Genomic DNA, 71,037 nt, shown 5'->3' with positions numbered 1-71,037 from the left:
AGGGTTGCAATGCAAGCCATAAAAGCGGAACTACAGGCGTGGGTAGAGGGTACCGACATACTGGGAGAACTGCAGAATGGTTTCAGACGAGGCAGACGCTTAGAGGACAACTTATTGGTCCTAAGCCAATGCATAGAGGTGTCAATGGCTCAGGAGCGACCTCTATGGATAGCATTCCTCGATATAAAGGGAGCCTACGATAAGGTAGATAGAGAACTCCTATGGAGCATACCTGAACGGGAGGGATTTGGCCAGGACTTTATACAGCTGTTGCAGGGAATTTACAATGAGAGCGAGGTGCAAATTACCTGGGAGGACCAAAAGTGCACGGAACCGTTAGTCACAAATAGAGGTTTAAAGCAGGGTTGTCCTCTATCACCATTGCTGTTCATGATGTACATGGCTAGACTAGAAAGAAAGCTTGAAGACCGCAAAATAGGTTTCAACCTGTGTTATAGCTGCAAAGGGCAGGAAGTGGAGCAACATATCCCGGGACTGATATATGCAGATGACATAGTACTACTAGCAGACAGCAAGCAGTGTCTGCAACAGCTCACAGATATCTGCTCACAGATAATAGCTCACATATACCCAGCCACTGAACTGGGTTTAGAGTTTGGCACAGCAAAGTCGGGAGTTCTGGTTTTTAATGACGACGCCCGTAACGAATCGGTATTCGTTCAACAAGCACAAATACCGTGGGTAGCGGAATAGAAATATCTGGGCATATGGATAAACGCAGGTCAGGCGTATCTATGAACTCATGAGGAGCAGTTAAAAATGGAAAGCAAAAGAAACGCCTCTATCATGAAGCACAGAGTACGGTGGGGATATAACAGATATGAAGTAGTGAGAGGAATCTGGAAGGGAGTAATGGTACCAGCACTCACCTTTTCAAATGCAGTGGTGTGTGTCAAATCAGAGATTCAATCAGGGCTAGAAGTAAATCAGAGGGCAGTAGGTCGATTGTCATTAGGAGCGCACAGTAAAACAACAAATGAGGCATTGCAGGGAGACATGGGATGGGCATCCTTCGAAGTGAGAGAAGCACGAGCAAAATATGTTTCGAAGAACGACTTAGAAATATTGATTACCAGAGATGGGCGGCCAAAGTGTTACGGTATATTTACATGAAGAGCGTGGACACACAGTGGAGGAAAAGAACCAGAAGGCTCAGGACAAAGTATATGAAACCTGAAAGTGCAGGGGAAACAACCAAGGAAATAAAAAAAATGAAGTGAAAGAAATGGAGACAACGACCTGGAAAAAGAGGATGGATGCGAAGAAGTCCATAGATATCTACAGGATCGGGAAGCAGGAGATCACAAGGGAAAAATTATTCGATAATACCCAAGGGAGTGCATTGATTTTGAAGCCCGGGCGGGTTGCTTGCGGACAAAAACGCTTATTCGCGAGCCGGTACAGGAAGAACTATGCGCAGGCTGCGGAAAGGAGTCAGAAACCATGCGACATACTGTAACGGAGTGCAAAAGCATCCGTCCAGTCCTCAGTTAGGGAGCCATCCAGCTTCCGGAGGCCCTTGGCTTTAAGGTTAGCGGAAAAGTGAATTGGACAGCAGTAGAGGTTAGTAAAGGAAGGTTAGAATGTTGGTGGGAAAGAGGAGAGCACAATCTGGGAAGACATGCGGACAAAGAATTGAGACTAGCACAGAAATTTCGTAGAAGTATTTTCTTTGCATTTTCTTTTTATTTTGATATTTTTTGTATGTTTGGCGATGTGATTGTACAGTGGCGTTGCTACTAAGGCCGCTGTGCAACGCCACCCCTTTGCAAAGGGGAAGCCGCTAGTCATCATCATCATCATCATTCTTGTCTACATCTGTCTGTTGCTGGAGCCGATCTGCTATGTAGTGACCATAGAGAGCTTTTGTGTAAAAGTTGGTTTTAAAAAGAGCACAATCCATAACAAAAAGGAATAAGAATACAAAAAAGTGAAGCAGCAATGGGAACTAAAGGGTACGAATCCTAAAAATAGTAGAGATAAATGTTTTGGTTTGGAGACAGCTATAGAGTGAAACAAAGCTGAGAAAAAAAATTAACGCCAATCCACGCTGAGAATGTGCTTGGAAAGCAAAGCTGTAAACGGCACCCACAACGATTACCCATGCGACATCACGTAAATTCACTCACGTCGCTCTACAAATAGTGAAACCAGAGAGAAGGCAAGTGCACTGAACCACACCCCCTATTACTTCAAAGAGATATCTTGGTAAGGTTTAATGAATGCATGATGCATTAACGGTGGTCGGTTGAGTTGTATTGGTGTAGCACATGAGTGAAAACTTTTTTTATAAAATTAAAGCTCAAACCCCGTGTTAGGCGATCTCACTTCTTCGTCTCTGCCGTCGCGGACAGAGGCGACGAGATGGGAGGCAGAGACGGAGCAGGAGCAGGAGGAGGAGCTGGTGGAGGAGGAGGAAAAGGAGGAAATATTTCTATTCAGATTTCTGAACGTCCCAGAGTGCGGCCCAAGGGAGTGGTTCCTTCCTCACTGTAGCCCATATTCAGTCAGCGCCGCCCGTGCTCTGTCCACCAGCTGAATCTCGGTAGACAGAGGGGCTGGACAGCAGCATCTCCGACTGCTCTTGTTCGGTAGTTGAAGGAATGAGAGGAGTGTGCTCCGGGATAAAGTCGCACACCCCGATTATTTGGCCGAGTGTTCCTACTTCTGAGCAAAATTTATATTCAGCGTCGTAGCGATTCGGGTGCGTTAAATAAAGACGCGTTGGTGTGGGATGGAGCCGGATTGTATGTAGTTTGTTGCTCTATGGAAAGGTCAGGATAAGGCGAAGGTAGGGTCTGTCTCAGAAGGCGATAATGCTGGGTTATGTCTCTGAACGAGGCAAGCGGGTGACTGTCCTCGTGCAGCTCCATAGCACGGGAGGTAAAAGCGCAGGCTTGTTGGGTGGGCGCATTTGTTGCCCCCCATTGAAGCGTGAGGGGGTGTCCATATGAGCTGAAAGGAACCGTTTGGGGAGTGGTTTTTTAGCACATGCAGTACAGGTCGGGACACGAAGCCCGACTCGTAATTCCAGTAGGCTTGCTAGGAATCGATGACTACCCTCCGAACCCCTGGTTGAGCGAGAGCCAAGGTGATGGCTGCCTCTTCTGCTGCCGTCAGGTCTTCGGTCCTAAGCGAGGTACACGCAAGAAGGTTGGTTCTGGAGGTAGCCACGATGATGGCGTAAAGCTGACCTCGATCTTGGGAGGCGTGTGTGTAGATAACTGCATGATCCCCACCGAAGGTGGAGGTGAGCGCTTGGGCCCGTGCTTGTCTGCGACCCTCGTCGTGTGAGGGGTTCATATTCCTAAGCAAAGGGAGCATCTTCAGTTTTTGTCGCCAAAAGTCGGGGAGTACATCGAGCGGAGTGATATTCTGTACTGCAGAGCCTATCTGGGGAAGAATGCGGCGACCCGCCTCAGTTCTGCTCGTGCGGAGTTTCTGCATAGAAAGATGACCCTCTATCAGCTCTTCCGCCGTGTTGTATAGTCCCGTGCTAAGCAGCCTCTCTGTGATCGCACTCTTGGGAAGACCAATGGCTTGCTCAACAGCCTTTCTAATCATTATACAAAGCATCTATATGTCCTCCTTGCGGAAAAGACAGGGGATTCTCGAGAGGACAAAAGCTTGAACTAATCGGAAGTTATCAGATTCCTTGAGGCCTCGCTTCTTGGTGGCAACTCGCCTGATCATGTGTATGAGTTTATTGATGCTCTGTTTGAGGCGCTGCAAGGATACGTCACTCTTGGTGTTGGCGTGAAGATGTAGGCCCAGGATCTTGATGCTCGGACTTCGAGTCATCGCCTGGCCATTAAGGAGTATTTGAATGTGCTCATTGAGGTGTCGTTTGGCGTGAGGGCGGACGACAAGGAGCTGAGATTTTTTATGGGAACACTGGAAGCCACAGGCTTTAGGACATTGGCATAATGGAAATGAGATGCCATGGGTTGGTATGAGCTTCCTTTAATCGCTACCGGATGGTATTCAGCGAGAATGCAGGGGGTGATATGCATGAGCCCCGTTAGAGATGCTTGGTGAGTGCACCACTGGTCTTGCCCATGTCCGCGTGGGCTCGTATCTAAATCGGTACGACAGCGGGTTTTCGATTTGTTACTCCATTAGTTCCAGGTTCCATTCGTGGCGGTGCCAGTAAATTCTTTTATTTGGTCGCGGGAGTTTTCGTCACGAAAGAACCCTTGGGGGTAGAGGTATAAAGCTTTGCTTTAAAATGAGAAATGTAAATGGTGATAGAATTATAAAAGAAACAGGATACAAAAGAGATATTTAGGGGAAGGAGGAAAAGGAAGAAAAGCAAAAAAAAACGCGACATAGATCGAGAAGACTATGGCGGGTAAAGGAAAACAGGTGTAGTGAAGGGGCTGGGTTGGTGAAGACAGGGGTCAGCCGATCCTCCATAGGTGAGTCAGTTAAATGGGAACCGTTAGTAGGGTGGGAACTGGAAAACCCAGATGAAGGAGCAAGCGTGGTTTTCATGATATTTAAAGGTAGCGAACCTGGTAGAGCGGAGAAATCGGAGGAAGCATTGCAAGGGTTCGGAAGGCGGACGATGCGGTATTTGGTATTATCATTACTGAAGATACAAAAGAATAAAGATGATAAGAGGACCACAGGTGTAGTAGGTGAGCACAAGGTGGAGGGAAGAAAAGGAAGAAATGAAAATGCAACAAAAGGGGTGGAAACGGAAATAGGTGGTTAGGGGTAAGATGATGGTAAGGCATGTTTTGGAGTAGAGGTAAATTCCGACGAAGGTGAATGCAGTGCTCAGGAAGCCAAAACAGGTACAGCTGGAGGCAACGACGTATGAAAGGTGCGCAGAGGCAGGCTAAGAGAGTGCGAGGAGATGAAAATGCAGGACATTAGAGGAGGGTAAATGTAAGATACACTAATGACTAGCAACGAGGGAAAGCAGAGGGAGAGTAGAGGGCTCAACAAAAACAAGGAGATTGACGGGTAGGCTGGGAAGGGATTATACCGACCTGCTTGCAAGGAACGAAAAAACCATATCCTTCTTGCACCTCATTTGCCATAAAAGCGCGCTTGCCAAGAGGCTTTGACGAGGTAAACCGGTTCCCCTGGCCGTTGAATGTACACTTACAATACGTTGTACACTTATATGCAAAACTAGGAAGGATGAACCGTCCAAGCAACGTTTGCTGTTGTTGTTAAGGATGAACTTACGTAATCCTGGAATGTAATAGGTTCCTTGCCACGTTGTCAAGAAGAATGACCAGAGAAGCTTGAAGCAATAGCACGAGTGGACAAACAAAATATTGTGTTTGTTATTTGCGATAGATAATACTGCGTAGGTAGTTATGAAATAAAATTTGAAGGACTAAACTATAACTCTACCGGCGAAAAATCTATCCACGTTCCTCCCTCGTCGTCGGTATCTGATTTTTACCTGTCTGCAATTCAATACGGGAGTAAAGTTGAATCTGGCCGTCAGACATCCACGTTGAATTCACCCACCAACACAACAGGAATGTCATCGGTGAGTGCCTTAAGCCTAGCTACGCATGCAGACGTCATTTCTCCGCCCCACACCCTGCAGGCATGAGGGGCAACCGGTGATATGCGCATGCCTAAGCGTGATACACACCGGTAAAAAGCGGACGCTGAAGCTCTTTAAGCTGGAATGGAGAAACATTGGTGAAGGCGTCACTCCAAGAACCCTTGAAAAGGTAAACACAAACCTCTTGCTTTGCGGCGCGAAAACATGCAGTTCTATGCCTATATGTATCCACGCAACACGATATGTGCTATCCGAGGCATACACCTCCTCTTTTTAATCTTGAAGATGCGGAAGTGATTGCGCGAGTTCCCGACGTGGTCCTGTGCTGACATGTCCTGTGGTCCTGTGGTCCGGACGTGGTCCTGTGCTGAAACGGCCAGGCTGTCGGGCCCAGGTTCTCGTGGGGGCACCAAATTGTAGTAACCAGACTGAACGTTGGGCGAGAAGGTAAGTATTCATGATGGAATGTGACAGTGCAATAAACGATTAGGGACACTGAAGAAAATTCACAAAACGGGTGCTGACTCGCAACTTGTATTTTATTCGAAAGGAACACAAATTTATGGCCTACACGCGTAGCATTTCGGCTGGCGTGCTCACAAGTTTTCCCGGCTTTTTTTCGCGGCGCTACCATGGTTGCGAGACTATGAATGCCCTCCCCAGTAAAAGTGACATTCCATTTGCGCCCTGACCGTCATTCCATTCCAGCCGCGAGTTGCAACTTGATTATCCCCCAAATGAAGCTGGAACTCATGGCAAAATCAAATTTCGCTTCATTTTCGCTTGATAGTGCTGTGCGCGTGGATGGACGCGGAACGACATTGGGAGGTCCTAAGGTACTCCGCACCGTTACAGGCGAGGTAGTGAGCCGTTTGACTCTCGGGTACTGTTGATTTGATTGATTGTAGGGTTTAACGCGGCGACGCAAGCAGGCGATGAGGCGCGCCGTATTGGAGGGCTCGGGATTAATTTTGACCACCTGGGGATCTTTAACGTGCGCCAAAATCTCGAACACACAGCGTTTTTGCTTTTCGCCTCCATCAGAAGAGCGTGCGCCGCGGCCGGAAATCAAACCTGCGACATTGTGCTCAGCAGCGCAGACCCTCGGGTACTAACTCACGGTCGTAGGCCAATGGATAAGAAGACTTTCACAAACTCTGTCTGGTCTACCAGGTGCGGGCTCGAATTCTGCCGGTGCCGGTGTGATTTTTGAAATTGTGAATGCTATGCGGACGGACGCGGACGGACAACACTTTTCCTCCGCGTGCTTACACATCCAGTTCGCCTTTTGCTAATATGGTCAGCTTCAAGAACTTCTGGTGTCAGCTGGTCTTTATATGTGAGCAAAATGTCGCATTTATCAAACCACGGCTTGCAGCCACATGCTCGGCAGTGCGCCGAAAAGTGGAAAGAGGTACACAACACCCGTACGACAGGGCACAAACTTATCATCGTGGTTGATGCTGCAGCCTGTTTTTTATTTTTTCGGTTTGTTATCTATATTTCTCTGTATGGCCGGACAAATACGGCGAAGCTTGAGTGGGGCTGAGAATGCGACAATTACCCCGCATCTACCTGCTCTTTTCTTTATACCATGTGATAAGCGGTGCACGTATGGAATGACTGCTACTTTCTCATTTTTATCTTCTCTTTGCTCATGGTCCGGTTTGCGTATGAAAAGTTCTATTAGCCTTTCACAGGTTTGCGAACCGGCATTCTAGTGGTACACGGCTGCTTTAGGCATATTAACCCGGGCCATTATAAAGCATTGACCCGGACTTGAAGTATGTAATGTATTCATTTCTAGTATGGCTAACCTGTAGGAGAATCTGTAGCAGCACTTGCGTTGTTCGAAGTCATTTTGCTCGTGTTGTTCTTCGTGAGAAAGCTTTTATATGAATGAGGGCACGTCTATCCGCGTGGGAATGTATATTGGCGGCTGCAGCACAAAAGGTGCAGAAAAAAACAGTACACACGCGAACCGTTCACGTTCCGTGGCTGTTATTACATCCGCGACCATCAAGAAGCAAAACAGGCACAGATGTTCTCCAAATTGACAAAGTTTGTGACACGCTGTTAACCCCGTGGGCAAGCAATTTATTGCAGTTTAATGTGGTATCCATGCTATTCTGGTAATTCCCTCTGTATTAGGATTACTCTCCCTAGCACATACGTACCGTCTCCAGTTCCCAGCGAAATCACCGAAAGTAAACTTGGTCGCCGGTGCTGTCAATCGAGCCGTAAAAGAGCAACCTAATATCTGCGAAACGAGCAGTTTATTTCTTGGAAATCGATATTATTTACATATTCACATGGTCGCATTTGATGAGGTCGTTTTCTCTTTCTTCGGCATCATTGCTTTAAAGCTATGTATGAGGCGTAGCAAAGAAACTTTTCAGCATGCAGAACAACCTGAGTATACTGAAAGCGCTCTTGAAGAATTATCCACTGTCTCATCTTTGATTCCTTCAGCCAGCAGAGGTGCAAGGAAAAACAATTGTAAGTTGTACGATATTTAGTTGTAGGATACTAGCGCTTGAAGAGAAAAAGTTATGTAACCTTTCTGCCTAAAAAGTAAGCCCCCAGGAATGAATCTTACACGTAATAATTGGCAATGAAAAATAATAATAATACAGCATTTATCGAATTGCTTTGTTGCTGCTCCCTGAATTACTCTACTTCTAATTTACAGATGCTGTTTCGTCTGGATATAGAAGTTTATAAAATGATGCCGATACTCTGCGAACTAAAATTACTTCAACATTTTGGCAACACTCTGCCTCCTTCGGGAAAATTTAGCGATCAATCAAACCATAAGCCCGTGTAGTGACTACTACTTGGTGGTCATTTTTTATGAGGGTAACAAAAGGAAACATTTATGCTTAGAATATGGTCGCGCTCAAGGTTCCCCCTTGGTGCTAATAACCCGTAACTTTCCGATAAGTCACATATCATTTGGGCAGACATCACTTAGGCGCGGTAAATTGCTATTCGTGAAAATCATCTGGAAGTCCTAGAACAATAATTTTCATTATCATAGTAAGTCGTCGTCACTACCCAGGAGTAAATATTTTAATGGTCAAGCGCTGCACAACATAAATGCTCATTAGCTCGTAAAATGCAAGATGAGGTTTGAAGGTAAGGTAATTATGGATATTACTTGAAATACGCAGCTGTTTTGGCGGTATTTCCTTATTGTTCATGACTACGTTTTTAATATGTTCGAAATATTCATGCCACGAGAGTACATTTAAACAACATAATGATGAAAACTAAGCTTATCGGTATGAACTCCACAGCTTGTTTTCAATAACACTGGAAAAATATGACATGTTCTTAAAAGAAGGGGTCACTTTCGGAGTTAATTTTGCAGGACTGTCACCGGCATGGTATCAATAGTACTCATCATTGGTGCAGTTCTATCGACAACAGCGGCATACAGGTTCCGAAAATGTCCAGGTGAGTGTTTCAGAGCTTGTTTTGTTTGTCTGAAAGATTTAGCCATTTTTGTAGCATTAAATACGAAAGCCGAAGGAGTGAAAATCCAATATTCTGATTGAGAGCATGGGGTACTCGAAGCACTTCTAATTTTTTGCGATTTTGTAGTACCCAATTGTGAAACGCGGTCTCCTGTATTTAGGAATTATTGGCAGTATAAGTGTAGAAGCATTTTCCGCACATAAAAAGTGCTGAACAATACTTTTTACTCCCAGCTTCGGTTATTTTTTCTTCCTTGCACCGATCTTGAACTGTGTTAGGTTCTCATAGGTAGGGAACTTTGTAAAATGGAGTTCAGGATTGCGTGAAGTTCCTCGTAAGACTTTAATCAGCCACTGATAATCCGACATTTCTGTGTTACCAAGTTCAACCAAATCATAATAAAATAACCCTGACAAGGTCTCGCGCAGAATAAACTCGTAGTGCTGCACAAAATGTGAAGTATCATGTGCAGCGTACGGATGCAACATTTTTATATGCTTGAAATAACCCTTTAGTTTTTCATCTGCTTCTTGTCCGAGAATGTTTATTCTTTCACTATTTGCAATAAATTGTGCTCTGAGGTTAAGGAGTATCCGGATCGTGGGGACTGTGCGTGGATATTTTTTTGTGCGTCCAGATCGCTTTCGAGATATTTGTGGAAAGAAATTTGAAGCACTGGCGCGTTATCACACACACTCAGCAGCAAATTCCTTGTCATTCAGTCTTATATACGGGGTGCACGGCATATCAAAACGAACAGGTTTTGTGGGGAAGGTCAGAGTTGCAATCCTAATTAAAGTTTTCTTATTGGTACCTCCCGTTCAAATGCACTGCCAATAATGCTTTTTACCAAAGTGAATACTAATGACGGTTATGCAGTTTAAAGAAATCAGAGAAACGACGGACGAGAAGAAAAAATTACGCCCACCTCCCCTCGCGGGAACCCTGGTGTGATACGACGCTGAGGGGGGTTCAAGCGCAAGCGGAGAGCAACCGTCGACCGAAAGGCCGCCGGTGAGCGGCACACCGGTTATAAGCGCAGCGCGCCCGAAGGAGAGGAGACCGCGGAGAGAGAGGGCACTGCACATGCACACAGCGCGCGCTGCGCCGAGCGCAGTGCCGCGGAGAGCAGCCGTCGACCGAAAGGCCGCCGGAGAGCGGCACACCGGTTATAAGCGCAGCGCGCCCGAAGGAGAGGAGACCGCGGAGAGAGAGGGCGCAGCACATGCACACAACGCGCGCTGCGCCGAGCGCAGCGCCGCGGAGAGCAGCCGTCGACCGAAAGGCCGCCGGAGAGCGGCACACCGGTTATAAGCGCAGCGCGCCCGAAGGAGAGGAGACCGCGGAGAGAGAGGGCACTGCACATGCAAACAGCGCGCAGCGCCGGTGTGCCGCTCTCCGGCGGCCGTCGACCGAAAGGCCGCCGGAGAGCGGCACACCGGTTATAAGCGCAGCGCGCCCGAAGGAGAGGAGACCGCGGAGAGAGAGGGCGCAGCACATGCACACAACGCGCGCTGCGCCGAGCGCAGCGCCGCGGAGAGCAGCCGTTGACCGAAAGGCCGCCGGAGAGCGGCACACCGGTTATATGCGCAGCGCGCCCGAAGGAGAGGAGACCACGGAGAGAGAGGGCACTGCACATGCACACAACGCGCGCTGCGCCGAGCGCAGCGCCGCGGAGAGCAGCCGTCGACCGAAAGGCCGCCGGAGAGCGGCACACCGGTTATATGCGCAGCGCACCCGAAGGAGAGGAGACCACGGATAGAGAGGGCACTGCACATGCACACAACGCGCGCTGCGCCGAGCGCAGCGCCGCGGAGAGCAGCCGTCGACCGAAAGGCCGCCGGAGAGCGGCACACCGGTTATATGCGCAGCGCGCCCGAAGGAGAGGAGATCACGGAGAGAGAGGGCACTGCACATGCACACAACGCGCGCTGCGCCGAGCGCAGCGCCCGCGGAGAGCAGCCGTCGACCGAAAGGCCGCCGGAGAGCGGCACACCGGTTATAAGCGCAGCGCGCCCGAAGGAGAGGAGACCGCGGAGAGAGAGGGCGCAGCACATGCACACAACGCGCGCTGCGCCGAGCGCAGCGCCGCGGAGAGCAGCCGTCGACCGAAAGGCCGCCGGAGAGCGGCACACCGGTTATAAGCGCAGCGCGCCCGAAGGAGAGGAGACCGCGGAGAGAGAGGGCACTGCACATGCAAACAGCGCGCAGCGCCGGTGTGCCGCTCTCCGGCGGCCGTCGACCGAAAGGCCGCCGGAGAGCGGCACACCGGTTATAAGCGCAGCGCGCCCGAAGGAGAGGAGACCGCGGAGAGAGAGGGCGCAGCACATGCACACAACGCGCGCTGCGCCGAGCGCAGCGCCGCGGAGAGCAGCCGTTGACCGAAAGGCCGCCGGAGAGCGGCACACCGGTTATATGCGCAGCGCGCCCGAAGGAGAGGAGACCACGGAGAGAGAGGGCACTGCACATGCACACAACGCGCGCTGCGCCGAGCGCAGCGCCGCGGAGAGCAGCCGTCGACCGAAAGGCCGCCGGAGAGCGGCACACCGGTTATATGCGCAGCGCACCCGAAGGAGAGGAGACCACGGATAGAGAGGGCACTGCACATGCACACAACGCGCGCTGCGCCGAGCGCAGCGCCGCGGAGAGCAGCCGTCGACCGAAAGGCCACCGGAGAGCGGCACACCGGTTATATGCGCAGCGCGCCCGAAGGAGAGGAGACCGCGGAGAGAGAGGGCGCAACACACGCACACAACGCGCGCTGCGCCGAGCGCAGCGCCGCAGAGAGCAGCCGTCGACCGAAAGGCCGCCGGAGAGCGGCACACCGGGTATAAGCGCAGCGCGCCCGAAGGAGAGGAGACCGCGGAGAGAGAGGGCGCAGCACATGCACACAACGCGCGCTGCGCCGAGCGCAGCGCCGCGGAGAGCAGCCGTCGACCGAAAGGCCGCCGGAGAGCGGCACACCGGTTATAAGCGCAGCGCGCCCGAAGGAGAGGAGACCGCGGAGAGAGAGGGCGCAGCACATGCACACAACGCGCGCTGCGCCGAGCGCAGCGCCGCGGAGAGCAGCCGTCGACCGAAAGGCCGCCGGAGAGCGGCACACCGGTTATAAGCGCAGCGCGCCCGAAGGAGAGGAGACCGCGGAGAGAGAGGGCGCAGCACATGCACACAACGCGCGCTGCGCCGAGCGCAGCGCCGCGGAGAGCAGCCGTCGACCGAAAGGCCGCCGGAGAGCGGCACACCGGTTATAAGCGCAGCGCGCCCGAAGGAGATGAGACCGCGGAGAGAGAGTGCACTGCACATGCACACAGCGCGCGCTGCGCCGAAGGCAGCGCCGCAGAGAGCAGCCGTCGACCGAAAGGCCGCCGGAGAGCGGCACACCGGTTATAAGCGCAGCGCGCCCGAAGGAGAGGAGACCGCGGAGAGAGAGGGCGCAGCACATGCACACAACGCGCGCTGCGCCGAGCGCAGCGCCGCGGAGAGCAGCCGTCGACCGAAAGGCCGCCGGAGAGCGGCACACCGGTTATAAGCGCAGCGCGCCCGAAGGAGATGAGACCGCGGAGAGAGAGTGCACTGCACATGCACACAGCGCGCGCTGCGCCGAGCGCAGCGCCGCAGAGAGCAGCCGTCGACCGAAAGGCCGCCGGAGAGCGGCACACCGGTTATAAGCGCAGCGCGCCCGAAGGAGAGGAGACCGCGGAGAGAGAGGGCGCAGCACATGCACACAACGCGCGCTGCGCCGAGCGCAGCGCCGCGGAGAGCAGCCGTCGACCGAAAGGCCGCCGGAGAGCGGCACACCGGTTATAAGCTCAGCGCGCCCGAAGGAGATGAGACCGCGGAGAGAGAGGGCACTGCACATGCAAACAGCGCGCAGCGCCGGTGTGCCGCTCTCCGGCGGCCGTCGACCGAAAGGCCGCCGGAGAGCGGCACACCGGTTATAAGCGCAGCGCGCCCGAAGGAGAGGAGACCGCGGAGAGAGAGGGCACTGCACATGCACACAACGCGCGCTGCGCCGAGCGCAGCGCCGCGGAGAGCAGCCGTCGACCGAAAGGCCGCCGGAGAGCGGCACACCGGTTATATGCGCAGCGCGCCCGAAGGAGAGGAGACCACGGAGAGAGAGGGCACTGCACATGCACACAACGCGCGCTGCGCCGAGCGCAGCGCCGCGGAGAGCAGCCGTCGACCGAAAGGCCGCCGGAGAGCGGCACACCGGTTATAAGCGCAGCGCGCCCGAAGGAGAGGAGACCGCGGAGAGAGAGGGCGCAGCACATGCACACAACGCGCGCTGCGCCGAGCGCAGCGCCGCGGAGAGCAGCCGTCGACCGAAAGGCCGCCGGAGAGCGGCACACCGGTTATAAGCGCAGTGCGCCCGAAGGAGAGGAGACCGCGGAGAGAGAGTGCACTGCACATGCACACAGCGCGCGTTGCGCCGAGCGCAGCGCCGCAGAGAGCAGCCGTCGACCGAAAGGCCGCCGGAGAGCGGCACACCGGTTATATGCGCAGCGCGCCCGAAGGAGAGGAGACCACGGAGAGAGAGGGCACTGCACATGCACACAACGCGCGCTGCGCCGAGCGCAGCGCCGCGGAGAGCAGCCGTCGACCGAAAGGCCGCCGGAGAGCGGCACACCGGTTATATGCGCAGCGCACCCGAAGGAGAGGAGACCACGGATACAGAGGGCACTGCACATGCACACAACGCGCGCTGCGCCGAGCGCAGCGCCGCGGAGAGCAGCCGTCGACCGAAAGGCCGCCGGAGAGCGGCACACCGGTTATATGCGCAGCGCGCCCGAAGGAGAGGAGATCACGGAGAGAGAGGGCACTGCACATGCACACAACGCGCGCTGCGCCGAGCGCAGCGCCCGCGGAGAGCAGCCGTCGACCGAAAGGCCGCCGGAGAGCGGCACACCGGTTATAAGCGCAGCGCGCCCGAAGGAGAGGAGACCGCGGAGAGAGAGGGCGCAGCACATGCACACAACGCGCGCTGCGCCGAGCGCAGCGCCGCGGAGAGCAGCCGTCGACCGAAAGGCCGCCGGAGAGCGGCACACCGGTTATAAGCGCAGCGCGCCCGAAGGAGAGGAGACCGCGGAGAGAGAGGGCACTGCACATGCAAACAGCGCGCAGCGCCGGTGTGCCGCTCTCCGGCGGCCGTCGACCGAAAGGCCGCCGGAGAGCGGCACACCGGTTATAAGCGCAGCGCGCCCGAAGGAGAGGAGACCGCGGAGAGAGAGGGCACTGCACATGCACACAACGCGCGCTGCGCCGAGCGCAGCGCCGCGGAGAGCAGCCGTCGACCGAAAGGCCGCCGGAGAGCGGCACACCGGTTATATGCGCAGCGCGCCCGAAGGAGAGGAGACCACGGAGAGAGAGGGCACTGCACATGCACACAACGCGCGCTGCGCCGAGCGCAGCGCCGCGGAGAGCAGCCGTCGACCGAAAGGCCGCCGGAGAGCGGCACACCGGTTATAAGCGCAGCGCGCCCGAAGGAGAGGAGACCGCGGAGAGAGAGGGCGCAGCACATGCACACAACGCGCGCTGCGCCGAGCGCAGCGCCGCGGAGAGCAGCCGTCGACCGAAAGGCCGCCGGAGAGCGGCACACCGGTTATAAGCGCAGTGCGCCCGAAGGAGAGGAGACCGCGGAGAGAGAGTGCACTGCACATGCACACAGCGCGCGTTGCGCCGAGCGCAGCGCCGCAGAGAGCAGCCGTCGACCGAAAGGCCGCCGGAGAGCGGCACACCGGTTATATGCGCAGCGCGCCCGAAGGAGAGGAGACCACGGAGAGAGAGGGCGCAGCACATGCACACAACGCGCGCTGCGCCGAGCGCAGCGCCGCGGAGAGCAGCCGTCGACCGAAAGGCCGCCGGAGAGCGGCACACCGGTTATATGCGCAGCGCGCCCGAAGGAGAGGAGACCACGGAGAGAGAGGGCGCAGCACATGCACACAACGCGCGCTGGGCCGAGCGCAGCGCCGCGGAGAGCAGCCGTCGACCGAAAGGCCGCCGGAGAGCGGCACACCGGTTATATGCGCAGCGCGCCCGAAGGAGAGGAGACCGCGGAGAGAGAGGGCACTGCACATGCACACAGCGCGCGCTGCGCCGAGCGCAGCGCCGCGGAGAGCAGCCGTCGACCGAAAGGCCGCCGGAGAGCGGCACACCGGTTATAAGCGCAGCGCGCCCGAAGGAGAAGAGACCGTGAAGAGAGAGGGCACTGAACATGCACACAGCGCGCGCTGCGCCGAGCGCAGCGCCGCGGAGAGCAGCCGTCGACCGAAAGGCCGCCGGGAGCGGCACACCGGTTATATGCGCAGCGCGCCCGAAGGAGAGGAGACCACGGAGAGAGAGGGCGCTACACGTGCGCACAGCGCGCGCTGCGCCGAGCGCAGCGCCGCCAATCCGCCTCTTTCATTGCGGTGTGCTGCCACCTAGCGTGCCTAGCGGAAGTTGAAGCCGTAGGGTTTGCCGGCGTTTCCTCCGGTTGCGTTCTCGTTGTATGCACTGCAATCCCACATTACGGCGAGGAGCAGCCGAAGTTTTTCTTCTGTATTGGTGTTATAACGCCTTAAGATGACAGCCCCTGGTCATCACATAATACCAGGCGGCTTCTTATCACTGAATGAGGGCTGGCAGAGAAATCTCGGACAGATCCGTGTGCCGTCCGAGCAGCAGAGCGAGCAGTACTTGGAGTCGTCTGGCATGAAGTGCGATCGCCAGCTCAACAAAGGCCGGCAGTTCGCAAAATGCCTTTAAGCGCTGGACACATGTACGATTGGTACACGCGATTCGCATGCGACTGATCGTTACGACTGTCGCCACGACTAGTCGTACGCGTGAATTTGAGACGGCCCGATGCGCGCATGAGATGCGTCGTCGGCGTCGCTCCGCCCACTGTTTTTGCTCCATGGTCAACTACGATGATCGCTGAGCTGAATTTGTAGATTCTGCGCGTTTGTTCGCAAGAAATGGATAAAGCAAGCAATCGTGAAGCGTTTTCTGCCCTCGGAAACAGTCCGCGCACACGCCGGCCGCGCCTGCCAGCTCGGCACACTCAGCGGCTCGAACCGACGCAGACCACGGTAGCAACCGCGCTTGTCGCTGCTCTTCTGAATCAATCTGATCGCTAAAAAGTTTCACATGCGAGAAAGTAGGTGTTAGTGTGGTGAAAAATTGTGCTAGGGATTGTTGTCAGGGCTTATTTTAAAAGCGGCGATCAGATATATCTGCCGCGATGCAAGCCGCCTACGCTGACCGGTCGCCGCGGCGCGCGGTGCGCCGAGCGGTCGAGAGATGGCGATACCTGCGCGGAAGCATCGAAACAGGCTACGCAGATGTCTTGGTCACCGATCGCTCAAACGGCAGTTATAACTTAATAAAGTTCCACATGCGAGAAAGGGGATGATAGTGTAGTGAAAAGTTGTGTTGCGGATTGTCATTCGCAGTTGCACAGATAGCAGCCATCAAATATCCGCCAGGATGCTAAGCCTATAGTTCCCATCACCCGAGCCGACGCGAGCGACGCAAACCGCCGTAGCCGATCGCGTGCGGCCGACGGGAAGCGATAGAAGCCGACACCGCTCCCTTTTCGGCACTCCGAGTTACAGCGGAACGCAGCACAAGTTGTGGGCATTGTTCCGCGCACAACGAGCACACACAAAAAATCGAACGATGTAAATACAACCACGACCCCTTCCCGCTTGTGCGGGAGCTGTGGGGAATGTCGTCTGCTGCCCCTACTGGACTGCTTAGGGACTTGGCCGCTAGGGGATTGCGCATGCGCAGTGGGGTTGTGAAAGAGGCGGATTGTCGGAGTGAGCGCCGCGCGCTACAGATGTTTGGGTGAGAGTGTGCGCTATCGGAGTGAGGAGAGGGGGTGAGCGGAGGAGAGACGCAGCTGTGCGGACGCGTACGCGAACGGACGCACGCCGGACAGGGCCGCCGGCAAGAGATGCTCCTCTCAGCGTCGCATCTAAAAGTTAGTTCCTTGCCGCACCCCTTTGTCCTGTTATGCCTGCGCAATTAAAAGAACTGCTCGCCGTGAAACGAATGAACGTAGGCTTAATATGGTCATCATACATCGGTTGAGCGCTGCAATCTGGCGCGGCGTGATGAAAATATACTTCAGTGGACACTAACAGCACCAAGAAAAAATTTTCCCGTTTTCACTCCAGAGCATGACAAACGCTGTTTACCGATGTTTTTCATGATGTTGACCATAGAAAGCTCCCCAACCACCTTGTAACTTCTAATAAAACATTTAAAATGACTGCAATTGATAGTCTAACGTTTTCTCTCAGTTGTACTGGCCCAGAAAAGTCTTTTGCAATATTAATAGACTTGTAACTTGCCATGTTTTCAACTTATTTTATCCCACATGCTTAAAAACCATCATGTCGCAATGGAAACAAACTGAGAAATTATGACCCACGAAAAATGCGTTTGAAATGTTGTTGCCGAATTTCTAACGTGAAGCCTTCTATGCCTAAGTAATCACATTCGATGTCGCGACAAAACGCACTCAAGCAAAGCCCACTTTACACAACGGGCTTACGAAACGTTGAGTATGATGATGATAAACGAAGACACATCAAGCGCATCAAAAAAATATGCTTTCCTGACAGAAACTAAACGTGGGTCCCACGCATTATAAAGCCGTAATCTTTCCGATTGCTGTAGGCCCACAAGGTCGACGCAGCTTCGCTCTTTACTTATCTTGCTCTAACAAAGGGGTTATGATACTTTATAAAGCTTTTATTGTCCGAAATGTGCAAACACGTGGGGCTGAAAACGTTTGAGAAGATCTAGAAACATTGGAGGGGTTAGACGGAAAACTGATTGATTGATTGATTGTAGGGTTTAACGCGCCGACGCAACGCAGGCGATGAGGCGCGCCGTAGTGGAGGGCTCCGGATTAATTTTGACCGCCTGGGGATCTTTATCGTGCGCCGAAATCTCGTACACACGGGCGTTTTTGCTTTTCGCCTCCATCAGAAAAGCGGCCGCCGCGGCCGGGAATCGAACCCGCGACCTCGTGCTCAGCAGCGTAGACGGAAAACTATTAACTTGGCTTTCTGCTCCCGTTTCAGCGGACTGGTTCATCGCGGACAACGCCATGAAGGACGCCATTTTAAAAGTACCTGCCGGTGCTCCTTCTTGGAGATTGAGCAGCACTGGTTGGAACGACACGCCAATTACACGGGGACACATTTTGCTGGAAGAGGACCCTAAAGATCCATCGAAAATTCAAGGTCCCATACGACGCTACTGCAAAGGAGAAGAGGTAGTGGTATCGATATTGTTCAAAGTTGCTTGGACGTTTCGAGCACATCTGCTTCTTGGCGAGTATTTAGATGCAAATTTGACACATTCGATTCGAGGAATGCGCTTTCTTGTCGAATTTGCTGTGGATGTAAGCAGAACAAGCAATACGTTTATTCTGCGGCCTGTGTTCTAAGGGGAGGTCAACCCAACGAGTCCGTCCTTCTGCCTCTACTCTTGCATAATTTCTGGCTCACTCGCGAAGCTTGCTACGAATTTCAATGTCCGGAAGTCGCAAAGCGTGTCGGGAAAGAAGGCCTGCCAATCGGGCAAAGAGAAGGAGATCGGCAATGCTTTATTGAGCTTATGTACACAAGTCAGAAGAGCCGCTAACATAGGCAATTGGTGGAAACACGTAGGCAAAAGTAGGGTTGTCTTATTACACCGAGTTTGGTGTCGTCGGCTTGTGCTTCACTTCCCGCGTGCTTGTTACGGGCGTGGTTGTGGAATTGGCGATAGCTTCGGAGCCCGGCTTCGGCACGGTATAGATGGCCAGCCGGGAGCTCAACCAGGGCAAACTGTGCACCGATACCGAAGGCGGAAGAACGGAAAAAGGGTGCACCGAGAGGTTAGAAGGGGCACCACCAGGGCAGGAAAAGAGTGCCAGCGCGGGCAGGCATGGGCATTGAATGCACATAGCTGTAGCAGCTTTTTCATCCCCTAGCAAAATGCGAGGTCACTCAATCTCACTACCGCAAAAGTACAATTCATTCTAAAGCAAAGCAACCAGTGCTAGTGCCCGGGGAGCACGTGTTTGACGTCTAGGGCGGACCCGCGTTAAGTGAGAAAGCGGTTAGCTCAAACAATCAGAATACAATGATGCATTGCATACCAGAAAAGAAAACCGCTGCTTACAACTGCACTTCTCGACCTGGGGATGCCACAAGACTATGCCTTCTTTTCTGGGGTCTTTGACGACTCACTAAAGACACTTTGTCGAAGCTTTATTTCTCCCTCTACAGCGCAGATTAACTTGGGCAATCTTTGTAATTTACCTATGCAGCATACCAATGGGACCACCTTAACTGCCAAAGTTCGCAACGAAGTGAGATGCAAGGCAATATTCGCGACTGCCTCAGGAGGTAGAGCAATCAGATAGCCTGGGTACGCGTTGTGTTTTTGTTATTTCAGCGTCCTCGATTTACCCCTGGCAACATACTTATTTTTTTTGTCCAGATACTATTACCGTAGCACATACGCGCTTCCCAATCACATACTTTGTGAGCCTAGAACAGGCCAGCGTGTCGCGACATTGGACATGGTATAACGGCTTTTCTAAACGGCGTTTTTTGTAAATATTGGCAAACAAAAACAGCTTTTAAGTTATTAACACTTACGGTGCGCCTCAATATATAACATGGTCGTATAATTGTTCTTCACAGCCCTCTTCAGGGTCCCATTTTATAGAGTGGTGTACGGGCAATCTAGCTAACTGTTGGGAACCCTTTGTTCTTACTAAAATTTCGTTTAAAACACTGTCCGCTGTATTTATATGTATTATGCGTAGCGATTCCAACCTAAATTTGTTTATTATTTTAAGAGAAGGGTAAACAAGAGAAGCCAGGTTCCCGTGCAGAATGCATTGGCGCGAAACGGGAAATATGGAAAAAAAACGCTGCGAAATTGCCCCTAAGAGTTCATGTGCGCGCAGCAGAAAGAGGGAGCGCGCATCGGTGCACCAATTGTTTACCCGGGGTACCAGTAGGGGCAAGTCTCCAGGCGCCAGTCGCAGCACATGGCGTTGATGCACTGGCGAGAGCAGCAGTCGTATATGCTGAAGCACTGCGGAAAAGTGGGAGCGAGAGGTGCGAATTAAATTGAAAATTTTCCACGCTTTTTGTCACGTGTGCGCGTTTCACGCTATCCCTTGACGACAGCCCAGTAGGTACCACTACCGTGGCGGGCGCGTGAGGTACGCTGAATGTCGACGCGTGTATTACACTCCGAGCACACGGCTATCGGGAGGAGAAGCTGTCCAAATGTCAAGGCACCGAATGTGGACGTCACGCATAAGTTTTCATAGTTATGAAAAGGCTACCGGTTGCGGGTTCATGGGGTGGCCGTGGGAACGACAAATGCTGTTATCGATATGTGAAGCGTCGCGAATCATGCGCTGCAGGAGTTAACAAAGAAGTCGATATTTTAGTCTCAGCCTTCAAAGCCTTTTGTCTATTAGTTCAAAAATTGTTCGGTGACGTTTTTAAATTGTGACGTCACCGAAATGCGCCACACGAACAGCACATCAGATGCGCACGCTCACACCAAACATTCATTGCAGTAACTCTGCACCTTGTGGGGGCTCCTGTAGTTCTTTTCTAGCCTAAAGTTTTGTCTTAAAAAGTGTAACTTTGTCAATATGGGGACAGTGCACATTTTGCTGGTCTTACCACGTCGCCGTGGGGCGAGCAGTGTTGCCTGGGCGCGGCATCCGTATCAGCGGCCAGGAGCGCAGATCCTATCGCAAGCACTAGAAGCAGGCCAGCGGAGTTCTTCATGATGATGCTGCGTGGAGAAACGGAACACGGTGCCAGTTAACGCGGCAGGGAAAAAAATTGCTCCAATACACGCTACAACGAGGCTACAACAATTGCCCATGCGACGGCACTTAAATTCACACACGTGGCTCTAAAAAGTTAAACGAGATATTCTGCCATCCTTTGCCTCGAAATCGCAGGGGCGGCGTCCCTAACGGATCAGCGTCGGCCACGGCCTGGCTAGGGCAGCGAACGCCGCCGCCGTAGCCCGGCCGTGCGTCGCATAAAGAAAACGGAGAGGCAGTTTGTGGTTTCGGCAGGTGGTGGTTTCGGTCCAAAACACCTGGGCCCGTTTGCCCGTACGCATAAGTTGCCGATTAAGTTCCCGCTAATGAATAAGACGCTAATAAGTCAAATTCGGCCACGGCAAATAAGCCGGTTGCCAGAAAACCCGACAGAAACTCTACCTTAACCGAGTGTTTGTATCAGTTTCGGGCAAACGACTTATTACCTATACAGCGGTAAAGTCGTAGTTGGGAACTTATTCTCACACTTATCGCGTTCGGGCAAACGGGCCCTGGGGTAACTGACACCTCATGGCGGAAAGTTCTGCACGGCGACCAAAATGGCATAACCGCAGTCTACTCTGCTGTTATTTACCTCATCCCTTTCCACGAGCATGTTCGTTTGCAATGTGAATTTCCCGTGCTGTATAACAACACGCTTACACAGCAATGCTAGGTATCATGGTGAATAACAGTGCACACAGACGAAAGACAAAGAAAACAAGGCGATGGGACGAGAGCTGACCTTCTTTGACCTTTCAAACAATTATCGCAGAAGACGAGAGACACAGACAAGTAGACACACACGGCGCTAACTTCCAACACCTTTATTGACCTTCTTTGCTTTTAATCTGTGCGCGCTGTTAGCACGAGTCGGTACCAAGTCGCCCAATTGTCGGTTCTAGCCTTGTATCAGCTACTTTCATTCCGCTACGAACGATTTTTGTTGACGCATTATTTCTTACTAATAAACACAGCCAGCGAATGGCGTGCAACGAAATTTCTCTTCTTACCGTACGTAAAAAAGCCACGCCACGCTGGTCAGCGGTTACAACGCGTTTTACGACGCTGCTTCCAGATGGCAACATTAAAAAAAAGAAAAACGTGAGGCAGATCACTTAGCAGTTTTGTTAAATCACATTCTATCAAAACAATACCTACTTTACTGCCATGATGCGTTAGTGCCTTCCGCAGAGTTGTCGCCGGCAATCAATATTAGTAGTGGCCTAGCTCTGCTATGCCAGGATATACGTAGGACGAGCTAACGTTAAGCAGTCACTGCTCCTCGCACATGCTCAGCATGGCTCTTCACGAGCCACGCGAAACGGCTATCAAGCGGCTCCACTGCAGCGTCACGCTTGGCTACTGCGCAATTGAGGCGCACGTTCCCGCGCCAGTGCGTCTGCCGCGGCTATGACGCAACACGATCCACTTTAATTCAATCCAATGCCTCACGCGCTTGCGAAGAACGGCTCTTCATGGCCCAAGCGAAATTGCCAAACCTCGGCCAGTGTAGCTTACGCTACAAAACGAATTACTTCCGCCAAATATAACATACACATGCGCGCATAAAACGCGTGCTCCCGGCGGGCGAGAAAGTAGCGGACGCCGTAGCAGACGACGCACTTGTCTCCAATATGAACGGTGCGGCGGTGAGCGCTCGCATTCAGACACCCCATTCGGGGCCGTACCGTAGCGCAGTGCAGGAGACCTAACGGTAAACAAGGCCTTTCGCCGTTCGCTGCAACCCCAGCCAGCGCAATAACGTTCGCCGGAGCCCTCGACACGTCGTTGCGGACGTTACGAAACACAATTCAGCGGGATAATTGTAAGTGTGGTTGAAACTATCAGTTCTCAGCAAATAAAACATCGCTCGCGGCCGGACGAGCGCTGGGGGCACTGTAAAACGCGAAGTATTTCAAATAACAGAACGTATTTCGTCTTCATCTCCCATTTAAACAGGGTTATATGGTTTGGGATGAATGAATGCTATTAACGGTTTCTGTGGGTAGTGATGATATACTCGCCTCATCAAAAGGCTTCCGTAAAATCCCAATATATTAGTAGTCACCGTGTTCCCAAATGTAGCTCGCAAACTCCAGTACAAATCGGACAATCCGCTCAATACGATTCCAAAGGTGATTTCTCGATTGAACTATGAATGGAAAACCGACTCCACGCAGCTTGTTCGCGATTGGTCGAACAACTCTCAAGATTGACGAACAGTTGAGCTCTTAGAACCCACTTCTGTTAACGGGGCATAACGGGGCATAACATCTTCGTTGGTATAACCCCAGTAGGTGCACGGCAACTCGACGTTGTATTTCGGCTCCTGGCTTTGGAAGTTTGCAGTGCTAAACTTGGTGATGCCATAGCGGCGTAGTAATTGATTTCAAGAAAGGTCGCCGGAGTTGAAAAGGAAAGCTAACGCGGTTTGGGCGTATTTTTGCAGGCGTGGTGTTACGGCGTTCGCCTGCGTGAAACAAACAATTCCGCCCACTAAAAACGAACCAACAGGGACACCCCACTAATCCAGGCCTTGTTTTTCGCAGGTAGGCCCCCCGGGAATACTTACTTCGGCAGCTTCTGGCGTCGATTATAGAGACGGCTGGCCGTGCGTTATGTTAAACAAATCAGGTCATTGCCACACAAGAGCAACCATTCATTTGTTTGCGGAACATGGCACAATGACTTACCCGAAAGAAGGCGATTCTCGGTGCGGCAGAGTTAAAGCTCACGGACTTTGCCTCGGTAAAGCGACGCCGTGGTACAAGGAGGACGGGCCATGCAGGGTCGGTCAGCGCGTATTTATCGACGCCGTAAAGTGGTAATCTATTTTGTTGGCGGGAGGGTGTCGTCAGGCCGCCCAAATGCCGAGGGGAGTATCACGGGGTTGATCACTCAGCTCTAGGGGAGAACGACACCGATAAATGACGAATCACTTTGAGTGACCTTGATAAGATGTCGCTTTTGCGCTCGGAATATTTTTAGGTTTTCCGGTGTTCGAGAAAGCGAGTGCGCATTTTTTTACGCCGTAAACTGCAGTTACGCCGGGAAATCGGCTTTGAGTCATTTTTCGTGTAGTTTTTGCGGAAACGAGATGACGTGGTGCGATAGTTGCGCCAGTGACGGAGAGCGGGGTTCATCTTATTACCGATATCTGGCCCAGATTTTTGACCCGGTTATCTGATCCGAACATCTGGCACGAAATAACTACAATGAGCATTGAGGGCATCGAAGCTTAAACTGATAGTGTGTTTCGAGTTGGCGTTCCGCTGATCGCTTTGAGGTGACAGATTACAGATTACACGTGCTGAGTGATGGGACATTTTGGAGAGAATTTCTACAGAAATGGGTTTGACGTTGATATAGGAAACCTGTAATATATAAACAAAAGTTATTGTTTGCGGTTCGCGCTTTCCTGAAAGCTAGCCAAAAATTAAGTCGTGATTGGGCATGAAACATGGTGAATGTGCACGTTATTTCCTTCGGATGATAGCTTATTGCGTGTCAGTAGTGGGTTTGAGAGGAGTGGGCCAGGCAATAAGCTATCAGGCTACTCGGAAAGTTGTACTCGTCATCCTACAGTGCGCACCGCCTCCAAGCTTACCCTATCGGGCATACTTGAAAGCATTGTACAGTTTATACGCAGTCCCTCCACCCCTACGCTATTATCAGCGTGTAAAAGTTCCCACGAAAAGTAACTTTCAGTAACAGCCTATTCACTGTGGAAACAACATTCAGATGTTTGAACATTATGGAGTAGACGGTACATTTTATTGAAAGAAAAAATAAACATGCGTTTCAAAGGGAATATAACCTTTTGAAGCAATCGAATTTCCTTCCTCGTTATCTCTACAGTTATTGTTGACCTTGGTTGGTGGCATCTGATTCTTCTTTTCTGCAGCGCAACCCGCCCACGCCTTTATGTAATATAAATTCAGTTGCAACTTAAGTCGTAACTTTATTTACACGTAAATTAGGTTGCAAACTAAATTGTAAATTACCTTGCATGTAACTTATATTGGCATTGTTTCTTTTTTCTCGTATTCTTACTCTGTCATTACCGCTAGTTTCATTATTTTTATTTATGAGCGATTGAGAGTGAAGTCGCAATGGTTGTGGAAATCCCGTGTACTATCAATACATGGGGCACTAAGAGAGAAAATCGTACGTTCACATGCCCCCATGCCTGTCTCCTACGATAAAGCTCTTTTTTTCATTTTTTTAAGGTGAGGTATTTTTATTTCATTTCATCACATGCATCCAACAAGTCAGTGAAGCAGGAAAAAGTTCTCGTGTAGAAAAAAATGATCAGAACAGTATGAATGAACAAGGAACTTGATTATTTATTGATTGTAAAATATACCTGTAAAAGTTAAAAGCATGTAAAAAGGTCACATTTCAAAATCACATTTCATTGCATTCTTGAACAGTCTTAGTATTGCACTGTGTATAAAAATACATTTATTCGACAAAACTTAGGGGAAATTCCCAAGGTGGTGTAGGTTCCTGCAGAGAAAAATTCGACATCCACCTGAAATGCAGCTGCATGGCTACAAAACAAAGCTATACAGTTTTCTCAAAAAGCTCGCAGCGTCGGTGGAAAAATCGCTCCATGTGTTTAGCGCTTTACGGAATCCCTCGTCCAATATATTTCTGTTCTGCACAATATATGTATATACAGTTAAACTTTGGTATAACGAAGTTGATAAAAGTTGCCAATTTTTCGTTACATGCACGTTTTCGTTACATATGCATGCAGGTTTTGAGTTAAGGTTCATGGGAATGCAGCAGAAATGAAACCAAAATGCTAGGCATCAATGACCTCGGTAAACTCACCCTTGAAGGATTTATTTTGCATTGAAAAACTGCCCGATTTGCACCTGTTATTTTCCCACGAGCTTTGATACTACACGCTTTCCAAATAACCAAGGTCACTCTCCATTGTATATAAAAACGTAACTTAAGTATTACTTTTCTTTTAGCACTTTTGGGTGCCTTAATGCCCTTCAAGGAACAAACTCATCTTCCAAGGGTGCCTTTTCGCGAACTTGATGCTCTTTGCTGCACTCAAATCGGCGGATGGTGCTAGCTTGGCGGCGACGTTCTTATCGTCTGTGGAGATGGCGTTTAAAATTGCCAGCTGGTCTTGCAAAGACAAAAAAAAAAACGTTTTTGGCATTACAACTCACCGACGAACCGATATCAAAGGTAGCAGAATAGAGATGCACGGTTACACGCCGACAGGCAGGACTAAAGCGGTATTCACACGGCGGAGCGTTTTAGCGGAGAAATCCGATGAGGTCGTTAAACTGCACAGAAGTGCAGTTTAATGCTTGCTCTACATATGTAGCTACACTGCTGGTAGCATGCATATACGCAGTGGTAGATCTGGGAAAGAGGGCGATTGCACTTCTAAGCGCTCGGTAAGGTATACACAACGAAGCCTAGAGTCTGTGCCAACTCCATCACCACTCAATGACTTTACGAGGTATCCGTCCTACCGCACCACCCCCATCAATTTGTTTCTCTGGATCTGTATCTGCACAAACGTAAGCAACTTTTGTTTCTTAATGCTTCCATCTACTATGTTTTTCAACAAAGTAAACGTTCCTGTTCAAGCGATACAATTAAGAGTATGAATGAAAATACTTTCTCATCTGAACAAAACAATAAAGGCATAGCTACTGTGCATGAATGCAATATCAAGACTCCATGCAACGCCAAACATTGACAGAGGGGGAAAATACCCAAAACAGTACAGGCTTTCAAAAAAACAAAAGTGCAATTTGTGCACTTCACTGTAGCAAAAACAAAGAAGAAATTCACACGACATCAAAGGACATCTTGAAACGTCTTGTGTGGGTCTTGAAAAGCTTATGAGTGGGTCAGTGTTGCAATGTGAGAAGGCAACGAATTCCATTTCGTTATTGCCAGAACTGAAGGAGAGATGTTCCATCTTTCCGTTTTAGTGAAAATTGGTCCAACTTTGCTAATATATATGGTATACCTAAGCTGAGATATTAGGCAGGGGAAGGATATGAACTTGGCAAAGCGGTGTATTGCTGTGGTACAACGAACGAAAAAAAAGTTACTCGAGCCAGGTTCTGGTGATCAAGAAGATTTGTCTATGACGTGCAATAGACAATGGCTTTTCTTGTACAACAGCCACACAAAATCATCAGCACTATATAAACGTACCGTGCTGTGCACAGAGAAATCAGATATGAATCATAATTGCACTGCAACTTACAGACGTGCAAGTGTAATGTATGCTTGTGGAACACAACTTTAGAAAACAGGAAATGCACAAAAGGGGCATCGAATAATGCAGTGGAATCAAACGCCTATAGGTAGTGAAAAAGCACGCTGTATGCACGACACAGTGCCATTGATTTCATCGCTGCATATGCCTCAGGCACTGTTACTTGCTGCCACGTGTTTCACAATCAGAACTCGCAAATAATTTTATTGCTCTCAGTGTCTACATCGCACCGTTTCTTGAATTTGAACGAGTCCCATGCTACGAGTCCCACGAGTCCCAAGTAAGGCAACTAACCGGAAGTGAGCGCTAGGGCATTAAACATCAAGCGCACAATTTTCCGAACGGCTCCACCGGAGTACTGAATGTCTCCAACTCGCGTAGCATTTCCTCCTGTGTATGTCGGCTGTGGATCTCGCGAATAATCTGGCCTCGTCGGATTCTTCTTCGCCAACAGAAGGAACGTTCTCGTTTCTTGAAACATTGCGCGGTAGTCATCCACTTTGAGCCTTTTGGACAGGTCTAACGTGTCTCCCTTGTGCAGCCGGTAGCGCCAAAGAAGAAGGGCCCACTTGGCCCGACGACCAGTTGTCAGGTCGTAGGGAGACAGCGCGTGCGCGAAAATGCAGCGACCCGTGAAAATGCAGTTCGTCTTTCGTGCATTCCACTCGCACAGGTCGTCGATGGCCACGTGCCCGATCCCTCGGTCCATGGCGAGATCTCCCGTCACGTAGGCATCATCCTGCGCAGCCAAAAAAACAATAGACATGGCAGGTGTTGATAGCTCTATTACCTCTTGCGTATATTTTGTGTTTAACACGTCTCTGCAAGCACGAAAAAAAAAAAATGGCCGCGTATCTGCTCCTTCCGTTGCAAATGTCGACAAAAGACGATAGTTTAAATTTTCGTCAACATTTGTCGAGTAAATTCCTCTCTTCGCTTTTCCACTCATGCCATATGCTGTTCCTCTCCCGTCGTGCCCCTTCCCAGGTAAAAGAGGTTTGCTCAAGTTGATTTAAATTTGCTGCGTTCTACTGCCTCAGGCCGGGTGCCTCGATGCCAGCGCTGCCGTACGGCAGAGACGCGCGTGAATCGAGGCGCCCTACTTCACGTTTATAGAACCGCGTTGCCCTACACCGTGTGCGTTCCAAGCATAACATGGAACTTATCTAGTGAAACCTTTCGTAACTGTTGCCGCTTGATTTCTAAAAATGCCGCCAGAATCTATAGTGGCGCGGGAGACAGCAGGCGACGGAGTGAATTTTTTTCTGCAGTGGATGTAGTATTTCATTTGAATCAAGCATCCATGAATTTGTTATAAAGGAACATTGCAAATATCACTCATGTATTGATCCTCTGCCTCATATTTGGGTAATGTTGTGTTCTTGTTCAACAATGTTGACAAGTATGAACATTGCCACCGGACTTGAACGTTTAGATTTGGCTGTGAGTATATAAGACTATTGCGCAGCTTATATTTCTCTTTGGCCGGGTGGCTGAATCACGTTACAGACAGACAGGCAGACAGACAGACAGACCAAAATTTTCGAGTTCGAATATCCCAAGAAAGACTATGGTAATTAAAAATGGCTGCAGCTTAGCTGAGCTAACCCTGTATATGCAAAGCGAAAGCTTGGCTTAGCCTGGTTATAAGTCTTGTTTTTACTTGGTTAACCTTCGATTTTGCTGTAATACACTATTCGTCGAAAGCCTCCTTTGTTTGCAGTTGCGGTTCCGCTTCCGGCGTTTTCCGAGCCGAATGGCTCACAGGGCAATATCTGCGGGTTGGTCAGACGCCACTTCCGGTAACGTGTCAACGCATTCAGTTCCTGCGGAAAGCTCAGAGAAGACGGCCGTGCCTCGCTCTCATCCATGGCCAAGCTCGCATGCACGCGGCGAGTCACGTGGTCAGGCGGCGACCCAGCTGCAGAGAGCGCATCCGCCAAAATGGCAGCGGCGGTGGCAGTAAGCGAACGCGGCCGTCGGCGGAGCTCGTCCCGGCGAGTCGCGTGATGCGTTGCCAAGGATACGGCGCAGCTGTGGTCAAATGAAGATCAAATTCCCCGCGACGGCGAAAACGCTTGGCAAGCTTTGCTTTAATAAAACTTAAGAGAGGCCCCGGTGGCGAGCGGCGCATTGGGAGAGGTGTAGTGGAAGTGACGGGGTGTTTTCACACTCTCAGGAGTTCACCGGAAGCCGCGTTCTAGCAACGGGGCCGAATGCCGGCCCACGTCGAGGCACTCACTGCGCGGCCCTACCGGTAGCCAACAGCAGGCGCCGACCGAGCTTGTGGGGCGAGGAGGTGGTGCGTGTGCGCAAAACACCAGCAAAAAAAAAATAGTGCCCTTCCACTCTGTGAAGAAGGATGACCTGCGAAGCTGGACACAGTTCACGGAGTGCACGAAACAAAACACGTTTGTTTGTAATTTAGATTGAGCATACTTGTTAGCGAATTAGCTGAATGAAACTTGGAGGGACCCGAGCTTTAGTCTCGCGAACAAACATGGAGCTGTCTGTTTCACTCCCGCGTTGTAGGCATATCTTGTTGTAATATGTATTTATTAATCCTATATACACTCCGTGCCTTGACCTTTGTCATCGCCGGAGGGGGAGATGGGGGAAGGGAATTGGAGGAAGGGGGGGGGGTGGTGAGTGTCCCGACTAAATGTGGTCCTGTACGGTGGCTTCTCGAACATATATGAGAAGAGAGTCGAGGACCATCTTCCTGTGTTCTGTAAACCCTTCGGGATGGGTCCACTCCCGCAGCGTTTGTGGCCTGACTTGAGGAGGAATGAGCGCATGTGCGCGGTTTCTCTGGTCCTTCAAGGCAGGGCATCTCCATAGAAGATGGTCAAGGTCAGCGACTTGTTGGCAGTCAGGTGATTCGCAAAGTTTGGAGGTACCGTCGCCGGGGTGTAGACGAAAGCGTGCCATGATGTGCGGCGTTACGGCAGTGTTCGTCCGAATGCGTCGGAGTGTGACCGTTGCCCACCGGTTGTAGCCGGATGGGATAGGGTCATAGTTAAGTTGGTGTATGTCATTGATGTATGTTACCGTGTTGTGGTGTAAGTTTTGCGGGTAGGGGTCAGCGTACGACCTTCCTGTGTTCCGAGCCGCTTTGCAACGCGACGGCAGTGTGCATTGTTCGCCTCCCACCGCTTTCACTCGGACGGGGGCTGCTTGAGAGGAAAATTGCCCGGGAGTTGTGCCCGGCGCCTAAAGCCGGCGGCGGCGGCGGCGGCGGCGGCGCAATGCTTTGCTGTTTCCCTCACTGTTGTTGTTGTCGGCTGAGGACGGTACCGGGGGCGCGGGGCGGCGAGACACACGGAGTTCTTCCGTCGTTAGCGGGACGAGACGTCGCCGTGTTGATCTATGCTCGACACCGTTTGACAGCGGACGCGGCGCGCGTTTGTGGCGGATGATCTGAGGAGCCGGCCTTGTCTAGCAGTACTTAGCCTCAGTAAGCCAGGCGCCGGCGATGGCGTCGCGGTAACGTTTAGTGGCTGTCAGGGCGGTGACCCTTCCTTTCCCGTGAGAACGTCTTTCCTCCACCTAAAGGGGCAGTAGGGTGAGGAGGTGACGGGATTCAGGCTGGACCAATGGCGAGGATGAATAGTCGGGGCGAATGGAGAGTACCTGGGTTCTTGGCTGTGATTGGGCAGCATATGAAGTTGTGATTTATGTATGCTGTGTTTGATGTTGATCGGGGGATTCTGCGGGAGACGGCGGTGGGACGAGACGAGGGACGGTTGTGTTGGTGCACGCCGGGGTGAACGCCGTCGTCTCACGCACTGTTTACATCCCTGACTCTCCGTACATTAAAGTCTACTGCCACTGGAATAGGCCTCGTTGTCTTCGACTGCACCACCGGTTCTCGGATCATCGAGGGGGCGCCAATTCAAGAACAACGGAATTACCAACAATCCGTCAATCTACATTTAACTGGCGCAGTCGGCAGGATTGGCTAGCCCCGCAGTTCGAAGACAGGGGAGCCGAAGATCAGCAAGGCAAGTCGACGGCGGAGAGATTGGGAGGCGTCATAACGTCGGTGCCTGTCACGAAAGGTGCAAGTGTTGGTGCACTGCACGCGTAAACCTCGACGTTGGTGCGTCAAGGAGCCGGATGGTAGAGGAGCGTCGGAAGGAGGAGATTCCTCGGAAATCGTCCGACGTTGGTGCGTCTGACGGATGGTTGCAGCTGTTGGTGCACTGCATGCGTAAACTTCGACGTTGGTGCGTCAAGGAGCCGGCTGGTAGAGGAGCGTCGGAAGGAGGAGATACCTCGGAAATCATCAGGCGTTGGTGCGTCTAACGGGTAACGACAGCCGTTGGTGCACTGCACGCGTAAACCTCGACGTGGAGACTTCAAGAAGACGCCTTGCGGCACAAAACTGGACTGTATCTTCTTCGTGGGGGTGGAAAAAAAAACTGCTCGTGGCGGACGAGTGAACCTGGGAGCGACCTCGACGCAGCGGTACTTCTTGGGATGCCAGAAGAGGAGTGCTTTGCAGCAGTTGTTGCTCTGCAGAGGAGGTGACTGGAGTTATCGTGTGCGTCGAGAGAGCAGCGGAGCCCAATTCCAAAGATTCACGGCTGTGGGACTGGAGTCGTGGCCTTTCCTCAGTGTTGGCGGTGGACCAGTGGTTGCTAGGACGACTATCAGGTGAACGTTTCGTCGACGAGATCAGCTGGACGGAGCGTTGCTGTCGTCTTCCTGAATCACGAACTGGCGTGTGTTACTATGTGCGGACAACCGGGCGCTACGCATCGCACGTTTTCTGGGTGAGGCCACACATTTTTTTTTGCATCTCCTGAGGTCCTTTTGTGCATGCAGTTGCGTTCGGGAGCGCGTACGGAGTCAGAGAAAATGGATACCGAGGTTGTCGAGTCACCTGCCGGTACGGCAACAGACCTTAGTTCTGATAGCGTGCAAACAGAAATGAAGCTATTGAAGCTGCAGCTCGAGATGATGACGCTCAAAGCCGCACAGATGTCACAGCGGAACAGCGAGCTCGAAAGTGAGAGAACTGGCATCGCGCGGCACGCAAAAGATCTAAAGACCGCTCTCGCCCCGATGCCGACCGAGAACGCTCTTATTCCCGCGTGGTTTAAGACGGTGGACGCCCTTTTTAGTTCCCTAAACATTCCTGAAGAAATTCAGGGCACTATACTTCTCCCGTACCTGAACGAAAAAATTGGCGCATTCATCGCTAACCAGGCCAACGGTAAAATCATGCCGTACAAACAACTGAAGGAGGTAGTCCTCGGAGAGCTTCGTATGACCGCACACGAATACCGCAGAATGTTTTTAGCGGTTACCAGGCAGGAGGGCGAGTCGTGGAGCCAGGTGGCCACGAGACTTGAAACAATGTTTTCGTGCTACCTGCGGAGCAGGAACGTTGAGACGTTTGAGCGGCTTCAGAAACTTCTGGTTGCTGATAGGCTAAAGCAGCTAATGCCAGAGAATCTCAGAGCCTATGTCACCCAAAGCGAGCTGAAGGGATGGATGCCGGCAAAAGAAATAGCCGAGATCGCGGCAAACTTTGAAGAGAGTGTCTCGTATTCCACACAGGGAGCGTCACCACCGGTCGGCGGCGGGCAGCAACCGAGTGGAAATCGGGACAGGTCTCCCCGCGGGCCAGATACGCGTGCGAACTCAGTTCGTTGTTTTGGGTGCGGCCAGTACGGGCATTACAAGAGAAACTGCAGGTCGGGCTGGAACCCAGACGCGGATGTTTTAAGGGTGGTGGCCGGAAACTTTGACAACCGGCGAGAGAAAGTCAAACGAGTGAGTCGCGACAGCAACTTCAGGCTCCCAAAGAATGGCCCGTGGGTAGAGGTACTCATTGGTGACAAATTGTGCACCGCTCGGGTTGACTCTGGTGCTGACATCACAGTAATCAAAGCTGGCGACGTGCCCACTGAAACTTTGGGGCAGAGTAGCGGGAAGGTGAAGCTCACGGGTGCCTTTGGCAAGTCCGTCACGGCAGACCTTATGTATATTCCTCTTGGGGTCCCCGACGCATCGGGAAGCGCAACTCAGCGGATGGAGGTGCTCTGTGCAGTGACAGAGGAACTTGACAGTAACGTGGGGGCCCTAATCACTCCCGATGTTTTTGGAGACCTGTGCGCGAATGCGCTGGATCTGGAAATGGAGCTAAGGGAGCAGGTGCGATTGGAAGAAGAAATTGTAGCAGAGCAGACGATGCAGGAAGCTGCCGAAGGCGTGAGTAGGAAAGATAACGCGAGCTCACTTCTGTCGGGACCGGTCGGCGATACCCCGTTGGGGGATGGAAGATTAAGTGGTACCACAAGTGCGTCGGCGGCTAGTGGCGGCTCAGGGACGCATGCGGATTCGTACAAGCCAACTTTTCAGCGGCCAGCTGACGGGCTTAGCTGCATGCCTAATGCAAGTGCCGCCGCTGTGACTTCTGAGGCGACGACCCCTAAAGAACCGTTGCCCGCCACTGTTGAAGAGAGAGGAGATGTGGTTCGAACGCGCCCGGGGAATGTTTTCACGGCCGGGAACGGTGAGCCACTGACGGGCGAGGGAAGCGATACGGGTTACAGCGAGGCCGAGGGTTTCCTCCCCGAAACTGAAAGGTCGTTCGCGGCGGAGCAGAGGAGCGGTGAGTCCCTCGCAGAGTCCTGGCGCCAAGCCAGGGAGGGGACGCACGGTATGATAATTCAAGAAGGGCTGCTCTACCACAAGGACGTGGTAGAGGGCAAAACTTGTTTACAACTCGTGGTTCCCAAATTGCGGCGCGCGGAAGTGCTTGGGTTAGCACATGATAGCCCATGTGCCGGCCACTTCTCCCAGAAGAAGACGAAGGGGCGTATAAAAAACTCCTTTTTCTGGCCGGGGGTGGCTTCCGACGTCCGACGGCACTGCCAAACTTGTCATGGCTGTCAGGTTCATTCTCGTAAGCTCGTGACAGACCGAGTCCCTATTACGCCACTCACGAGACCAAGTACACCATTCGAAGTGGTATACCTGGATTGCATAGGGCCGCTCGAGCCAGGTTCAGCGCGGGGTCATAAGTACGCACTTAGCGTGGTCGACCTCTGCACCAGGTGGGCGGAGGTGATTCCGCTGAGGTCCTTAACAGCAAAAGCCACTTTCCAGGGCTTGATTGAGGTTTTTTCACGATGTGGCACGCCGCAGCTAATATGTAGCGACCAAGGCACCAACTTCACCGCCAAGTTGACTGCAGAACTCATGGAGAGGTTGGGCGTAAGTGTGCGTTTCGCGACTCCAGAGCACCCTCAAAGCAATGGGATTGTCGAGAGGTGGAACGGTACCTTCAAGGCGATGCTTCGCCACGTGATAGATGAACACGGCGGTGACTGGAATCGCTATGTTCCATGCTTACTCTGGGCCTACCGGGAAGTGCCGCATGATGTAATAGGTGTGTCACCTTTTGAATTAATGTACGGCCGAGTTCCCCAAGGGCCTCTGAGCATTCTGCGCAAGTCATGGACCGGCGAATGGGCTCCCCCATCGGGTCTGAATAAGCCAGCGGCTGGCTATCTCATGGAACTGAGGGAGAGAATGAGCGCTGCGGCCGAGGTGGTCAATGAACGAAGCTCGAGACTTCAACAGGCCTATACGCAGAAATATAACCTGCGAGCCAGGAAGAAGGAATTTAGGGTAGGGGATGAGGTTCTGGTTGTGCAGACGGATGCCGGTGGAAAGATGCAACCAAAGTGGACGGGTCCTGTCACAATAAAAGAGAGGCAGCGTAACGATAGCTATGTAGTACGTGATGAAGAAGGTAACGAGAGACTTGTCCACGCGAACAAGTTGCGACCGTACTACGTCCGAGCTAGCAACGTAGGCGTGGTGTTTGAGACAGACGCAGAGTTTGGTGACATAGAAACGGCCCCGCATATAGAAGAGTCGGCTAAAGCAGAGAAAACCGACTTCCAGGTGACTAGTCTGGACGCCATGCAGGCAAGGCAACTTAAGGAAGTCCTGGTGCAGTTCGGTGATGTTTTTTCGGATAGACCAGGGAAGTGCATTGTAGGCGAACACCGCGTTACGCTAATTCCCGGAACCACCCGGGCGCGCCCGCCCATGTACAAGGTTCCCATGGCGATGAGAGAGGAGGTTGAGAGGCAGATAACCGAACTTTTGGAATGGGATTTTATATATCCTGTGCACAGCCCGGGGGCGCACCCGATTGTGTGTGCACTGAAGAAGGATGGCTCCATAAGGATCTGTGTGGATTACCGAAGCCTTAACGCCATAACGGTAGCAGATAGCTTCCCAATGGGGAACGTGACTGAGCTTCTGTATAGCATAGCTGGGGCTAGGTATATTTCCGTGCTTGATATGACCCGGGGGTATTGGCAAATTCCCCTTGAGGAGGAATCTCAGAGCCTAACCGCTTTTGCCACTCATAATGGCCTGTATGCGTGGAAGGTCATGCCTTATGGGCTCCGAAACTCCGCGGCAACATTCCAGAGAGTAGTTAACGGACTCCTCGCTGGCCACCGCCAGTATGCGTGCGCCTACATCGACGATGTGGCGGTGTTTTCGGAGACTTGGGAGGACCATCTTTCCCACTTGAAGTCTGTGTTACAGACGATACGGGACGCAAAGCTTACGGTGAACCCTTCCAAGTGCCGATTCGCGCAGTCGCATGTTAAGTATCTGGGTCACGTGGTGGGATCTGGTACGCATGCCCCTGATCCGGACCGAATTGCGGCGATCGAGCAGCTGAAGCCACCGAGGACGAAGCGCGAGTTGAGAAGCATACTCGGGCTCCTCAATTATTACCGTGAGTACGTTCCCGCCTATTCCCACCTGGTGCTTCCGCTGACAGCGCTTACGGGCAAGCGGGTCCCGAATGTTTTGCCTTGGAACGGGGAGGCTCAAGCTGCCTTCGAATCAGTTAAGGATGCACTAACGGCCGTCCCGGGACTCACTGCGCCAGACCCCCGCAAGGATTTCTGTCTTGCAACAGACGCGTCAGAGGTGGCGATCGGGGCATGCCTCTCGCAGGAAGAGAGCGGAGTTAACCGGGCAATAGCTTTTCTGAGTAAGAAGCTTACCCCAGCTCAGCGGAAATGGTCCGCCATAGAAAGAGAGGCGTACGCTATCGTGTGGGTTCTGGGCTGCCTTGACACGTGGTTGTTTGGTAATAAGGTGAAGATTTTGACGGACCACGATCCGCTTACCTTTCTGACCCGTTCCGCGCCTTCTAGTGCAAGGCTCATGCGCTGGTCCCTCGCACTTCAGAAGTACAATTTGGAAATCGCCCATGTTAAGGGTGCCTTGAACAAGGCAGCGGATGCCCTATCGCGGCTAGGGTATGACGAATAACTCTACGCGTTTAACCCAGGCCCATTTGGGTGGTTATTAAACACATGCGATTGCAGTAACGGGTTCTGTTGGGCTGATGATAGAATTGTTGACCTAAAGAGTTTTGATTCCCTTGATGCGGGGTTTGTGTTGTGGTGTTATAGGAGTGTAAGGTGTTTTTGGGTGATGTGTGTGTGTGTGTACGTTGGCGTGCAGTGAAGCAGTATGGTCAGTTTTGAGGGGTGCTATGCGATTCCCAAATAGACCTCAGGAGCATGCCGTGTGGGCCTCTCCAATGGTGCACGCTGCATGGTTGCATGTTCGGGTTGTTGCGATGTGTTGTATATGAGGCGTATTTGTGTTTATCGTACTTCACGTGTACTTTCCTAAAAGTATGTTTTATGTTATCTTGATTATTAGGGGAACAGTGTAGAGTGATGCTTTTCTTTGTCCAACGGTTATGGAGGGCTGGAGTTTGACAGATGTAATGGTATTGTAACAGAATGAGTAGATTTATTTTTTTTTCTTGTCATGTTACACGGACAGCAAGTGTCCGGTAACATTCTTGAGGGGGGAGGAGTTAAGTTGGTGTATGTCATTGATGTATGTTACCTTGTTGTGGTGTAAGTTTTGCGGGTAGGGGTCAGCGTACGACCTTCCTGTGTTCCGAGCCGCTTTGCAACGCGACGGCAGTGTGCATTGTTCGCCTCCCACCGCTTTCACTCGGACGGGGGCTGCTTGAGAGGAAAATTGCCCGGGAGTTGTGCCCGGCGCCTAAAGCCGGCGGCGGCGGCGGCGGCGGCGGCGCAATGCTTTGCTGTTTCCCTCACTGTTGTTGTTGTCGGCTGAGGACGGTACCGGGGGCGCGGGGCGGCGAGACACACGGAGTGCTTCCGTCGTTAGCGGGACGAGACGTCGCCGTGTTGATCTATGCTCGACACCGTTTGACAGCGGACGCGGCGCGCGTTTGTGGCGGATGATCTGAGGAGCCGGCCTTGTCTAGCAGTACTTAGCCTCAGTAAGCCAGGCGCCGGCGATGGCGTCGCGGTAACGTTTAGTGGCTGTCAGGGCGGTGACCCTTCCTTTCCCGTGAGAACGTCTTTCCTCCACCTAAAGGGGCAGTAGGGTGAGGAGGTGACGGGATTCAGGCAGGACCAATGGCGAGGATGAATAGTCGGGGCGAATGGAGAGTACCTGGGTTCTTGGCTGTGATTGGGCAGCATATGAAGTTGTGATTTATGTATGCTGTGTTTGATGTTGATCGGGGGATTCTGCGGGAGACGGCGGTGGGACGAGACGAGGGACGGTTGTGTTGGTGCACGCCGGGGTGAACGCCGTCGTCTCACGCACTGTTTACATCCCTGACTCTCCGTACATTAAAGTCTACTGCCACTGGAATAGGCCTCGTTGTCTTCGACTGCACCACCGGTTCTCGGATCATCGAGGGGGCGCCAATTCAAGAACAACGGAATTACCAACAATCCGTCAATCTACATTTAACTGTCATTCTCTTCGGGTAGACGAAGTCGAGGCGCTGCACGTCGCTCAGCACGTGCTTTGGCAATGGCTTCCTCGTAGTCATACCCTTCCTCTTCCGACTCGTCGGGCAGCAGCTCCAAAGATGGAGGTGTCGACGCTTGGAGAGCGGGGAAGACGTTCGTCAGTCGCGACGGAGGTTTCTGGCAATTATCGGGGTTGGAAAGCATCTCCCGTGCTGCCTTGTGTGCCTCCTCGTTGCCCGGTATCCCGTTATGGCCAGGAACCCAGCGAATTGTAAGTGTGCGGCCGAGTTGACGAAGATCTCTTGCGACTGCGCGAATTCTCGCGAGCGTCCGACTGCGCGTGTTATTTTTTTCCGCATTCTCTCACGGCTTCCTTGGAGTCCGTGTAGAGAAGGAAAGTTGTTGGTGCCTCAGTCGGGCTTGTGGCAGCCATTCTGTGCGCTTCTTCCGTCGCTAGTAGTAAGGCCCTCAGTTCCGCTTCCTTCACAGATGGGGTACCACGGAGAGCCTTGGCTCCTTTAGTTTTGGTCTTGTCGCAGTACCACGCTATGGCGACCTGATCATCTTGAAGAGCTGCGTCAGTGTAAATCCTGCGCACCCCTTCGTCGTCGTCGGTACGCTGGAGCTCTTTCAGGTGTGTCGTTGCTGCTTGTTGGCGACGTGTCGGATGTGCTGCGCTTGTGTTTTTGGGCATGGGCTGGTGATCAACGATGGCTATTTATTTCCATGGTTCAGGCGGTTGGTAGATCGGAGGTTTCTTGTCCAGCGAGTGACCAAGTTGACGAAGAATGGCCCTGCCGGCTTTAGTGCTTTCGAGGCGTAGTAGTTGTGAAGCTCCTAAGCTTTCAGCTCTGTCTTCAATGGTGTTCATTCCTGAGTGAAGGTGGAGGTTATAAACTATTGCGAAGCGAGGAAGACCAGAGACAACTCGCATGGCTTCGCGGTTAAGGTATTCTACAGACTCTCGTTGTTTTTTTGTGAGTCTATAGAAGTTATACGTCGCTTTTTGAACCAACAGGCCGTTTACCAAAATGCGAAGAACGCGTTCATCGGCGCCCCACTTCTTTGAAGTAATCCGACGGATCAGGGAAAGGGTACTTTTCCACGTAGCGGTCAATTTCTTGAGCCACGTGGTGGCGCCCCCATCCTCGTCTATGTCAAGACCAATAATGCGGACAGTAGGTCGTTCTTGGATTGGTACTCCATTCATGGTGAGCTTAAACTGGCTCTTTATATTTTGTTTGTGTAGCCGTTAGTTTGCCACTACTACAAAAACAGTCTTCTCGGGAGATGGAGTGAGTCCTACCTCTGTTAAGAAAGAAGAGATTGTGTTCAGACCTTGCTGCATTGCTTGTTCTTGTTCGCCTATAGAGCCTCCCTTTGTCCAAAGCGTAATGTCATCTGCATAGATCGTGAAACGCAAGCCTTCAATCTCACCCAGGAGTGGGGGAAGGTCAGTCATGACGATATTAAATAGCGTTGGCGATAAGACTGAACCTTGAGGTACTCCGATGCGGTTTGCTGTTTTGGGGCCGAGTGTGTCACCAACCCGTACTCGATAGTGGCGGTCTCGCAGGAAATCTTGTACAAAGGCGAGTGGCTTTCCGTCCAGTCCTCGGTTGCGTGCGCCTTGGATAGCTGCCTCATGAAGTACCGAGTCGAATGCCTTTTTTACGTCGATGGCTAGCACTAGACGGGGATCACATGATGAGGTGTTAGCTATAACATCTTATGACAGCAATTTTGAGCTGTCTAGAGTAGAAAGGTGCCTCCGGAACCCCGTTTGACGTGGGTGAAGTTGGCCTGTTGTTTCAGTAATGCCACTGAATTCTTGCGAGAACCATCCTCTCCATAAGTTTCATAACTTTAGAAATCAAAGAAATGGGTATCAGATTCTCTATTTGCGTGAGAGGCTTGCCAGGCTTTGGAATGGGTACCACCCATGATTCCTTCCACTGATTAGCAGCACAGAAGATTCCCAGATAGCATTGAGCCAGTCAAGGAGTTGCTCCTTGTGCGCCTCAGGCAAGTTGCGAAGGGCCGCGTAAGCGATCTCATGTGGACCAGGTGCGCTTGTTATTTTGGTTTCCTGAAGAGCTGATAGAAGTTCGGCCATTGTAAACGGGTCATTTAAACTGGTGTTCATTTCGGGAGGCGTCGTGCGTGGGAGAAACGGCGCTCTTGGCTTCACCCCAAGCGGGGGTTGTGGGAAGAAAAGTTGGCCTGCCTGGATTGCAAGATCGGTCTCTGTGATGCCCAGTCGAAGAGCTATGTTCTGGCCCGCCGTTTTGTTCTTTCTTTTGTCCTGCATGCCACGAAATATTGTCCAGACTTTGCCGAGCCCGGTCTGCGCATTGAAGGCGGCGCAGTGCCGATGCCAGTTATCTCGGGAGAGCTGCAAGGAGTACTGGCGTGCCTTCGCAGTTGCTTGGTTAAGGCGCGATCGAAGCAGAGGTGTCCTCCCTCCTTTGCAAAATTGCTGGAACGCTTGCAGACGGCTGGCCTAGAGATTTAGCAAATGTAGGTCGGGGGTGGGTGCACCGTCTTTGACTAGAACCGATGTTGTGGCTTCCCGCAGAGCAGTACCAATGCGTGTGTAGATAGGATCTGCAGGATAGATTTCATTTAGGATGGTACGAAATGTATCCCATTTTACGAAAGTGGTCTGTCGTTTCTCTGGTATCCCTTGCAATGCTTGAAGTGTTATCCATATCGGCAGGTGGTCACTTCCGAGTGTGTCAGGTCTGGTCTGCCAAATGCCTCGAGGGTTGGGAGAAGCCCAAGTAAGGTTCGGTGTCATGTCTCGCTGCGACGCAAACGCTGCTATGCGCGTAGGAACTTCAGGAACGTTGAGGAGTTCTAAGAGTGTATGCCGCATAGCAACAAGCAGCTGGGTTCCTCTGATGTTGTTTCGGGGATATCCCCAAGTGGTGTGCCAAGCGTTAAAGCCCCCACCAATAAGTACTGAGTGACCTTGTAGGGTCTGCATGAGGGAGTTGACCCATGTTGCGTCTTGTTAGCTGTGCCCCATGGGTCTCCAGTATACGGAAACAAATGTAACTGCCTGCCCCCGGAGCTGAGTGTTCACCGCTAGACTTCCCGATTCGGGTCACAGAGATGGATGATGTGAAGCTGAGTTGGCGGCACGGACTTGGCGACAAGAACGGCAGCTTGACTGTTGCAGACATCTGGCTGCGATGTGTCACCGTTGTTTCGCCCTCTGTGACTTTGTCGAATAACAGGGGTTGTATACACATTGAATCATCTCAGCTTAATATTAGGAGTGTTTGTTTCCTGTAGAAGCAGAATTGTTGGCCTCTCGTTTCTTGCGAAGCGTTGATTTAGCACAGCGGATCGTGTGGTCAGCCCGCGGCAGTTGCACTGCATCACTGTCACAGGGTGACCCGATCCGTGGCGCTTACTTGTCGGACGCAGCATTACGGTGCACAGTACTGGCGCCTTCGAGGACCTCAGTGGTCATGGTTTGGCTTGCGAAAGCAGCCTGATAATCGAGACACATGGCCGCGGCAAGGTGGGATTGGCCTGATAGGGCTTCGCGGAGGAGTTGAGGCAAAAGTACCACAAGGGCTTTCTGTATTCCTTCCGCAATAATGGTTTTAATGGTGGTTTGTATCTCGAAAGAGATTATGGCTCTAACTTCTTTCAGTATTGATTGGCGTAAGAGCGATTGTTGGTGATTGAAGTCCACCCGCAGCTGTTGAATCTCACGGCGAGGTTCGGCCTGTGAGATCTGTGCCACCGGTGGAGGCGCCGAAGAAATTGTAGTTGAACGTGATCCTTGCGGTGACAATTGCGGTTCTTGGGCCTGACGTATCCACTTTGCGTTGCAATGGTCATTTACCAACTGTAGCGCCGAAGTAAGCGCAGGATCCTGAGCTGTAACGCCGGTTGATAGGGGAGCTGGCGGTGACACTGACGCCGAAGGGTTTGGTGGTAATAGCGGATAGTGAACCGATGAGTCTCGTGGTGGCGGTTCATGGCGCCCCTTCCAGCGTGAAGTGACGTTCGACGGTTGTTTTAGTGCCGGAGGCGGATTGTGCTTTGTGGTTGTGACGACTCGGGTGGTACCGACGCCGACAGGTTTGTGGACGATGTCGAGTGGTGTTTCGTGCTGTTCTGAGGGGTTCAATCCCGCCCTCCTTTTTGGCGCATGGTATTGTTCGGAGGTATTCATGATTCATCAATTTGCGTAGAACCCCTAAACGGTCGGCTACGTGCCTGCCTGGCTCTGATGCCTTTGTTTGCTTGAATGCGCTTCTTACAACGGGGATCTGTTGCTACGTGGGAGCCATCGCAGTTTTTGCACTGTGGCGAACTACCCGTGCAGTCCGAGATGCCATCGGCGTGTTCCGTGCCGCACTTGGCACAACGACGGTGTTGAGAATTGGGGCAGATGTCTGCCTTATGCCCAATGTCATGACAGAGGTTACATATCACTGACTTTGGCGTGTACGGAGCAACTGCCATCATGCAGTTGTAATAGAGGACATATCGTGGCAGTCTCTTGCCTTCAAAAGTAATGAGGGCTGTTTTTTTACCCATCCGTCGTGCAGCCACGATCCAGTGGGTACGGCACGAAAGGTTGTGTAGAAGTTCCTCTTCAGGATCGTTTGGGTCTGTTCCGTATATTACGCCGCGAACTTGACCCCCAGAAAGGGCCTCGTAGGCTTGCAGAGGGATTGTTGACGTTGAGATGCCGATCTGCGTAATGCCAAGGAAGATGTCTAACACATGTGGTTGCCAAATATCGATGGCTAACGTGTTAGATGCCTTTAGAATACGAATTCGGTAGGCTCCAGGCGAAATGGCTAGCGGTAAAGCCTTGGTGAGGGCAAGGTGAATGTCTCGTGGCGAATAGTCCGAGAGGCAGTGGCGTTCTCGTGGCATGAGAATCACAGTGTGCTGCGGCGTCGCAGGGAGCGTGCTCTTCCCCGCAGCAGCACGCGGAGCGGTTGGCGCGACTGCTCTTTTCCGGTGTTGAGTGACGTCTGTCCACGCGCCACCCGCGAGCAGGTCTTCGTCGGTTGGCGCACGTGAGCTCCACGAAGCTTGCAGCTGTGGCAACATGGCGGCGCCCAGCTGTTCGGAATTAGGCTGAGCATAAAACGTGGTGTTGTGGTGATGAGACCTTAAAGGCGTGGAAGGGCGAAATAACTTAGGCGGTTGAGTGGGTCCGGTAAAGAATTCACTTGCCTGGACCGTTGTTTGGAGCTGGAAGCCAACGACGGTGTGGTTTGTTGGTGTGGTGGTGACGGCGGCAGCGGTTGTCGTCGTCCTAGCGAAAGTGATTTCGGCACTGGGTGCCGCTGAAGTGTCCATTTCGTTGGCTTCTCCGGGTGGAAAATGCGCCGATGGTAATGGTGATGGCATGGTAGAGTTCCGAGGGTGCTCACCACATGACGCGGTAGTCACATTCACATTCATTGTGTTGTCGGCAGCACAGCCCACACAGAAGCGTCGCGGCGAAGTTGGCGTGGTCGGTAAAATGTCCTTGGTTTTGGTGAAACCTTGCTACCCGGTGGCGTAGGGCAACTTCCGTGAACTGAATAGTAGTTTCTGGGGGGACTAAGCCCCCCCAAAAAGCACACAGAGTCGAAAAATGCAGAGCTTGATGCAAGCGCACCTTTCTCCTTCGTGCGCCCTAGGCATATCTTGCTGTCTGTGTAACACACCACCCAATCCGCTCGGCTACTGGAACATTGGACAGGCGCACTGGGCCGTTTGACGTTCACGTTTACAGCAAAACCTCCTGCCAGCACAACAGACAAGTCATTAGTAAGTGCATGAGGCTAGCTTTGTATGCACGCCCCCCCCCCCCCAAATAAAAAATAAAAACGTGCACAGCAACCGGTTATGCGCGCGTTTATAAGTGAAGGAAACCGCCAAAAATGTCGCTCTGAAATCCTTTCCACGTCAGCGTTCCAAGCGGGCAAGTTGCCGTTCAGGCGGGAGAGATTCACAACTTTATATACGCGACACGCTGGTACTTGAGGCGCCAACGGGGGCTGCAGCGGCTTTCCTTTGTTTTCGCGCCTATTCGCGCGCTTCTGTTCGGGCCGCCGTACGCTTCTTCAGTTCCAAGTGTTCCTCAAAGCGAACGGCATGCATCCGTCCCACGGCGCGGTAAACCTTGAAGGCCTGGAGCATTATTATATTCTAGCGGACAAACATGTGACTGCCCGTAATTGTCGCAGGCATTACTGTCTGTGTAACGCTCGGTTACGGAGGACAGCTGACAGGGTGCATTGAGCGATGGGACTTCCACGTTTGAATCTCCCACCAGCACAACCGGCATGTCATCGGTAGCGCGGCATGAAGCCCAGCTGGGCGTTCAAATGTTCAAATGAACGTTGCCTCGAGCACCTCTGTAATCAGAAAGAAGAGGCTGAGCCCCCCTTGGACTTTGTACGAATAGACAGGTCATGGGTACAGTACGGAAAAAAAAACTGGCTGGACTGGTCCTCAGCGCAAGGCCCAATACGACTGTGTCACTTCGCCAAAAAACACGCGCCAAAGCAGGCGGGGCGCGTTTGTAATTACCGGAGCACCCGTTGTGTAACTCCACATTTGCACTGTTTTTTTTTCTTCTTATAACTTGCTACTGGCACGCACTATTACATTTTTCGTGTTTGTGCAAGGGGGAGAAAAGGATTGCCTACCCATAATTTTATTCACGATGTTGATTGCATCCATCGTGGAAGCGCTCATAAGTGCATTTCGAGTTTAAGTAGGGCGTAATATAGGTCTTCGCTAACCAAATAAATAATAGCTGCATTACGAAGGATGTTTGAAGTGGATAAAAGCTGTTACTTTGTGGTATGAGAGAAAATGGAAAGGAAGCGCACTGGGGATATTCTTGAGCTCGGAAGGCAGCTCACCTGCATACAGCTCAGCGCCAATGAGAAGTAGAGGGAAGAGAAAGGACAGAGGAGAGTGTTAGAGAAATAGAGAAAGCGGGAAGGAAGAATAGCAAATAAGGCCGGGTCAAGTCAATCCGGGCAGTTCAGTCATTAGAGAGTTTTAGCGGTTCGTCTGTTCTGTCTTTTACGTGTAGTTACAGTGTTGACGGGGACCCGACTGCGCCTGCGCGCGCGGGAAGGGCGAGGCGTGCGCACACCACCGTGACGAAAGCGCGGGCATGGCGAGGGCCGGCCCGCGGAACTAATCCCCTCTACCGCGACGACTGCGCGAGTGCCCAGACGGGTCCGGTCAACACGGTAACCACGTACAACCTGGAACATACAGAGTGCTAAAACGCTCTATTAACAGGACCGCCCGGGCTACAGCCGCTGCGTGAATCCAGTCGTCTCCAGGTAATAGAGTTTAGCACTGTGTATGCTCCGTGTTTTATCGGCGTACCGTGTTTACCGGGACCCGTCTGGGCACTTGCGCATTCGCTTCGGTAGGGGGGGATTAGTTCTGCGGCCGGCCCTCGACATGCCCGCGCTTTCGTCACGGTGGTGTGCGCCCGCCTCGCCCTTCGCGCGCGCGCAGGCGCAGTCGGGTCCCGGACAACACGGTACCAACGTAAACGACATAACAGATGGACTGATAAAACTCTCTAATGTATCAGAATAGCGAAGACTCCCCGTTGGGTTGGTTGTCGGAGGCCCCTCCAGGAATAGGTCCTCCATGCCGACGCAGGGAAGGCCTTGACGCTGGAGTTGTCGGTGGAGCTCTGGTGTCGGCGCCTCGTGGTGAGGGCAGACTGGGGCCCCTTCCAAACAGACGGGTGTCCGTCGAATGGTCGACGCAAAGCCCATGTAATGGGCTTCTTCGTGGGGTTTAAACTTTCAATATTTAGAGCTTTTGGATAGCGGTTTAATTATATACACCGAATCAACGTGTGATTACGGTGGCGAGCGACAAGGGAAACCACATTAACCAGAACTTCGGAGGAACGGTGACGTCGGCTCTGCGGGTTCTTTCACTGGAGTGTGCGCTTTGGCGTTTCCAGCTCGCGCAGGACAGCACTTCGGAGTAGTACTGGCATGATACATGCACTCTTCCCGAAACTAAAAATAAAAAAGGGCGCTTGTTTTTTTTTTTATGTTAATGTTTATAAAAATGGTCATTTATACGGTCACTGAACGCAAATATAACAGATGATTTCAGATAGGCCGGCTGATGTTTATGCGACGCTCTCTGGCCACCAAGACTTTGTGCCACATAAATATCGAAATTTTAACCATCCTTATCATTACAATCAATTCTCTTCGGCCCCCCTCCTCCACTTTTCGAAGCACGACAAGCCGTTTCCAAGTCCAAGCAAACCGGGCAGTTCCGGTGCGACGCAGAAATTTAATAAAACGCGATGATAGGCTCCGACCTCTCCTTACCTGAACCAACCTAAACAATACTGAACCATTATTATTTACGAAAAGAATGCGTGCGACTGATTTAAGACAACATTTTTGCGATAAACAAATCCCAAAATAGTAAAAGGCAGGGTGAAGCCCCGACGCTACACAATAGGCCACAAAGGCCGAGCAGCCAGCTCGTCGTAGCGCTTGGTTAAAGGGGTCCTGAAATACCTTCCGCCGATGCATGGATGTGCATGTAACCAAATAAAGCAATGTATTAGCAATCTCCTCCCACAAGAATTTTGTTAAAGCGATGAGTATTAGCTGAGCAATCGTAAATCAAAAACCGCGCATTATCGTTGCACCACGTTTCCTCCTCCTTTCAACTTACTCTCCCCTGTTGACGGCGCGACAGCCTTCCCTCCCGTGATGCTGCGGTCCGCAGCGGTGACGTACTTCCGCTATTGCGCTGCTCACACTGCCGTCTGCTACGGGTAAGCTTTGTTGACACCTTGAATCACGCACTCCGCTCAAGGCTGGAAAAGCGAACGAAAAACCTGGCCGCATGTATGCGGCGGCATGGCCTTTCCCTTTCGCGGTGTACGTTGCTGTCTTATTTTGCGGCGGTGGTAATTCCTGCTGGCGGCATGTGAAAATAACATTTTAAACCCATACAGAACCCGTGCACAAAACGCTTCAATCATGTGACCAGTTCAGCTTGGGGCGACGCGTGGTGGAGAGCGGCAACGTTGGCAAAACATGCTCCGCCGCGGCTCTGAGCTTTCTCGCGCTAGAGCGGCCGCCATTTCTTTGACAATATCAAATTTCGGTTGCCTTGGCAACAAGGCACAAACCACTCTAGAGGTCAGTTACGGTTCCGTGATCCCGGTTTAGCTCGGGGCCCCATCTCGCGACATGTGGGCACTGCAGGCGTACCACTCACTCCCATTGGGAAGTGCGAGAGGCGTTTGGCATTACAGGAGGCGATGGTGTGTGTGTTGTGGACGCCTTTGTTTCGCGATGAAATGCGACGTTGTGCTTCTGCGGGTGGATAGTGCTTCCCATGGACTGTATTATCTTTCTCGGGCGACGTACGACTCAACCTCGCATGGTGTATGTGCAATGTGCGCGGCTAAAAGCCATCTCAGCTTGTGCGCCAGAGTTGAGTGACTTGCTGTTCGTTCCCACAAACCGCGCGCGAGGTGAGTGCCGAATTTACCACGGGCAGGAGGAGGCAACCCATCGTCTGTCGATCGCGGTTGAGACTTGCAACCCATTTTGTGACGTTGTGTTCGTTCGAAACGCATCTCTGGATTGTTTTGAAGTTTAATAAAATGTGTGCGTTAAACCCGAGCATTAGGCTCAGGGCGTTCTCCGCGATAGCACAAAAGAAGGTCCACGGGGCTTCAACGCTTTCTTTATGAAACGTACTCAGGTAAGAGAATATCCATGTCGTGTTATGGCAGTGTTTGCATTCAATACAAACGGTTAAGCGTTTGTTTACACTTGTTTTGTTTGTCGTAAAATGTCCAAGCACTCCGGCACTACGCTGGCAGATCAGCTGGCGAGCCGACGCTGAGCAGACGACTCATCTCTTTGCCGGAAGTGCGTGAAAAAGCCGCCCAATAGCAGGATGCCTAGCTCATGACGAACATCTGGGAATCGATGACGTAGACATGTGAAGATGGCGGCGTCCAAAAAAAAAAAAACACGAAGGGAAGGGTGAGAAAAAAGCGACAAACTTTGCAACAAAAGTGTGAGCTTTCCGCTGCGCGTAAAAGAGTAATACTTGGCACAGATGACGTTGACGACCCAATTTAACGATTGCGCTAGTTCATTTAGTGTGCTCAAAACGCCTTTCAGGGCCCCTTTAAGAAAATTGCGGGACTGTTAGAAGTAATAACCACTAGACGGCGCTAGGTTTAACAGGAGGTGCACGGGCTTCAGTAATTTGGAAACGGAATGCTACCTTCGAAACACTTCCGCAGCCTCTGAAAGCCAACCGAAGACCTTGTGCCATCAAAATCTAAAAATATATCATCATCATCATCAGAAGCAGCATCATAACCACAACTATCATCATCAGCAGCTGCATAATGGTAATCAATATCAGCAATTGTTTTTAGCATATTGTGTCTTACTATGCACACTACAGAGGAATTTTGTAGCGCATATATGCGGCTCACATCTGTGTCGTCTGTGTCGTCGTGGGCCTCCTCCATCATGTTGCACGCTCGCCTTAAGCTTCGTCGTTGGCTTGGATTGAAACGTTCAAGTGGCCGTTAATTCACATACAGTGCCACAAAAAGGTAAATAAGAGTGTGTAATTGTGTAAGCATAAAATAAAGCATGCCGCTTTAAAGCTAAGGAAATTGAAAGTAGAGCGTATTCCTTTTACTGAAAATCTGCCGGAACGGTTGTGCTTACTATTCAGCAGACTCAGCTGGTAGTTAACAATAACGAAAAAGTTTGGGAAAAAGCACATTAAAGGTCCCTATTTTACCATTTCCAATAATAAATATTTTGAAAAGCTGAGAAAGGTTTCATGCGTGTACCAACACGAAAACATCGCCATCGCTTTAAACCGGCGCACAGACCGTCTGCTACAACTTCCGCAGCGGCAAATTGCCCGCTTAGTGGAGGTATCCGGGCGCTGTTCACATGTGTACCGCTAGTGCAAAAAAGAACCGGAAAGCGCACTCTCCGCAAACAAGCGCATCTACATTGTGGGGTTGTACTTATGTAAATATGTACAGATGATTGCTCACCAGCACTAACCGTCCTACTTGCTTATAATGAAGCGCAGCTGTCTTAGCACGGACTAATTGATGGAATTCCAGCTGTTCAAGGGAAGAGAGTTACGGATATATCGGCTTCCTTAGTGCCACTAGATAAGGTTACAGAATATCGGCACTCTTTCCTCCTATGGTTCCATGCCGCCGCCATGATCATTAGTCAGTTCGCATCACGTGACGCTTGTTCATACTGCGACGGTGCCTGGGCGCTGCCATTTTGTTGCTGGCGCATTTTCAGTCGGTAAACTGTGGGAGATTTAGCTTGTCCTCCCTGCTCTGCGGCTGCGCGCGACTGACATCTTTCTGAACAGGAATCAAAGATAACGCGTTGTAGCAGCATTTCAGCAGCAGAAGTGCGTACGAAGATGCAGTTTTGCCGCATCTTCGGCAGTGTTGTTAGCAATCGACCCGGTCGAAGTTAGCGGCGAGGCCGTAGAAGCGCAATCTCACAACACTGGTAATTACCTGAATGGCCGCCGTTGCTGACTTGCGTTTCTGGGTGCCGCTAATCTTTTACCTTATCTAGTGGCACTAGGCTTCCTCGTATACATACAATGCGTAGTATAGAAAGGAAACCCAAAAAGACGCTTGAGAATCTGATAGACATGCCAAGTGAGCAACTGTGCTGTTCCCCCTGCCCTTCCCGCCGACATGGATACATTCCCATGCGCAGTTTCCTCCTTCCTAGTATACTTTATCCCCCCTTTCCCTTCGAAACACTTCTGAAGCATCTGAAAGCATATGAAGAAAGCGCGCACGCAAGGAAGCCCACCTGTGGTTGGACGGGTGCCACGGTGGCCGCCCTCAGCAGGTCACGCATGACGACGAGGGTCATCATGATGGCTCGACCGAAGCAGGAGGGGAAAAAGCCGTCTCCCCGAAGATCGGCCGGGGCGACGGACAGCCTGCCTGGAGCTTCGCGTTGTTGTACCTCCGTGATCCTAGTCACGTGGCAGTGCAGGTGGCTGGGCCGCTGCCGAAGCTGTACCCGGAGATACTGCGCCAGCTGGGAAAAGTGACAGCGCACGTCTGCTTGTGAGGAGCTCCAGGAAGCACGAGCGGTTGACACGTGTGTTGTGACTGCACGGCGCGAAGTGGGCAGTCGAATGTTAGAGTAAAGTCGCTGTGAATGTGGGCAACAATTTGGCGGCCAGGAGGCCAGGGCTTCCCACGTTCTTCTCGCAGCTTTTTAGAGCGAAAGCTTTACTACGCCACGTCTCGCGAGGTCATTCATCGCGTCGCAATGACCTTGAGCCGCTAGAGCGCAAGTGAGGCAGGTAATTCATCGCGTCACGCGATCTGCTGTGGAGAGACGTCTCAGCTACGCTCTATCTGAACCTCGCCGCTGTGGTACCAGTGACCAGGCTAAGTTCATGCTGCTGCACTGGCGCTTGGTCGCTCTCTCACCTTTGACGGAACGTGGTCTGGGTTATCTGTGCGTGCGGTTCCGCTTTAGCTCTTTTTATCTGACCAAGTTTTCATGTCTTAAAATTGATCCATTTTCTCCTGTTGTTTCCTCGCAATGTCTTGGTTGCAAAATAAATTCAATTCAGCCATTTTTGTTTCCGTCGCTACGCGTAAATTTAAAGGTACCACGAAGACAAAATATATGCAACCCTCGTTCTATCTGGAAGAACTAGCCTTTGATAACCTGCTCAAGTCTATTCCAGCAATGGAAGGCGTTTTTTTATGGAGAAAAAAACAAGAAATGCTAAAAACTTTCATATTTCGCAAGACACAACGTCAGCAGTTACACCAGTGAGGGGAACACTACAATCATAGCCATCAGCTGTGTTCACTGCACGCCAGCGTTCGAGTGATACAATGAAACTCAACTGAGACCCCAGTAAATCGCACGGTCGCGTGTGTGGCGGTGACTTTGGCAGCAGTGTCCCGTGACGTCATAGGGGACTTGCCATATAATGGCTGGGGAGTCTCCACTGCTTCGTGTGTTTTCCGTAATATTTACGTATTGTTTGAGGTTAACGGTAAAATTGGCCCCATTGTTATCGCTACAAAAGGAGTCTTTTGCTGCGTAGCAGTGTACCTCTACCCGTTAAGGGTCCTGCCGCGCCATTTGGCGTCGACAGAAAAGTCCCGCAAACACACAAAAAGGAATTACTGGCATCGCCAGGAATCGAACCGGAACCCGAATAGAGCAACGGAGCTACAGGCCGTCGCCTTACCGACTGGAGACAGACGGTGCACTCAACGAGCAGAGCGGCGGGTCTACCACCTGCGCTCATCGAAAGCCCTAGTGTGAAGTGCAAACCGCACAATGTACGATAACGTCGTTCACGCGGTTTGGATTTGCGGCGAACTGAACAGCGTCTTGAGAAGGGGAGGGCGCTCCTTGATGGCGATGCATGAAACAAGAGAGAGAGAGAGAGAGAGAGAGAGAGAGAGAGAGAGAGAGAGAGAGAGAGAGAGAGAGAGAGAGAGAGAGAGAGGGGCAGCGAGAGAGATGACGCAATAGCCACGCGTGCCGCCCCCCTCCTTACCCTTCGGCAGACGCTCCTACCCGCTTTCTTTTCGCCGTCGCTGCTGCTTCCGTCGTCTCTGGTTCCACTCTTTCTGTGAATTCAAGTAACGTCGCATGGGCAATCGTTGTAGGTTTCGTTTACAGCTGCGCAGTCAGTCACCTTCACAGCGTGGATTGGAGCCAATTTTTGTAAAAATGAATCACCCTTGTATTTTGTCTTCATGGCTCCTTTAGGACGGCCTCTTTCTCGGACTCCTCTCGGACACATACTGGGGGCACGGCTTTTTGTTCATCCTGTGACACTATAGTCCCACATACAAAAAATTAATTTGCAGTGCTCGCATCTAATTAAATCAGCAAAAGCTTCACCCCACATTAATTTTGAAGTGAAGCTTATATGGGTAGGGTTCCATGCATTGTGACGTTTCAGAACAAAAGCCCTAGAGGCCCCATGTGTCTTCGAAGTGCGAGGCACCCCATAGCGTGAGACATTGGTAAACGAACGTCCCGGTGTGTGATATTAGCACGCGGTCACCGCCGAAGTCGCATGCCTTCAAAAACATAATTTGGACCTAACGCTTATACGTCTTGTCACATGGATATGGGTCCTGGGTACATTAGTTAATGTACTATTATGAGCAATATGAAAGGGAACACAGGAACGCGTGGCAAACAGCCTCGAAACAGACTCTTAGCGATAGGCGGATGGCACTGTGAAAAACAAAGGGGGAAAGGAGGGCACTCTTCCACTAACTGTTGGCACTCCAACCATGCATGCTGGCGTTTCTACAAAGCAGCAGCTTACGTCATGTTGCCGATAATATGGTATCGTCCGACAGCCGATAAGACACCCGGCGAGAATTGGGACAGTTGTTAGAACAGCGTCCCCCTTTCTGCTTTGTTTCCGGTGGTGGCCGCTGCGTATCACTCATAGCTGGGTCTGAGGGTGTTTTCTACGCGTTCGTGCGTTCCCTTTCATATTGCTCATAATAGTACTCGCCGTGGTGGCTCAGTGGCTAAGGCGTTAATTGTGCTGCTGAGCACGAGTTCGCGGGTTCGATTCCCGGCCGCGGCGGCCGCTTTCCTGATGGAGGCGAAAAGTAACGCCCGTGTGTACGAGATTTCGGCGCACGTTAGAGATCCCCAGGTGGTCAAAATTAACCCGGAGCCCTCCACTACGGCGCGCCTCATCGCCTGCGTTGCGTCGGCGCGTTAAACACTAGAATCAATCAAATCTACATTAGTTATGTAACCACCAATTCAAGATAAAAGGCAGCAAATGCACCATAATGATAAGCTTGCTTTGATCTTCAAATGTGCTGCCCCTAACCCCCACCCCAAGCTTCATCACTTGGATATCTACAACCATGAACAAAATGTTACGGACCACGAAGATGGCAGTTTTACGTTAATTTTCTTCTGGTAGCAGCCCGAAATACTGCCGTGTGCATGCGAGAAGTAATGAAAAATACTGCACATGGTTCCCCGGGCTGCCGTGCGGCAGAGAAATCTCAAAATTACTGCTTTCATAGTCCGTAAACTTTTGCTCTTGGGTGTACGCTGAGTAGATTAGTTAATGATAGGCACACTATTAATGTTCAAAGCAGGGGGCTTGAACATGAAGCTTATACGTCTCATGACTTCGACTTGCGGTTTGGGTAGATAGCTATCAAAAAGGGAGATCAGTAGAATCACAATAGATGTGTGCGGGTGTCCTATAGGGATGGCCGCCGTCAACACGCTAGAAAAGTAAAATTAGCTGATACCTATCACCTAAATTCTGAGTCACCTCTCTGTCGTGTGCTGAAAAGCTTCGCTGGTCATACACCTCCACAGAGTGGAATGGCTCATGACTGTACAGCTTACGGCCGTTGTGAAGACTCACTTGTCCTAGTGATGCACACCCTGCCACCCCACAGAATGGTGTTCTACGTCAAACTTTTTGACACAAAAAATAACAGTAAGAAATCACTTTGAGCCGTACCTAGTGTTCATACCAGGATGTCTTCAATAGATCTTGTAAAATGTGTGTTCCGCCATGCAGGTGTTAAAACATTTTTTTAATTACACACTGGAACGCTCCCTGTTAAAACTGGAATGAAATACCGGCGTCTGTTTAGAGCTTAGTCGACAGACTGTGGGCTCTGTTTTCGACCAGGGTTCCCGGCCGCGGCGGCCGCTTTTCTGATGGAGGCGAAAAGCAAAAACGCCCGTGTGTACGAGATTTCGGTGCACGTTAAAGATCCCCAGGTGGTCGAAATTAATCGTAAGTAGCGCTAGAGACGGGACACAGAAGAGGAGACACACACGACGGCGCTAACTCGCAACTGACTTTATTACGCGAAAACACAAATATATACCCAAAAAGAAAGAACACGTGCCCAGGTCAAACCCGAAAATGCAGTTTGATAAACACAAAGGTCATAGGATTACGATTCGAAAAAAAACACACAAGATTACACGGCACATAGTCAACAACCAACCAGCGAAACATCTAAGTTAATGCATTTGACAAGAACAGAAATTCCTTTTCATGAAGTGCTACCGACGCGTGGCTGATGCACTTATCCTCGTGCTTTCTTATATAAAAAGCTTCGATTACCTCGCGTGTCAATTGGTGCCTGTGTCACCATAACACACTGGTGTTTTCAAAAAGTGGACAGCATTGCGCCTGGGTCTTATCTTTGTGGGTCGCGCAATGTCGAGTGATATGTGTATGAGGGTTGTTTTTGAGCGAACTCCGGTGTTCCATCAGACGAACATTGATGCATCTGCCTGATTGGCCGATATAAACGTTGTCACATGATAATGGCAATGAGTACACAATTCCTGTCTTGCACGGGACAAAAGGCGAAGCATGCTTAACATTGCAATATCTGTCAGACTTCTGACCGGACAACCTTCTTTCCACCATGTTACACAACTTACCAAGTTTATTCGGAGCGGAAAAAAGGACTCTAACCCCGAAACGCCCGGCAACATTCTTCAAACCATGTGATAAACGGTGGATATATGGAATCACAGCAGTTTTCATTTTTTCTGCCCCGAGCCCATTTTTTCTAGATTGCGCTGCCGCACCCACTACTTTAATTAACTTCTGGACAGTCTTGTGCATTATGTGCACCGGAAAACCGGAGGCGTCCAGCCTGGTAATTTGCGCCTGGAAACTATTTTCAGTTTTATGCAAACAGGACTTCAAGACCGCAGACCTTAACACGGAAAAGGCTATTCCACTTTTTACCAATTTGGAGTGCCCTGAACTGAAATTTAGAAGTGGTTTCGCAGATCTAGGGCAATACTCCCAGCAGACATGCCCAGGTTTCAAATGTAAGCGCAAATCAAGGAATTGTAGGCATCCCTTTGTCGGAAGCTCACACGTGAAATTAAGTCCAAGACTGTACTCTTTAAACAATTTAAGCACATCAACGGCTTGGCGCGAAACATTACAGTTCTCCACAAACACAAGAAAGTCATCCACGTATCTCACTATTTTGAAAGCCAATCCGCACAGGTTTTGCTGTATATGTCTGTCAATTGCACTCAGGAAAATATTGCTGAGGACGGGAGCCACCCTGGAACCTATACATATTCCAGTTTTCTGCAAATGCAACCCCCCTTTGCAGTCCACCTTTGTAGAGTGGAACGGGGGGTTGTATTTGCAGAAAACTGGAATATGTATAGGTTCCAGGGTGGCTCCCGTCCTCAGCAATATTTTCCTGAGTGCAATTGACAGACATATACAGCAAAACCTGTGCGGATTGGCTTTCAAAATAGTGAGATACGTGGATGACTTTCTTGTGTTTGTGGAGAACTGTAATGTTTCGCGCCAAGCCGTTGATGTGCTTAAATTGTTTAAAGAGTACAGTCTTGGACTTAATTTCACGTGTGAGCTTCCGACAAAGGGATGCCTACAATTCCTTGATTTGCGCTTACATTTGAAACCTGGGCATGTCTGCTGGGAGTATTGCCCTAGATCTGCGAAACCACTTCTAAATTTCAGTTCAGGGCACTCCAAATTGGTAAAAAGTGGAATAGCCTTTTCCGTGTTAAGGTCTGCGGTCTTGAAGTCCTGTTTGCATAAAACTGAAAATAGTTTCCAGGCGCAAATTAGCAGGCTGGACGCCTCCGGTTTTCCGGTGCACATAATGCACAAGACTGTCCAGAAGTTAATTAAAGTAGTGGGTGCGGCAGCGCAATCTAGAAAAGATGGGCTCGGGGCAGAAAAAATGAAAACTGCTGTGATTCCATATATCCACCGTTTATCACATGGTTTGAAGAATGTTGCCGGGCGTTTCGGGGTTAGAGTCCTTTTTTCCGCTCCGAATAAACTTGGTAAGTTGTGTAACATGGTGGAAAGAAGGTTGTCCGGTCAGAAGTCTGACAGATATTGCAATGTTAAGCATGCTTCGCCTTTTGTCCCGTGCAAGACAGGAATTGTGTACTCATTGCCATTATCATGTGACAACGTTTATATCGGCCAATCAGGCAGATGCATCAATGTTCGTCTGATGGAACACCGGAGTTCGCTCAAAAACAACCCTCATGCACATATCACTCGACATTGCGCGACCCACAAAGATAAGACCCAGGCGCAATGCTGTCCACTTTTTGAAAACACCAGTGTGTTATGGTGACACAGGCACCAATTGACACGCGAGGTAATCAAAGCTTTTTATATAAGAAAGCACGAGGATAAGTGTATCAGCCACGCGTCGGTAGCACTTCATGAAAAGGAATTTCTGTTCTTGTCAAATGCATTAACTTAGATGTTTCGCTGGTTGGTTGTTGACTATGTGCCGTGTAATCTTGTGTGTTTTTTTCGAATCGTAATCCTATGACCTTTGTGTTTATCAAACTGCATTTTCGGGTTTGACCTGGGCACGTGTTCTTTCTTTTTGGGTATATATTTGTGTTTTCGCCTAATAAAGTCAGTTGCGAGTTAGCGCCGTCGTGTGTGTCTCCTCTTCTGTGTCCCGTCTCTAGCGCTACTTACGATGAATCAAAACCAACTAGCCCAACTGTCAATTTTATTGGTCGAAATTAATCCGGAGCCCTCCACTACGGCGCGTCTCATCGCCTGCGTTGCGTCGGCGCGTTAAACCCCACAATCAATCAATTTTCGACCAGGGACAATTTATTACTATTTTGTAGATTGCGGATATGCTGTCTTTTTTTCTGGGACATTTTGCCGCGAACGCCGAGAAAAAAAACATGAATATTACACCTTTCTCAATCCAATTTTTGCCATTAGGCTATCCTGGTGAGCCACCCTCCGAGAAACTGTGGCATTTGTACATAGTGTGTATAATTCGCTTCACCAACCACCTGACTGGTTCTATCTTTTGAACGCTTCAGTGTATTCTTCTGTTTGCTTGACTATGTAGTACTCGTACTGTCCCGTTTGAGTGTATTCTCCCATGTAATGAAAAAAAAAGTTACAGCTCGATAAACTGATTATGTCTTCAATCGATCACATAATTACATGCGCAAACGATGACGTGAAGGACATTTCACTGGTAGTGCGCATATAAAGAAAGCCTGTCATGGGTAGAGTGCATTGTAAGCATCGTACATAAGGCATACCTTGAAAGGCTCGGCGAAGACGTCGTCGTCAATTCGCACAATCCGTTCGACGCCGGGGCAGTGGGTTTCCACCCACTGCATCGCAGCCACCCACTTGGTGGTCAGGTTGCGGTGGCCGTCCTCGAAAGGGAGCACCACCACGTCTCCCGTGGTGTCTGCCTCCACGTTGAGCCAGGGGTCTTCACCCTGACCGCCGTCTCGCCGGTCCACGAAGAACACCACGGTCCAGTTGAAGCGCACTGCGGCAGCCTCTTCGAAGAGCGTGTCCCGCAGGGCTGCGCGCAGCTGCCACGCTGGCGGCCTGGTGTGAACGCACACGAGCGCGTAGAGCGGGTGCCGGCATCTCTGGCTGACCACCCAGCCTCCGTGCTGCGCTGCTGTCTGTAGCTCTGGCGACACCTGGCCGGCGTCCACGCTGCCATTGACGGAGCCATTCCCATGAGCCTCTGGCAGGGAGTCTGGAGTCGGTGGCGAGGCCTGGAGCTTCCACAGCTTGTAGACGACCAGGGACCATAGCACCGTGCTTAATACAGCGGCGATGACAATCGCGATTAAAAGAATCATGGCCAGTGTATACGAAATGCGGGAATAAATGATGCAGATGCGATTGAAGGCCATAATTAAATCAACGCCCACGAACCTTCGCCCAAACCTGCCCCCAGAAAACGAGTTGATACAATGATAATGATGATGATGATGATGATGAGATTCCTTCAGGTGATGTCGCGCGTAATCGCTCAACCGAATTCGCCGGAGTGAGTGATTACTATTGAAAGTCGCGCGTTACATTCTTCTGATTGCAACTTCGAGGAATTGCGCTGTGTGCTCGGAAGCAGTAGTGGGATGGGGTAAGGTGATGTGTGGTCAGGTTATTCTATTGAAGCTGTCCAAGAAAAGGGTACGCCACAACAACGTCAGTATGTGTTGTTTAGAACCAGAATAAGCCGTCGTTTTTGCAACTCTCAGCAAAGAGAAAAAAGACATGCGTTTGATGCACTGACGTCTTGTGAACTTTGGTGTCAGTGCTGATACGAGTTCAGCATTTGCAGCTGTTTAGCTCACCCCAGCGCACACTCGTGGCAGGCCATCCACATGGCGATCTTGCGCCCAGTGGAATTTAACTTAAAGAGGCGGCGTGCAGTGGCGCTACCATTCAAAGGAGAACCCGAACATAGAGAACTGCCACCTGGCCTAAAATATAGAAGAGTCGAACACATTACAAGTAGCGCTTGGTGCTCCGACTTAGACACCCAATGTGTCCTTTACACGACGGAGGAAAAATGTGGACCTTTTCGAATATTTCATTTCTATTCTTGCATAAACGGAAGTCAGGAAACCAGTTACACTTATATAGCCACTTTATGGACAATTTTATAAGGACATATATGTGGAAAAGAAATGAAAGAACTACTAATATTGTTTGGAAGCCAGGAACGATGCAATGTTTTTGTAATGTTTATGGGAGCCATGCGACTGCGGGGAATATATGGGCTCTATCAACTTCGAGGTTTTCGTGTCTCTAGGTGTACAGCGATTGACCAAAACGAACACGCTAGAAATGAACACCAAAACACGTGCTATTTTTAATTCCTCTCTTTGTTGCTGAAGCACATAGCAAGTGTTATTTAAGAAAAAGACGTAGCGGCCTTCACGCACACAATACTAGTCGTACTCGGTAGATAATCACCAAACAAACAGGAATAGTCTAGAGGTCTGCTGTACGCACTGTTAGCAAATGAGCGGTGTAGTTGGAGATTAATGGGGGATGCCTTTGCCCTGCAGTGGCCGTAGATTGGCTGGTGATGAAGATGATGTTGCTGTACGCAGTTTTCTTTTTGCAAATACTGAGTTTAATCTCTTCCGCAGCTGCTGCACGGAAGTAACACACTTAAGCTCGAACCAAGCTTAAACAAAGCGAGGTTATTTATTCCAATTTCTTTTTACACTAAGTCAGTAAAATGTACCAAGCTCGAACCACGCTTACGACACCTTCGATGCACAGGCCTCCACCCTGGCAGGCCACCTGACCCTCATGGGTGGATATGGGGACCCCACCATCGCTCCCTCCTAGCGATTCTTCGCGAAGCGGAAGTTAAACTATACTTGTGACATAGCATTTATGCCAACGGGCATACTATCGCAATAAAAAAACGAAAAGAAAACCAAACAAAGCGAGGTTATTTATTCCAATTTTTTTTTACACTCAGTCAGTAAAGTGTCAGTAAAGTGTACCACGAGCGTCACATCATACCTTTTACGGCCCGCGCACCAAGTCATCGCCATGAAAATAATTTTCTACCCTCCAAAGCCCAATCATTTAAATAATTTTGTTTAGCTCTCCATTGCTGGATGGAGCGCATCGCTCGCTTATATAAGGTTTTCAGGCTCAAACTACGCACGGGCTAGAAAATTCGCTATTTTGATATATGAAAGTGCGATCGTGGGGTAAAGGTGTTAGTGTGATATCTCTATTGCATATTTAGAGTATAATTCTGTGTGACGGATGTTTTTATGACGTGCGCGATTATTTTAGATGCCACGCATCTCTTGCTCTGAGGCATGTCCCTCCTGCGTCGGCGTCGGCGGCGTCCGCACGCCACCTGCACGCTGTGCGCAACACTTTCACTCCGCCTCATTATCATAAACAACAGCTGCGTGCGCGCGCTTCGCTCGCTTCGCTCGCTTCGCTCGCTTCGCTGCGCTCTTGTCGCGCAAGTGCGCGCATGCGCGACTCTCCTCCGCTGTCTCCTCTCATTCAGGCGCTGTGAATATAAAGCGGGTAGCGCGCTGCGGCGGTTGAGTCAGCGCTCGCTCTCGTTCGACTTCGCGTCACTTTGCTTGACGACTGCGTCCTTCACTTGATTCTTCCGATGAAGACAAGATGGAAGCGACAGTCCCTTCAGGGAGTGGACTGACGCAATCCAATACCAGCGTCAGTCTAAACGCTCCCCCCTGATGCGTCGCATCGCATCAGGGTTCCCTCGCAGGAAGATGGACGTAATTTTGACTTCTGCTGTAGCCCACCCCCTTGGCATGAAGGGCTACGACGACTGAAATGAATGTCTGAAAATAAATAAACAGCAACAGACGTTTCCCACGTCTGGTTTCTTGCCGGACCCTTTTCAGTCGTGTGTGCGCATAGACGCAGTTCTCATTAACACTCACCAAGTTCCGCAAGAATACACACCGTGAGTACAAGAAATTAAAAGGGACAGTTATGACTCCTTACGCGTGGTAATGTGAAAGCGTTACATTTTATTTCAAGTTACCCAATCCACTAGGTCAATGGTAGGTCTGTTGTCATTATGTCAGTGTTTTTTGTAGCGACAATGTCTTAGTCATAAGAGGGATATATGTAGGGTTGTTCGCAATCAGGTTTTGTTTTTTTTAAAATCAGCGAGAAGGGGGGAGGGGTAAAATGGGGTGCTATATTTAAAACTGATAATCGGGGAGAAATAGTGTTTTGTTTTGTATGTTTTGTTTTGTAGAAGCATTCCGAAATTCGGGTTTTTTTCGGGTTAAATCGACAGATGTTGCTATGTAATACGTTGAGTTTGTTTTACCAGAAGGAGGCACGAACTTCTTAAATCTAGCGCGTTAGATTGGTGTTTGTTTCAAGCTAGTAATCGGTGGGACATCAGGGTTTTCTGGCAAATACTTCGGGAAATTAGGTGTGTCTTAGAAATCAATCAATATTGATGATGCTAAAAAGCGTTAATAACTTCTATGGAATGACACGTGTTATTCACAAAAAGCTGGTCATCGATTTTTTACACATCCTTGTTTACATGGATTATCATCGGCATGCGCAACATGTCGGTCTCCATTCGAGACCTGTCCGATCGCTGAATGTATTTCAGCCGGGAGAAAGTTCTCTCGACATCACGGGTTTCAGTAGCCAGGCACAACAATGTTGTTGCTGCATTTTCCAGCCTGGGGAAGCGAGCGGAGAGTCACGCCAACACTCAATGGGATCGACAGCTGTGCTTGTGGGTCATGCTTTCAGCAAGTACTGGTTCAGAGCCAGTATTGAGCAGATCGTTATTTTGAAAAGGTCTATTCGGGGTCAAAAAATCAATTGTTATGAAGGCGTCACCTCCTGGCCTTTCGCGATACTAGGTGTCCCTCATGCACTCGGTCTTCTTCTCTTTAAAAGTTTTTGTTAATGACAGCCACCCCGTTATCAGACACTGTTCAGCTATCTCAGTATGTGGATGATATGAAGCTCTATCGCGCGGTTTCTTCACCGGACGACCAGACCCTGCAGCACAATGACATCAACGCAGTATCGGCATGGTGCGACAGCAACTATTTGAAGCTTAATCGCTCCGAAACTACCGTGATATCACACACTCCTAAGACTGCCCGCTCACTTTTCCGTACTCTCTGCTCGGTGAACTCGTTAAACGCGCTACTGTGGTGCGTTATTTTGGTGTAATGATGGATGTAAATCTAGTTTTCAACTAGCATGCTAACTACCTGACCAACTACTGTCTGTACGCCTGGCGTGATTTTCCGGGCCACCAGTGGATGATTCATCGACCGATCATCCTTGGTCTCATTCTACCGCGCTCTAATTTTATCGCAGCTTGACTTTTACAGTGCAATATGGAATTGTTTAAGTCCTCCATTGTCCCTTCTACTAGAAAGGATTCAGAAGCGCTTCACTGGAACCGTATTTTGTCGCCACTCACCAGTGAGCCATTGTGGGCACGGCGGGCTTCTCAAGATTCTGCCTCTTTATGAGCTATCTATTAGGCGCTCCAGGCGCGACCTGGGTTTTCTTTTTAACAGTACCCGTTTTAAGGTTGACTGCCCTTGCTTTCTAAACTCTAATCGCCTGCGAGTGCCAAGCAGAACAGTGCGTCCGCATGGCTGCTTTCATGTTGACAGATCACTGAGCCTGGCACATGCTAGCCGATGCCTACATGCCTGACACGAAATTTTCGTGTTTCGTTTTTTCACTGCTATGCGTGCCTACCAGCCCACTAATCATAGAATGACACATTACACGGTCGAGCGCAACGTAAACATTCATTTACGGCGCCGTTTATGCGTGCCAGTTTCGGTTTCGACAAAACGAACGCCGAGCGGCCGCCATGACAGGAGGTATCACGTGACGTCACCATTCTTGCCGTACCGCTGCCGCTCTGGACGCGCGCGCGCCCAGACCGGCCACGGCCGGACTGGAGGAGCGGCGAACGCGCACGGGCGCCCGCCGCTCCTCCAGCCCGGCCGTGGACCGGCCGAGGTCTTCACCGTCCCTACGCGCCCGGGCAGCATGACGTCAGTCCCAAAACCATGACGTGTACACACGCCGGAGCAGCGCGCGCCAACCACAGCCAGCTCGTCGGCTTCGTCACGGGAGCCCCGACGTCGGCTGTTTGGGGCAAGTAGCAGATGATGTCATGTCGGCCCGCTCTCGGCTTTCTTTTTTTTTTATTGCGCCATTTTGCCGCAGGGCTTGTGCGGGCAAAGTTTAAAATGGATTTAAAATGTTACGCCGAACGGTTGCTGTTGAAACTTTCTGGGGGATATCGCGTGATAAAAAGGAAGCATTTTACATAGTTACCTCAGATTTGAAATTTCGTATCAGTACTCCTTAAACAGTCTGTTTTTATCTTCTGTTGACATTTTTTGCAATGACATGGTTCTTTTCAACCGTGCCTTCAAAAATTTAATATTTTGAATGCGCATGTTGTGGAGAGGTCGCAAGTGTATTTTTCCTCTTGTTGTTGTGGTTCTGCACCAAAAGAACCACCTTGCTTATGCTCGTATATGTTCATTAGTGCATACCCTTCACACGACCTCCGAGCTCTTGTTGTTGAGAAAATGTCATGCCTTCCTCGATCCCTCTCCTCTTTTGTATGTAGTATCTACACATTTATTTTTGCCCACTTTTGATTTATTTCCCTTCCTACGTGCTGTATTTTTGTTTGCCTTATATTCATGTACCTAGTGCATCACCCCAGATGGCCCAAGGCTGTTGGTGAGCACTTCAAATTAATAAAATAAAATAAAATAAATAAGAAAATAGAGGGGACTTTTGTCATAAGTCTATGTTCAACGTCGACGAAGATAGACAGCATTTGCGGGAACGTCTTGTTATGCGTTCGGTTAGACAATTCGGCAAGCGGTAGTACGCCGTAGTTCTTCGGTGACCCGTATTGCTGTAGAGTAAGACTCCTTGCATGGGCTCTTCAGTAAAGGCCGTTTCATGGTTTGTGATTAGGACTTCAAGGGTTCCATATCGCAGCACAACTTACTTCTTCTGCGTTCCTCTTGGGATTGTTGCTGTTGTAATCCTTTATTTTCAAGGGAGGGCCATGCGACAAGGAAACAAAATACGGGAAGAGGAGGGAGATGCAGGGAGGAGTAGCCGATTAGCAGAAAGGACGGGTCCATGAATGGCATAGAAGAGGTCACTGCAGTCGGTAGAGCAAGGATAGGGTTGGGGCCGTATGTGTCAGGTAAACTACCGCGGTAGAACCCGGTCCACACTAATCTTGAGAGACCACTCTCTAGGCCGAACACCCCTTAGGGCTATGAGAACATTCGGGTCTTTGAGGGGGGGGGGGGGGAGTTGTCTTGAAAGGCATCGGGGGGCACAACGTTTATGAGTATGGAGCGGTAGAAAGAGAACGCGGCACAGCGCCAGATTTAGTAGTTGAGGGTGGCGAACAGTGACATTTGACAGCAGAGGCAGTAAGGAGGTAGAGATCTTGCCAGGTGAATACATTTTCTCATGATGCGGGGTGTGAGGGCTGCGTTGGCAATAGTTTTGTTCACGCAGATTTCGGAAGGGGGAGCCAGAGCCGAGTATCCAGCTGGAGTAACGTAAGCAAGACCAACCTTCCGGGCTTGGAGTGCGTGGTCAAATTGAAGACGTACGTCAGGAGAGGGGCGCGACGGTAGAGCAGCGGCCTCTACATAGCGCTTCATGTAGTCTGTCGCTACGACAACACACTTGTCCTCGGCTTGTGAGATAAGGAAAGGTTCTGGAAGGTCGGTTTGGGTCTGTTGGAAAAAGCCTCGATGGTACGGCGATGGGCTGCGGAAGTCCGGCGAGTTTTGTAGGCGGCGTTTTGCAGCACGGTCGCTGGTAGTCACGGCAGCTCTGGTCGTTGTGCGAGGCATCGGGTGTAAGTCGGGTTCAGTAGTATTTTACCAAGACTTCATATTGAAAGTACTAAGGCAGTGAATTTACAATGGTTAAGGAGCGTGTGATAGTCAGTCTGCGGCCGAAGTTTTCCTGTCGGATTTGCACGCAATCGTAACATTGAATTCTTCCAGGCGCAGACTCGATCGTCCAAGACGGCCAGATGGATCCCTGAAATTTGTAAGTGAATACAGCGCATCATGGTTTGTTACCCCTTAAACAGACTGCCGTAGACGTACGGGCGAAATTTAGAAATGGCCCCTATTACGTCGAGGCGTTCTTTTTCAGAGGCAAAATAGTTACTTTTTTAGAGTCGGCGGCTGCAGAATTAGCAAAAACGTCGAAAATCCGTCAGCAAAGTGACATGCACAGCCGAGTGTCGGCGAATTCCTCATCTTGAAATCAACGATCTATTGCCGCACACCACGCTCAGCTTTTGTTCAAGCTTCTGTGTTAAAAATGAAGAAAAAAAAGGTGACATCGTGAGTAAAACCAATCTCAGCACCATCGTAGCCCTCGTCGTTAAGGGCGCCTTTGATGTCGTCACGCACACAGCCGTATTAGTACTTCAAGAAGCTCAATGCAGCCCTTCTACTTACAACTATGTACGCTCACGTATCACCAATCGCACAGGCGCTCTAAAGTCGAAGCACTTCACCCTGACACGTTTCGAATACCTCCCAAAGGAACACCACGAAGCTCCGTCGCCCCCATTTTTTCAACACTATCGCTTTCGTCTAGATTTCTTTTCTACTTGAAACCTTTGCTGGCCACCACTATGCTTTTTACGAAGACGGCGTAACATCTTAAACAACCACATTATCTCAATAAGATTGACAGTTGGGCTAGTTGGTTTTGATTCATCGTAAGTAGCGCTAGAGACGGGACACAGAAGAGGAGACACACACGACGGCGCCGTCGTGTGTGTCTCCTCTTCTGTGTCCCGTCTCTAGCGCTACTTACGATGAACCACATTATCTCCACGTACACAACAAGACAGCCTTCACCAAGCCATCGACAGCATCCTCGCATATCTCCGACCTCGAAGCATCATTAGTGCCCAGGCCAAGTGAGCACTCCTCCTCTTCCACTCCCAGCCTCCGTGGGAGACCTCCATATTTTACACTGGACACAGCCCTAACAATAGATTCTACTCCTATTCTCAAAGTTCAGACTCTTCGCATACTCAGGGTCAAATTCTATCATTATGGCTCTGGCGCCGCAGTCCATCCACAGCAACAAGGCACTGTCACCCAACTTATCAATTTCATTCCATGCGTCACTAGCCCACTCCGAGGCCTCGGCGAAGACTATCCAGCGCTATTATTCAAGCACCTTTACAGAGTCATCGCATATGCCGCACCATACGCTGCCCTGCAGCTTCAAAAGGGGAGAAGCCCGACATCCTGACATAGAAACGCATAAAATAGCACTTGTAGCACTTGGTCTCCAAACTCAAACATCTACTTCTTACCTTGAACTCATACTTCATTACACTCCCGAAAAACGTATCAAATAAAGTTATTCGGTCTGTCTGTCTGTCTGTCTGCCACCAAATCTCAAGGCAACAGCCAAGTCAGTGGATCTCTCCCAACTACCACCTGCTGTCACATCCTCTAGACCTTCAGGTAATCTACCCCACGTGCTTCACAAGTACTCGAACATATTCTGTCCTCAATCCAGGCTCACACAGCTGTATCCCCTATTTTCCGATCATGCACCTGGAATTTAACCAAGGGAGGAGGCTCTCCCGAGTTATACCCCTGCTACACTGGGGTCTAAATGTCATTTGAACCAAATGTCATTTGGCTCAAATGCCAAGTTGGGCTGCTACACTAGGTTTTTAAATGCCATTTGGCTCAAATGACATTTGAGCCAAATGAGCACCGAGAGAGACATTTAGGATTTCAAATGCCATTTCCAGCACTCTGGGACGCGTCTTCGATCGGCAATAAAAAATATAATACTTCCGTACGTAAAACAAACAAAATATTGTTGTTTGTGAAACTTTGTTCACTGTTTGTTTACTTAAAATACGAAATCAACATATTTAATTTTCATACTCTCAAAACCAGTGGGTCAGTTGCAAAAAACACAAACAAAAACAACGCAAGACAGCCATATTTAGAGTCAAAACTGGTGTCTCTTCTAATTTGATATCATTTTACTGCCTCGGACTGCTCCTAAGTTTGATTGTTGTATTAGTGTACGAAAACGGAACGGGGCAACAACAGCGCCACTACAGCACAGCGAACAGTTGTGAAAGCTTTCAAATGCCATCGAAATTGTAGTGTAGCACGGCTGATTCTGAATGGCATTTGAAGCAACCCATCTGAGTCAAATGACATTTGGTTCAAGTGACATTTGGACCCCAGTGTAGCAGGGGTATTACACGTTTATACATCAAATGTCATTCCACCATGTCACCCGCTAATCGAGGGTCCGTCCCAACCCAGTAAGCCATGTTCGTGCCCTGCCGTACAACCGAATGCTGCGACAGGCTCTAAATACATTACCATTATTACAGACTTTCAACAAGCCTGCTACAAAATTTTACGTGGGCACATCTCACTGGCCACTTAATGGGTACCCAAATCCAGTAACCGACTCTGCAACCCCGTATCGTCTGAACTCCAGGAAACTTGCCCCTCCTGTAGAATGCGGACGAGGCTCACACCACCGCGCGCACTCATCCTCACAGGGTATTTTCATCAGGGTCAGTACCCACGGCACAGTTCGCCACATGTCTCGCTGTATCGTCACGCCATCACGACATTCTTTACTACTTTTGCAACCTTTTGCTTCCCTAGCCTCAGCCTCACCCTTGACTAAACACGTAGGAAGAAGTCATCTCATCCCGTTTCTCGCTTCTATCCCCAACCTTTCTGTCGAGCAGTGAAAGGGCCTGACGATCAATTTCAACCATGCTGACGAGATCCCTGGGGTCACTCCTACTAGGGCCTGCAGCCAAGGCCAAACACTATTTGGAGCGGCGAGTCCGACATACCGAGTAACGGCTCAACCATCACCGTTTGCTCATAAAACGTTAAATCATTCTCTTTATCCTAATGAAGCCACAAATATGTCATATGCAGTATTTTTCATGGTTTGAAGCACACAGACGGCAAACACAAAGTAGACCGGACAGGCGCAACTTTGTGTTCGCCATCCGTGTTTTCTGTTTTGCTTTAAACCACAAAAAATACTCCTCGAGTAGCCGAGAACATTATAATAAACAGTATTCTAGCAAAAAAACGCGAATGGCCTCGCCTTTGGTGACTCGTTTCTTAACCCGGACGGCTGAGTCGAGTAACGGTTCAGACACTCTGCAAACACAACACAATGCCGGGGAATAGGGTTGTGGGCGGTAGATCTGTACTCAGAAAGCCACGACAAGAGTAGGCGCGTCGTGACGTCCCTCCCATAAACAATAAACAATAGAAAGGTGGGTGGGCAGTTTTGTACTACATATTAGGGCTTGGATACAACGCAAGGTGTAATCGCAGCCCTACGAACAACTTAGTTTGCCCGAATAAACCTCGCTTCTCTACGTTCGCCTCATTTTGTAGTCAGCTTTGTGATCCTGCCAAACGCAGCGTTTGATGGAAAGTACCGAGAGAAATGTATGAGTTTTATTCACTATTGTGCTTTGATTCATTGTACCTGGATTCGTACAACTGTCAGTGGGAGAATGGTACTCTGTTTTGTCTGGAAAGAGACGTCACGAGTTCAATTGACTTTTTCTACATTTGATACATCTGCCATATTTTCTGCCTGCGTTCCTAGCAACAGCATGTTTCAAATTCTTCATCTCTTTTTACGTGTATTTCCCTCCGGGAAACTGAAACTGCGGCATTGTTCAACAGCCTCATCGTACAAAGGTTCGAGTAACAAAAGACGCATCACAAACGGCGCGACTCATTGTTGTTACCGCGATTTCTGATTCTACGGCTTCAGTTCTCATGCAAAACGATCCTGCTTTAGACGAGTGACGATGAAGCACGTGACCGCTGTTTCACCACTCATGATCTGGACTGCGCTGATGGTTGCGACTCTCCCGGTAAATTAACTCTCCTGTGTTGCATGCTGTATATTTTTACCTCATTAGAAAGTTTGTCACATTTCGTGGTTTGTGCAAAGCAAGGCAAACTTAAGAACATTTTAGAAACCCTTAACATTGCTTTCATCATGGCAGAAATGAAAGGGGGCACCTGTCAAATGAATATTTAGGCAAGTTGGGAGATTCCACTTGGACCACAGCATAAACAATTAGGGGGGGGGGGGTTATACCTGTGGAACTTAAGCTGTTGCCAGATGTACCTTGTCTTAATGCTACGCGAATATAGTTTCAGCACTTTTCGATGACTGAATTCTACTTCGTGTTAGTGAGCCCAGATACTGCGCAATTTCACAGAAACATCATTCCGAGGATTTATAGAATTTTTATTGATGAGATAGCACTACTAGCGCGCGGAATGGCTACGCTGGTTCATGGGCTGTGCTCTCCCACCACTGTTCACTCGTGGCTGTATGTTAGTTAGATGAAGCTTTTATTTTACAGAAAGGCGAAAGCCACTGACGGGGTGCTTGGTGTTGAGAGGGAAGGGGGATATAAGCTTCCGGAGCTCTTGTACCGTGGCCGTATGAGATATGGCTGCAGTGCTTACAGCGTCGCCATGACACAGGGTATTAGGGGCGAAGCCCCTTCGGGGGCTGGGGATGTTGGCGTCTCCTGTCGTTGTCGTCGTCGTAATTGTCGTTCGTGTCATGTAGTCACGGTACTAAAACACCGGGAAACTCGCTTACGCCTCGCGCTATAACGTAACGCGTACTAAAAAAAACACCGGGACACTCGTTAACGCCTCGCGCTAGATAGCTTCGTGCTTCAAAGGAAAGAAACATTTACAGCAAAGCTGTATACCTCTGCCCCACAACGGTTTCATCTCCGTTCGCGAAAACGCCAAGGCTCCAAGAATAAACTTATACACTGCATGCTTAGCCCCTCCCCAGGTTTCACGCTGGTGGAGATGGCCCGGAATTTCTTTTAGTCTCAGACTTTTCAACATTAGCGCTCGTGCTTTCAACACTACATTCGTATTTATAAACACATGGAAAATACTCTCGGTCAATGTTGGTCCCTAATGGCATCTGGGCTGTATTATGGGAACTGTTAGTAAATCATTGTTTGAAAATCACTGCAATGAAGCAAACAATACACGAAGGAATACATCACAGGCGTAATATACGAGCTGGTATAGCGACGTTTCTTAAAATTGGCTAATCACCGCTGCGCTGCGCACATCTTAAAAACTAGGAAATGGCCGTATTCACGCAACCGTAACGATGCTCGGATTTTTACGGCCATCCACTTGCTAGCGAAATCCCATTTACGCGCTTTGGATCCGCCCTTCCTGACATGCACTTAGGAATACCCATAAATATTTGAACGGACCCTTCTATACCACGTCGGCGTAGTTATCTTTGCCAGCTATCGTACACCTGGTCGGTCATGACTGCCTTTTAAATGAATCATCGTAGGATTGTTCATTTTACAGCGAAGCTGTCTATGACTAGGCAAAACCACCTGCGTGACTGCGAGCCGAAAACGTGTGAAAGCACGGGTTGCGCATGCGCGAAGGAAACCGACTGCGAGGACCCCAAGCCACAGAGGGAAAGGGAATGTCAGCGTCATTCGCGGGGATGCGCGCCATGGCCATGTGTTTGTGACGTAGTTGGCGAGCCACAGAGGGAAAGAGAGCACTACACTCGGGTACGAGTGAAGAACGGAAATAGATCATGTATTGTATCACTCGGCAGAAGCGACAGTCCCGGATGTATATACGCGCGCGCTTTTTGAAACGAGGTCGCGCTTAATGCTTAATACCGTATTCTTTTTCACACCTAGTTCTTTTGTTGTCGCTGCAGAAATTTATCAGCACATCAAGTGTGAGAAATCACGGAAACGACTCGCGCCACGTACAGAATACTCGCAATAAGGCACTATTTGCGCCGCGTGGAGTTGCAATCTGCTGCGATGATGAAGCGCAGGAGCAACTTCTGTTGTGGTATTAAGCAGAGCACTTTCGGGGCTCGGCTTGTCGTAGCTCGCTTGCTGGACCCAAGTAGGGCCACAAGGCGTTCCGTTGTAGCGGCTGTCGTCGCTGCGTAACCCAGAGGCTTCGAAAGCCGGGCGGTTTATATAGTCATAAGCGTTAGAAACTCGTGAACCGCTGCCGCTTGTGATACATCTCCCCGTTGTTTAGTGCAATAAAAACTGCCGGTACATTTCAGGCAAAATACACGTAACTAACCGGCGTGCCCGCGTTCATTTAGTTAGGAACGCTCGCTGGGTTGGTTTTTACGATAACAAGCGAAAAAAGTGGCACTGCAACGACGGCACGCGCGGGAGGAAAAGCAAGCACAAAAAGAACAGAACTCCCGCTGCTGCAGTTTCAGGCAGGCGGAGCGCGAGCACAGCGAAGGCTGGTAATTTTAATTGCATTGGGTGGTAGCAGTGAGCGGATAACGGCGCTACAGCCCATTATAGCGAATCATTGCTCTGAACTTCCGACAGCTTTCACATTGAGTAGAACGGCTTTAATTTTCAAGTTGCCCGGAGGATAACAACAGATGGCGCGCTCGTACGAGGAGCGACTCCTGCCCGCACAGGAGCAGCAGCGGAAAGAAAACGAGAGAGCGTCCGTGCCACCGAATGTAGCCGTCGCCGTCGGGACGATCC

General features: G+C 50.6%; 2 protein-coding genes across 3 annotated transcripts; both read right to left on the bottom strand.

Annotated features, from left to right (window-relative positions):
* Positions 1-18,617: 18,617 nt before the first annotated feature.
* On the bottom strand, positions 18,618-23,938 carry LOC144167138 (uncharacterized). Of its 2 annotated transcripts, none has more exons than XM_077696510.1 (4): positions 23,579-23,938; positions 20,731-20,845; positions 20,034-20,125; positions 18,618-18,861 (listed from the first exon to the last, which is right to left on the bottom strand). In XM_077696510.1, the coding sequence occupies exons 2-4, from the start codon at positions 20,836-20,838 to the stop codon at positions 18,723-18,725; spliced, it is 339 nt and encodes a 112-aa protein (XP_077552636.1). In that variant the 5' UTR covers positions 20,839-20,845; positions 23,579-23,938; the 3' UTR covers positions 18,618-18,722. The 2 variants fall into 2 exon arrangements, with proteins under 2 accessions (XP_077552636.1, XP_077552634.1); XM_077696508.1 differs by lacking the exon at positions 23,579-23,938 and adding an exon at positions 22,044-22,151.
* A 2,447-nt stretch (positions 23,939-26,385) lies between these two features.
* LOC144168003 (acetylgalactosaminyl-O-glycosyl-glycoprotein beta-1,3-N-acetylglucosaminyltransferase-like) lies at positions 26,386-57,703 on the bottom strand. Its single transcript, XM_077697104.1, has 4 exons — positions 57,140-57,703; positions 49,847-50,080; positions 27,635-27,889; positions 26,386-26,427 (listed from the first exon to the last, which is right to left on the bottom strand). Exons 1-4 carry the CDS (start codon positions 57,701-57,703, stop codon positions 26,386-26,388), a joined length of 1,095 nt encoding a protein of 364 aa, XP_077553230.1.
* Between the last annotated feature and the right edge of the window lie 13,334 nt (positions 57,704-71,037).

The sequence above is a fragment of the Haemaphysalis longicornis genome, unplaced genomic scaffold (genome assembly GCF_048455015.1).
Source record: "Haemaphysalis longicornis isolate Haplotype H1 unplaced genomic scaffold, Haemaphysalis longicornis Haplotype H1 scaffold_2, whole genome shotgun sequence".
NCBI lineage: Eukaryota > Metazoa > Arthropoda > Arachnida > Ixodida > Ixodidae > Haemaphysalis > Haemaphysalis longicornis.
The sequence above is the reverse complement of the archived record's forward strand: the minus strand, read 5'-3'. Positions and strand labels throughout refer to the sequence as shown.

Excerpts from the sequence above, each read along its gene's own strand:
- LOC144167138 (XM_077696508.1), bottom strand. Across the intron at positions 20,126-20,730 it reads GCTCGCCCCACGGCGACGTG|TGCTTCAGCATATACGACTG; the intron begins GTAAGACCAGCA and ends ACTTTTCCGCAG. Across the intron at positions 18,862-20,033 it reads TGCCCCTACTGGTACCCCGG|TTTGCCCTGGTTGAGCTCCC; the intron begins GTAAACAATTGG and ends ATCGGTGCACAG.
- LOC144168003 (XM_077697104.1), bottom strand. The coding sequence starts at position 57,703 with ATGATTCTTTTAATCGCGATTGTCATCGCCGCTGTATTAAGCACGGTG. Across the intron at positions 27,890-49,846 it reads TGGCACCCGTCCAACCACAG|GATGATGCCTACGTGACGGG; the intron begins GTGGGCTTCCTT and ends TTGGCTGCGCAG. Across the intron at positions 26,428-27,634 it reads TCAAAGTGGATGACTACCGC|ATACAGATCCAGAGAAACAA; the intron begins GCAATGTTTCAA and ends ACGTTTGTGCAG.